Raw genomic sequence first — 72,089 nt, 5'->3', positions numbered from 1 at the left:
GCTGAACCCAGGATGTCTACCCATTGTTCAACACAGCAGGAGCTGGACAGGTATCTCGGGACAGCCAATAGAGACACTAATCCCTTCACAGACAGGTGAACCGACCAATGAGAGAACCGAACGAGGGGAACCTGACCGGGAACTCGAGGAAGCGTGAAGTATAACTGCTCCAGGTCCGTAGAGGGAGACAGAACGACTTTTCCAACGAATTGCATGCTTTTGAATTCGTTGTATAGTTTGCCAGTCTTGATTCTGTAATAAACGGTGTTTTTGCTCCAAACTCTAGCCGGTCTGATCTCTCCTTCCAAAGAACACGTGGAGACGAGACCCTACGGGTCCGTCCCAACACTACCCACAACTTAATTCATTGGAGGCAAGAAAGCCATGGGATTTCTGTACATCGCCACACTACAATTCTTCGGTCTTGTCATCTCTAAGTTCATCACCTCCAGGAGAAGAAGATTTCTCCAAATGATTTTAACTGAAGAAATTCTGATAGGTGACTTTGAAGGTAAGGTGCCAAATTCCAGCTGATAATGAGTACTTCTATGATTTGGTTGATGCCTTAATTATATTGCATATTTGACAGTAGTGATTACAACCATTTGCATCATACAAAAATAAATGTGCATGATAACACTCTGAACATTATTAACATTAAAATGTTGGTGCTGGTAATAAACCCCTTCTCTGACTTGGATTACATCAGTGACAGGCTAGTAAAATCAATGATCTCTGCTTGCATTTCATTGCATGAACCAGAATTCTTCTTTAACCTTACTTAGCACTAAGATAAAATGTCAAAATATAATTCTGATACCTAATACTACAAAAAAAAGGGATCAGGACAATGGCACTGATTGTACAATTAGCATTTCTAATGTTAGTAAGTGCATTTCTTGAAATGTTTTGTACACTGGTGTTGTTCTAATTCAGCAGTCCAGTTTCAACATTACACATGCTTATTTTTTGAACTGAATTCTATGCATACCTGTATTTCAAAAGTCACCCATAATGATTTCAAACAGTATAGATGTGGATTAATAACAAAAAAAAACTACAATTGTCTTCTCTAATGCATGTTCACCTTTCTTCCAGGTATATGACACACAAAGCTCATGAGAGAAATGGTAATAGTACTATCAAATTTTATTTAAGTACTCTGATTACTTCATACTTCATATATTTAAACTTAATTTATTTTAGCCACAAATCACATCAATTGTTAGTGCTGTGATGCTAGATGATGAGAAAAACCTACACATCATTCCCTTGTGATATTTCATTGTGCTCTACAAACTAATGCATTCATTTTAAGCAACATCCTATTAATATTGTCAATCCTCAGCCCAAACACAAGTGAAGAGTTAGGAAACTGTGCACAGAAAAGTTATTAGACTTACAAAGAAAATAAATGGAAGATGTAAGGTTATCTCAAGTTCTTGAAAATATACAATTGCATAGGTCATATCACAATAACTCTATATAAAGAAAATGTATCTTTGCCTGAAACTGCACATTTAATGGAATGAAATTAGCATCCAATGTAAGTTTTTAACTTCTTCAATGTGTTACTGATATTTTTCAGGTTTAACAAAATAGTGGCATTGGGCTGATGGGACAGGGAATGTTGATATATACTGATGAAATCAGTACCTAAAACTGACTAGAAAGCAAATTTGTATTGCTATAAGCAGATGATTCTCTTTGTTGGTTGCAGTAAATGTTTATATTTCATTTAGCACACTTTTATTCACAGGTTAATTAAAAAACATTACAAATTAAATTAAAATGAAAGAGCAAATTACAAAGTTTTAAATGAATGAAATAAATTGTTAGTTTATTACATACTAGCCCTGAAAAATAATAATCAAAATGCAACACCAAACATACCGAAAAACACTGGTAATAGGTTTAAATGGGAGAGTGACTTGGTGCACTTGTAGGCCTCAATTGGTGGGGAGGCAAGAGGGTTGACCGTGGGGCTTCCTGCACCTTTTCACCAGGTATGATTTTTCAAGTTAATGAGAAAAGCAGGCAGAGAGAGAAAGACAGAGAAAGACAGAGTGAGAGAGAGAGTGTGTGTGTCTCCAGTTCTAGATTACAGATGGAATTTCCTTCACTCTCCTGTGCTGCTCCAAAACAACTGTTGAAATTCTGTTCAGTCTATATTCCAGACTCGAGCTCCATCCAAGCTAACTAATTGACTGGTGACCCCTTCATCTTGCAGTGTGTGAAAGTATAAAATACATGAAAATTAAACAGGAGATACAAGTTTGTTGATGCTGAATCAATTGTCAGGCTTCAATGTCTTTAGATAAAAATGGTAATCTCAATGCAACCAGCTTCATTTATTCCATACAGATTTCCTGAAGCATGCCTCAATCTGTGGTAGGATGACCACGACAGCCATTTTGATCTATGTTTCTTCCTTTACAGAAAAATAATTTAGTCCATGATAGGTCTCACTTAGGTTTATCAATTGGATAATGGTGATAAAGTTCGGTAAAACATATTTACCACTATTGTAACAATATATTTAGTTTCAGTTTTGCAGTGAACTGTTTCAATATCAGACACAGTCTATTATACATGATTTAACCTTGTTATTTTTATATTATCCATCAGACTAAAAAGCAAACCTTTTAAAAATGGATTTAAAAATCAAATCTAATTAAAAGCTTTATTTTATAATTTGTGGTTGATTGATCATATTACAATGCACAAAATGATTTTATTATATATTTTCTTTTAAAAAGTGCACAAATTAACTGAAATACCTATTTGTAATTGTTACCTTATTGATAAAAAAAAGTATAAATAGGATGTGGAATTAAGTAGATTAATAATTTTATTACTTGTGCATGAATATTAGAAATTTAAAAAACAAACTGATACATTGTTTCTACATCACTGACTTCATTGTGGATTATGAATCCAAAAATATTAATAAAATTTACTTCTATATTCAAAATTAAATTGTTAGCAAATCACATTTGCATTCGTTTTTCATGGATGATAAAAATACATCAGCATGATAGGAATAATAATTCATCATTTTGAACTAATTTAATTATTATCAAAGGGATTTTTGAGTTCATCACAAAACAATAAAAGCATATAGATGAGGAAAAAGTATTAATTCCATGCTAGTTTCTTCTAATCTGCAACTGGAACTTTAAACAAATCTGCCATTGTGCAAACTTCCCAATTTGAGTCACAGAGATGTACAGCATGGAAATGGACCCTTCAGTTCAACTCGTCCAAGACAACCAGATATCCTAAATTAATCAAATCTCATTTGCCAACATTTGGCCCATATCGCTGTAAACCCTTTCTATTCATATATCCATTCAGATGCCTTTTAGATGTTGTAATTGTACTAGCCTCTACCACCTCCTCTGGCAACTCATTCCAAACATGCACCACCCTCTATCTGAGAAAGTTACCAATGAGATCTTTTTAAATTCTTTCCCCTCAAATCTTAAACCTATGCTCCCTAGTTTTGGACTCAAGCAGAATGTCGAGGATGTTAAACAAAAACAGAAAAGTCTGGAGCAGTCAGCAGGTTAGATAGCATCTGTGGGCAGAGAAACTGAATTAGTGTCTCAGATCAAGGACCTTTCATATTTATTTTTTGCCTTTCTTTGTTCCTCTCTCCATAGAAGCTGCCTAACCTGTTGCGTGTTTCAAGAATTATGTGTTTTTACTTTCAATTAAATTAACTAACTATGTCAACTTACAAAAACATGATCTTTATAAGAGTACCTAGGCAGTAGGAGTATACTGTAGAAGAAATCAGGAGGGATAAAAAGGGACATGAGATAGCTTTGGCAAATAGGGTTAATGAGAATTTAAAGGGAGTTTATGCATACATTAAGGACAAGAGCAAGTAGGGGTAGAATATGGTCCCTCAAAGATCAGGAAGGCAGCTTTTGTGTGGAGCCACAGGAGATTGGGGAGATACTAAATGAGGATTTTGTGTCAATGTTTATTGTGCAGAAGGGCATGGAAGACATAGAATGTGGGGAAATAGATGGTGACATCTTGAAAAATGTCCATATTACAGAGGAGGTGGTGCTGGATGTCTTGAAATGCATAAAAGTGGATAAATCCCCAGCACCTGGTCAGGTGTACCCTAGAAATCTGTGGGAAGCTAGGGAAGTGATTGCTGGGTCCCTTGCTGAGATGTCTGCATCATTGATATCACAGGTGGGGTGCCAGAAGACTGGAGGTTGGCTAACTTAGATCCACTATTTAAGAAAGGTGGTAAGGAAAAGTCAGGGAACTATGGACCAGTGAGCCTGACATCAGTTGTGGGCAAATTGTTGGAGGGAATCTTGAGGGACAGAATGTAGATGTATTGGGAAAGGCAAGGACTGATTAGGGATAGTCAGCATGGCCCTATGTGTGGGAAATCATATCTCACAAACTTGATTGAGATTTTTGAAGAAGTAACAAAGAGGACTGGTGAGGGCAGAGAGGTAGACATTATCTATATGGACTTCAGTAAGGCGATCAACAAGGTTCGCCATGGGAGACTGGTTAGCAAGGTTAGATTTCACTGAATACAGGAAGAACTAACCATTTGGAAACAGAATTGGCTCAAAGGTAGAAGACAGAGGGTGGTGGTGGATGGTTGCTTTTCAGACTAGAGGCCTGTGACCAGTGGTGTGTCACAAGGATCGGTACTGGGTCCACTGCTTTTCATCATTTATATAAATGATTTGGATTTGAACATAGGAGGTATTGTTAGTAAGTTTGCAGATGACACCAAAATTGGAGGTGTAGTGGACAGTGAAGAAGGTTGCCTCAGAGTACAATGGGATCTTGATCAGATGGGGCAATGGGCTGAGTAGGAGCAAACGGAATTTAGTTTAGGTAAACGTGAGATGCTGTACCTTGGAAAAAAGTAAAGATCCTGGGAAACGTTGCTGAACAAAGAGACCTTGGAGTATAGATTCATAGTTCCTTGAAGCATGTAGATAAGATAGTGAAGAAGGCGTTTGGTATGCTTTCCTTTAATAGACAGAGCATTGATTATAGGAGTTGGGATGTCATGTTGCGGCTGCACAGGACACTGGTTAGGCCACTTGTGGAACACTGCGTGCAGTTCTGGTCTCCTTTCTATCGGAAGGATGTTGCGAAACTTGTAAGGGTTCAGAAATGATTTACAAGGATGTTGCAAGGATTGGAGGATTTGAGCTACAGGGAGATGCTGAATAGATTGGAGCTGTTTTCCCTGGAGTGTCGGAAGCTGAGGGATGACCTTCTAAAGGCTTATAAAATTATGAGGGACAGGGATAAGATAAATAGACAAGGTCTTTTCCCTGCGGTGGGGCAGTCCAGAACTAGAGGGCATAGTTTAGGGTGAGATGGGAAAGGACCTAAGGGGCAACTTTTTCACACAGAGGGTGGTGCGTGTATGGAATGAGCTGCCAGAGGAAGTGGTGGAGGCTGATACAATTACAATATTTAAAATGCACTTAGATGGGTATACAAATAGTATGGGTTTAGACGGATTTGGGCCCAGTACTGGCAAACGGGACTAGATTAGGTTAGGATATCTGGTTGGCATGAACAAGTTGGACCGAAGAATCTGTTTCCGTGCTGTGCATCTTTATGACTCAATCACTGTATGACTCTGTGCATGCTACTTTAAACAATTTTGCATCTAGTAAAAGAATAAGTTGCACAATATTGTGCTACATCCCTGCTGTTACATATCACATAACATAATTACCATGTGAGATTGTCTTTCTTTTATTCATCATGGGATGTTGACATCACTTGCTAGGTCATTATTTATTGTTCATCTCTAACTGGCCTGGAGAAAAGATAGGGTGCTGCATTCTTGAACTGCTGCATTCCTTATAAAGGACATTCACAATGCTGTTGGGATGTGAGTTCCAGGATTTTGACAATAAAGTTACAAGTCAGAACGCTATGTGGTTTGGAAGGGAGTTTGGAGGTGATGGTGTTTCTGTCCACCTACTGCCCTTGTCTTCCAGGATGGCCAGGGTCAACCTTTGAAATGTATTGTCAGAGGTGTTTTACTGAGTTACTCCATAACATCTTGCAGAAAATACATGCTGCTGGCACACTGCATTAACAAAGGAAGTGAATGCTGAAGGAGATGGATAAAGTGTTATGTGTTGTGTCAAGCTTCTCAAGTGTTACTAAAAATTCACACATCCAGCAGAGTTGTCCACCTTACTCCTGACTTGAGCCAAGTAGATGATGGCTTTGGAAAGACAGGAAGCAAATGACTCGCTGGAGAGTTTTTGGCCTACTTGTTATAATTACAGGTGGTCCAGTTTAGTTTCTAGCCAGTGGTAACCATTGTGTTGACTTGAGTTCGACTTCTAAGTTTTAAGGCTTTTCCTATATTATATCTTAACGGTAATTTGAGAAGCATTGTTTCCAGGTAACTTTAAATCTACAACCATTTGGCTGTAGTTTGAGAGTAAAATTTTGCAGACACATATAATGTGCTGTATAATCCTTTATTGAGTCCTTGGATTATAGTTGAAAGAATTTGAAAATGTAGACTTTGTTTCTGTGGGACCAAGCTTAAATGCAAAATACGTAATAACATGACTTGTACTCATCTGATTTAATGCTATCACAAAAGAAGGGAAAACACACAAGGAAAATGCTTGCAAACAATTTTAGAAAAATGTTCTGTTGGCAGAAAGTCAATGCTTTGTTCTAAAAGATAATAGGTTCTTGAGAAGATGTGATTGCTGATGTAGATTCAAAGATATTTGGCAGCAAATTGCTCAAAGTTAGTAGTGCTCTGATGGAGACAGATATTGATCAACTTAGAAAAGATGATTGATGATTTGTAAAAGCCAAGTGTTTTCTCAGAATGGTCCCAAATTCATTATTGGCGGCTGTCATCGACAGCAATGGCTCACGAGTTTGTAACATCAATTGTGTTGCAAAATATTTTCAATTCATTTAAATGTCAACTCTTTATTAAAAATTAGTTCATCTCAGTTGTGTCTCAAACTAACTGCTTGAGATAAATTATTAAAGTAAATTCAGAAAAGCAGTGCATATTAAGGCAGTACAGAAATCAACATTTAAGCATTGACAGCAATGGATTCTTCAAAAATGTTAATCAAGCTTACAAATCTGGCCCAAGTATATAACATCTTCACATAAAATTAAAGTAAGTTACCTATTGCTTCCTCTCTTCCCATGAAGTCTTTCCATGGGATCTTACCAGGGGATCAACCTAGGTTCAATGAAGAGTACAGGAGGGCGAGCCAGTAGCAGCAATAGCAAACCTACAAATGAGGGAACAACCTGGTCAAAGTACAACAAATGACTACAAAGCTGGATAAACAGTTTGTAATAGACAGAGCTAAATAATCCCAAAACCAATGAATAATCTTCCAGCAATAGCACTGAAGAGTTGAGTGCAAAATCTAGCCACATTACCAGCTAAGCTGATCCAGGAAAGATAGAACATTAGTAGCGAGCCAGCAATGTGGTATATTGTTCAGGTATAACAATAACTTGTTCGTTCACTCTCAAAATCTTGGTTCCATCAGGGGTACTTAGGCTCTTGGTCTCATTTGATCCAAACATAGTCAAAAGAGCTGCAATTTGGAGTGTACGTAAGGGTGACTGATCTTGACATTAAGGCAGCATTTCACCAATGTGGCATTGAGGAGCATGAGCAAAACTGGAGTCAGTGAGAATTGGGAGTAAACATTATGCTTGTTGGAGTCATATTTAGCACAAAGGAAGATGGATGTGGTTGTTGGAGATCAATTATTTCAGCTGTAGGTCATCGTTGCAGGAGTTCCTCAGTGTCGTATCTTGGGCCTCACCATCTTCAGCTGCTTTATCAATGACCTTCACCCAATCATGAGGTTAACAATAGGGATGTTTGTTGATGATTGCACAATGTTCAGTATCACTTACCACTCTTCAGAGACTGAAGTAAACCATGTCTATACACAGCAAAATTGGAAAACATCAGGTTTGGGCTGACAAGTAGCAAGTCATGTTTGTGCAATGCAATTGCAAGGTGTTGGCGATCTCTAACAAGAAAGAATATAACCATTATTCCTTCATATTCAATGTCATTACCATCACTGAAACCCTCAGTATCAACATGTTACTATTAATGAGAAGTCTTCTAGATAATGTAGCTACAAGAGCAGGTCAGAGGTTGGAACACTGCAATGAGTAACTCACCTCCTGATTTCTCAAAGCTTGTCGTACAAGGCACAAGTCAGAAGTGTGATTGAATACTAACCATCTGCCTAGATGAGTAAGCTTCAACAACACTGAAGGAGATTGAGACCATCCTGGTCAAACAGCCTGCTTATCACCCCATTAATTTTAAATTATAATATCCCAACCACCATCAGCATGGTATATGCTTTTTGGTTAGATTCCCTACAGTATGGAAACAGGCCCTTCGGTCCAACAAGTCCACACCAACCTTCCAAAGAGTAACCCACTCAGACTCATCCCCGTACCCTATATTTACTCCTCACTAATGAACCTGACAATATGGGTAATTAAGCATGGCCAATTCACCTGACCTGCACAGGTTTGGACTGTGGGAGGAAACCCACGCAGACAAAGAGAGAATGTGTAAACTCCATCCAGATAGTCTGCTGGAGGTGAGAATCAAACCTAGGTTCCTGGTGCTGTAAGGCTGCAGTGTTAACCACTGAGCCACCATGCCGCCCAGTCTTGTTCACCTCAGCTATTTGAGTCTATTCATTGCTATCAATAATTCTTATTGGTATTATTCAAAGTTACTGATACCCAGTGTGAAAGGATTAGATTAGACTTACAGTGTGGAAACAGGCCCTTCGGCCCAACAAGTCCACACCGACCCGCCGAAGCGCAACCCACCCATACCCCTCCATTTACCCCTTACCTAACACTACGGGCAATTTAGCTTGGCCAATTCACCTGACCCGCACATCTTTGGACTGTGGGAGGAAACCGGAGCACCCGGAGGAAACCCACGCAGACACGGGGAGAACGTGCAAACTCCACACAGTCAGTCGCCTGAGTCGGGAATTGAACCCGGGTCTACAGGCGCTGTGAGGCAGCAGTGCTAACCACTGTGCCACCGTGCCACCTACATGAAATCTTCAGCTGAAGAAAGGCTTGATCTTGTTAAACAGAACCAATTTATTACTTTAAATTGAATATTACATGTTTCTGGCTAAGTGCCAGTTGCAGCAATTCTTTTAGAAGGTTCTTGCCATGAGGCCTAGCGAGATTTCTTGTTGTATGTTACAAAACTTACCTCATTAACTACCTACCTCACCCCAATGACATCCCTCTTAAAATGCTAGGCCCATCTCACCAGGCGCCATTCTCCAAACAGCCACTTAGCAGACCAAAAGACCAACATCCCTTATCCCCGTGTCATATTTAAAAGTCCCAGGACATGATCCATGATCATCAGGAGTGGCACAATGGCTCAGTGGTTAGCACTGCTGCCTCGCAGCACCAGGGACCCAGGTTTGATTTCAGCCTCGGGCGACTGTCTGCGTGGAGTTTGCACGTTGTCACTGTATCTGCGTGGGTTTCCTCCATGTGCTCCAGTTTCCTTCCACATCACAAAGATGTGCGGGCCAGGTGAATTGTCCATGCTGAATTGCCTATAGTGATAGTTGCATTAGTAGGGAGAAGGTGAATAGATCTGGGTGGGTTACTCTTCGGAGGGTCGGTGTGGACTTGTTGGGCCGAAGGACCTGTTTCCACACTATAGAGAATCTAATCCAATATGTAATGTTCTTCTTGAGAAATTGTCATCTGATATTCAATAAACCACTGCCACCATCCCAGCACCTCTCCGATGCAATGGCAGCATGCCCTGGAAGCTCAGATTGCCTGTGAGGGCAAATCAGCCACCAGCAGTGTACAACTGTATTGGGCACATACACAACACAGGGTAAAGCACCTATTCTATAATATGAAGCAGGCTGTCTAACAACATTGGTCACTTCCTCTCTCAGCATACACTCATTGGCATGCTACAGCATGTGCGCCTTGCTATGCCATGCCTATGCTGGTAATTGGCATAGTAGCATAACGAGGCAGCTGGCCGAAGTGTGCAGAAGTGCAGTTTAGGGCATGTACTTCTTGCAAAATACAGTGTATCTGCAGCAACAGTGAGACTTATCTCAAAGTCTTCAGGGAGTAGTCTGCAATGACATCCATCGGTATATACATCAATTGATAGTGGGGGTGGGGAAATGCAGGAGATGCTGATGTTTTGGGTGTCAGTGCTTCATAGAATCCCGACAGTGTAGAAATAGGCCATTTGGCGCATCAAATCCACACAAACCCTCCAAACAAAATCTTACTCAGAGCCACATCCTGACCCTAACGCAGTAACCCTGCACTTTCCATGGCTAACCCACCTAGACTGTACATCTCTCGACACAATGGGCAATTCAGCATGGCCAATGCTGGTAACCTGCATGTCTTTGGATTGTGGGAGGAAATTGAAGCACCCAGAGGAAACTCCCACACAGACAGAGAGAACATACAAACTCCACACAGACAGTCGCCTGAGGCTAGAATTGAATCCAGGTCCCATGCGCTGTGAGGCAACAGTGCTAACCACTAAGCCACCGTGCTGCCCCTGTTCAGAATGAAGTGGAAGTCACTGACAGAGGACCGCTCACTGTCATTTCTAATTGAAGCACATAAAAAGTGTGTAAGGGGAAGTAATCAATCAGGACCATATTCAGAATGGGTGGAGTTAGTGAACCAACATGTGAGGGAAGAAGACACATCTACAACCGATCAATAGGCTTTGACAGGGAACAATGTTTTCTTTTATTCATTCACAGGATGTGGCCTTCACTGGCTGTCCACTCCAGAGAGAAGTTATGAGTCAACCACATTGCTGTGGTTCTGGAGTCACATGGAGGCCAGACCAGGTAAGGATGGCAGTTTTCTTCCCTAAAGACAATAGTGAACCAGATGGGCTTTTCCAAAATTAACAACAGTTTCATGGCCTTCATTAGATGCTTAATTCCAGATTTTTAAAATTGAATTCAAATTCCACCATCCACCATGGCGAGACTTGAAACTAGAGGCCAGAATAATATCTGGATTGTTGTACAAACAATCTAGCAGTGTCCTCTGATAACACTTCTATTTAATGAGCTGACCTCACCACCCTTCTCCTCCCAGCCCCCCCACCCCCCCGACTGATGATGACACATCCCACTGAGGAACTTGGTTGTACAGCCCTAGCTGATGACTGACTGGATCACTGTGAATCCACGCTGACCTGCCAGACTAATTATGGCCCTTCACTGGGCTGTAGTGACTCTGAGCCAGATACCTTAAATGGAAGACTGACTGTGCCCAAGCCCTTGACTGACTGACAGCAGCCTGTCTTACCCTGATTGAGGATTACTCTTCTTCGACTTTGAGACATGGCCATTTTATTGATATACATGTAATGTGCTTGTTGCATAGGCACAAGGTGTATGTGTAAGATTGACACTGCACTGCTTTGTACTGCTATATGTCTATCTCCTTGACTGTTGAGTGCTGACAATCATGACCGGCTGCCTGACGTCTTGTCTACCATAAACAGCAAATTAACACAGATATACTGTGAGCCTTTAATATCTGGCTGAGGTTGCAAATCACAAACGGGCAAGGTGAGCCAAGGCAAGATAAGGCAGGCATGTTAATGGCATTAAGATTTGTGCAATATGAGTGTACGCTAATGGAGTAAACTAGCAGCCTTGAGTCTAAGCCTGGTTGGATTTGTGAGTTGGGTACCAATATGTACATGCAAAGCATCCTTGCAGCAGCATTGCAATAAGATGCAGTGCCATACTGTAACTGGATCAGTAATGTTCCTGTAGTGTGCTCCGAGATGTTGGTGTTGGGTGTCCAAGATGGAGGTCCAGAGGAGCAAACAACTGGTTGAAATTGTTAGGTACTTATTCAGATATACATGTTCAGATTTCTCAGCATCTATTATCCATCCAGCAGATGGAAGATTGGGAGCATGCATGTTAATGAGGTGAGATTAGATAGTAATGAGCGATAACTTCCATTAATAGACCTTTCAGCACTCACTAATAAGAATTTTGTCTCAGTATCCGGGACTTGGTTGCAAAATCTGACTCTTTGATCTTGACATCAAGAAGGGCATCACTTGACATCTCATCCAGTTTCCCCAAATTTCTATCTATGGCTGATGTCATTCAGAGGCAGGGAAGATTCCATTCATGTTGTCTTGTAGATTTTTCTCTTTAGTTTCAGTTGTACTTTTCTATCACATATTGCTCCAATGTACTTCTTCCATGTCCTCCCATGGAGATAATCTATTGTTTAATTATCATTCTTATACTTCACCACTGACCCCAGATACTTGAACCTACTCAATTTCTACAAACCATCAACCATAACATTGACAACATTATTCTGATTCTCTTTGCTCGGCTCAAAATGACAGTGCATAAATCAGGTCTACTGATCTTTGTACCCCAGTTTCTATTGCTTTTTTGCAGTTCTTCAGAGAGTTGGTCATATTTTCATCATCCGACACTTCGCTCAATGCCATCTGTTAACATTATTGACCATGGCACTTCCGCCCTCAGTTGCTAATTTAGAAAAAAAATGACTTTCAGAAGCAGTAGGAGCTCAGTGCTGATCCTTCATCAAACCAATACTGGTTTTGAAACTTTCGCCCTCCCCACTTTTACATATTCTTGTTTGAAACTTGTTTTCCACACCATGTCATAGTCATATAAACCTCTTCAAATGTTCACAGTTTCTACCACATCTCCAGATTTCCTTCTTACTAATTAATGAATTATGAATGAACACAAGCTTTGTATTGTGTAGTCCTTCCCAATATTGTTCCAACACTTTTCTATAAACAAATATGGCTTTGGTGATGCTTCATCCAGACATGAACTAAAATAGACCTTCCAAGTCCTAGATACAATGTTGTTTGTAACTGGAGTGTGCTGTGATATTAGTCTCCCATTATTTGATAGCCCTGAAAAATCATTTCAATTTAATTTTTTAGACTGCAAGTTCATTAGCTTAATACACTCTTTGTAGATGTCTTGTCAAACAGTTTTTTCTATGTAAGCTACTCTATAACATTTACTTCATGGCTGATGATCTATGGCCATTTGTTCAGTTTAGTTTCAGTATTTGAAGACTCCAAAGTAACTTTTAAAATTATGACGAGTAACATCATTATTAAAATGATAATGCTATTATTGTTCAATATATTAAATTGAGAAATATCCAAGAATCTCAAGAATGTCCATGTTTCTGCTTTTGTGAACAATTTTCTTAATAAGATTTGACGATGATTGCGCCCTTACAAGATGGTTTAATGCCGTAATTGTTTACTGCTTTCTGAATCAATGAAGATATCCTACCTTTTCTCCAGTGATTAATTGACAATGATCCATGTTTTGCTTTCATTAATGGAAGAACAATAACCTCCTTTCACCTCAGACTGTAGCTCAAATGCTTTTTACAGGCTTCTCAGCAGTAATATCTAATAGTCCCCTGCTTGTGGGATCATCAAAAGAGTATTTTCTGTGACTTTGTCCCCAGGCAGCCAGGGGATTCTTCAACAAATTACTTGAAGGATTCTCATTGAAACAGATAAACTGCAAATTAAAAAAAATATACATTGCATTTAAGTCAAAATACTGGAGGCAAAATAAATATTAGGATATATTAAAAGAGAATGAAAAAATTAAGAATTATTTGTGTTGAAAAGTTTTATTTCTTAGGCATGAAAGTGAAATAACTGCATAGAGGCCGGTATCCCGTCATCAAATCACCCTATATTTACCAGTGCATCGTAAACTGCCCAGTTCTAAATCTAAATCCTCGTTTATACAAACAATTTTTTTTCTATAGCAGCACTGCTTATTTCTCCCCCACAACACCTGTGTTGTTGTGTGTGTAAGTGCAGAGGCTCAGTAAAGACACCATTGTGCAAATAATTTTATTCAGTACTTTTGTAAAGCGGGGCAAAAAATCCCCATCAGTTACCCTGGACTAAAACCCTCACATTTGAACTAAGATTAACTGAGCTCTCTGGCTGAGACAGACTAGGCAATATGCAAGGCAAAAGTGAGGATTGCAGATGCTAGAGATCAGAGTCTAGATTAGAGGGATGCTGAAAAAGTACAGCAGGTTAGGCAGCATCTGAGGAGCAGGAAAATCGACATTTCAGGCAATATGCAAGCCTAGGAGCATCTAACTGAACAGGGGTTTAGCTTGTAAAGCTAAAGGAAGACCTCTACAAACACCTCAGGTAAAGACAATGAACACCAGCCTGTTTTGGAGCCGACAAAAATACAAAATCATTCAACTTTTAATCAGTTTGCTTGGACACAGAGATAGTGAATATTCCACACCATTGTGCTATATGCTTTGAATGTGAAGGCCTTACATTACGAGCAAAACTTTAACCTATATCCATCCAAGAGATTCATTGAAAACTATAGAACATTCAAAACTACCAGAAACCCATTCACTTTTATCAGAGCATCATTCACACCTCATCAATAATCAGGAGGCTCATTCATCCCGAAAGGAGGAACAACAGCTCAGTAATTAAATCTAGATTTGGCGGAAAGTAAGGGGAATCGACAGTCAGTATAACTGATGTAACCCAATCTCTAAGGGAGGCTGGATTCAGTGAGAGATTGGGCCAGAGTGGACAGGATTAGACACAGCCAGTTGCAGTGAGCCATAGACTCAGGAAACAAAAGAGAACAAATGATCTTCTCATCCATGAAGCTTCATGTATCGATCAGAAGCGACCAAAGTGACCGGAGAGCTGAAACACCGATCGGGACAACGCCGCGACATCCACCACATGAAGCCACTTCAGGGGTGAGCATTAGGTTATCGAGTCTCTCTGTCCCAGCTCAGTCAGATAGGTAGGAAGGGTGGGCTTTGGGACAGGCACCCCCAGGAAAGGGAAGCAAGATAGAACCCCACGATTAGCATTTTTTTCTCTCTCTCCTCTTTCCCCTGATACCCAGTAATTAACAGCTGTTTGTAAATTTTAAGAAGGGCTTTTGCCCGAAATGTCAATTTTCCTGCTCCTCAGATGCTACCTGACCTGCTATGCTTTTCCAGCACCATTCTAATCTAAACTCTGGTTTTCAGCATCTGCAGTCCTCACTTTTGCCTTGTAAATTTTAAACCCACCGTACTAAGTCAGAGCTGCAGGGGTTAACTGGGGTTCTAGTTAGCTGTCTGCTAAGTCTCACTTTGCTTGATCCATAACATTTAAAATAAATGAATATTCATTTTCTTTTTCAGTTACTGTATACATTTTAAATTTTGCTTGTTTTAATAAAATCAGAGTTTCCGTTGCCTCTGAAGCATCTGCCTCCTGTACTTTTCACCACACCACATCTCACTACACCAGTGTCAGAATCAGGGAACTGGTGTAAAATAAGCCAACCAGTACTTTCCTCCCCTCCCGTAATATGCACAGCCAATGAGGTGCCATCCTCTGTTTATATTGATCAGTTAGGGCATCCTGATTGGGGTTGTTCCCTTGGGCTGATCAAAAATCTCATACTCAATGAGATCCATTTGGTTCCAATCACTACAGAGTATGACTTGAAAATCTAATTTTTAAGTGCCAACAAGTTTGTTCAGGAGTAATTCTCATATATGATATAATTTTAAAAATATACAGTTTCTCCTATTTAAAGTAATCTAAACACTTTATCTGCCTTTACTGAGAAATGAAGTTCACACCATTGGGGTGATCTCTGTCGAGATTTCAACTGCAAAGACAAGACTGCAGTCTGTGAAGGAACTGAATATTGCTAATATAAGCTATGGCTTCTGCATTTAACTGCTTATATATGTAAGTGTCAGATTTGTCAAAAATTAGCATTGTAATTACAGTGGCAAAATCAGGACCATAGAACTTTTCTGTAATAATTGTGCATAGCTGGAAGTAAGAATATAACTTTCTCATCAAATCTAAATTCTTAAGAAAGATGATGGAAAAAGTCTTAAGTGTTAATAGGCTCCACTTGTGACATCAACTATAAATTTGAGAGGAACCATTTCTATTTTAATATTGGAGTATTAATCTCACTTTGTGTTTGGTAACAATTTCATATGATTGATGTTTCTTTTCCATTGGGCAAACTACTTCATTACAACATTCTCATTCGTAGCACTACAAACCTCAATGCCCCAGACATTTTTAATTTTGCACCTCAAATGCTGATATAACTAGTTAATCAGCCAAGTAATGGCCAAGTGCACTAATTAAATTGTGCTGGTGAAGAGAATTTTTTTTTTTAAAAAAGCAAAGTAATGAATGTCTAATTCCTGCTTTAAGAAGTATTTTTTGCATGAGGATAATTCAAAATGCAATGAAGTAAATACAGCTATTATAACCCTTACATGAGATAATCTATTTTTAACAATTCTGAACTATTTTCTTCCTGTCTTAGAGCAACAGTGTTACACATTCAGTTTCAGCCAAGAATACAGCAGAAATACCAAACTGAAACTCAAAATTAACAAACCATTTTCCAAAGCTGTGGCAATTGTCCCAAATCAAAAGAAGAAGAAAAAAACAATACTTGGCCTTTTAAACTGGAGCCCAATGCCCAATTACTTACTTCAAAAATTTGTAGAAACCTTACATTATATTAAAAAAAGAGTAATCTCCAGAAAGCCCTTTTCTCACTATTTCTGTTGTCTTCTTTGCTCTTCGGCAGATACAATGGCATCATTAACAGACATATTGGCGAATATATGAATGGCAGGGAAGACAGATACAAACCACGTAGAGGCAAAGGGATTTTGGCTGAGAAAAACATCATGTGATGGTGTAGTCTAGGTAGGCCAACCGACCTGTTCCAGTGCTGCACTGTAGTTTGTTATTTTGCAGTTACAGAAATACCTACATGTTAATCATAGAGCACACATAAAACTTAAATACTTCTAGTTGAAGTCTGAAATGAGAAGGAAGTAGAATCAAGTATCAATAATTGTGAACTAAGGATGATCCTAGGTGTGGAGCCAGCAGGGCCGGGAATGGAAATAGTTACAAAGATGCTTTACGTTTGATTTTGTTTCAAGGTCTTAAGTTTTGAAAGATTGTGGAAAATTGACTTATTTCAAGTTCTGTGGAAATGCCAGGAGTGCTTTCTTTACAAAAACATTATTGAAATTTCATTTTAAGAAGGCTTCTGAGAAATATCACGGCTGGTAATGCCTGCTTGTTTTTTGCTGTCAATCACTGAAGCTGTTTCAAATTGTGAATTGTTTGGAGAGGTGCTTTTTTATTTGGTTCAGTTGTAGAGAAGCTGCTAAGATTAAGCAGCCCAGCTGGTCACACGCATTTCTGAACAGAACACATTTTTGTTGAGGTCATGGTAAACCTTATTTGTTCTTTGGAAACAGTGATTAAAGAAGTTTCTCAAATGTGTATTTTCTGAGCGAAATGAATCTGTAAAGTTTCAGGGACAGTCATGCACCGAAGGGTCTGTTTCCATGCTGTACATCTCTATGACTCTATAACATGTGAAAATGGTTGCAGAAACACCTGTCTATCCAACTAACTATGGAATGTTCCTTAGCAACTATGTTTCTACTCTTTGGTGTTCCCCTTTATGCAGTGCCTTGTGCATTGGTACCATGGTCTGGTCTGGACTGTACTCCATCAAGGTGTCAATATTTTCTGACAGTCTCCAATGCTGAGAACCAGGCTGCAAGTAGCACACACCACAAAGACTGATGAATGTCATGCCTCTTGCAAAGATTACTTTTATATTTTTGAACTGTGGAAGACGTTGCAGTTTCAAAAATGAGTCACTGTAACACCAAATTGTCCCCTTTGGCGCAATGTTGTGTAGCAATGGCAGTGGGTGTGTATGTCCATGATAAGTTTATCCAGAGAAATTTTTGAATTTTTTTTCAATAGCTGTGTTGGTCAAGAATCCTCAGCACATTTCTTCCTGGGAAGGTGACAACAACCTTATGTTTGAACAACATAGAAGAAATATCTTGCTTACAAAGAGAAAGCACCTAAAATCTTTATCTGCTTCCTATGTAGAAAAGGAACACAATGAACATCTCCTAGTTGCAGTGCTCAATCATCATATCCCTGTCAACTGCTCCCTCTGAAAATTTCCTTGTCAAAAGGGGCAGTGGCGTGGTTCAACGGGGAGCACTGCTGCCTTATAGTTCAAGGGACTGGGTTTGATTCCAACCTTAGGCAACTGTCTGTGTAGAGTTTCCACATTCTCCTGGTGTCTGCGTTGGTTTCCTCCTACAGTCCAAACATGTGTAGAGTAGGTGGATTTGCTATGCTAAATTACCCATAATGTCCACAGATGTGCTGGCTGAGTGGATTAACCATGGGAATGCGGGGATATTGTGTGTCTAGTTGGGATGCTGTACAGAGGGTGGGTATGGATTTCTTGGGTTGATTTGCCTGCTTCCGCACTCTAGTGATTCTATGAAAGGAAAGGGGGGATTAACTCTTCAATCAGTGAATGAAAGATGGAGGAGCAGTGTACCTGTAACCTCGTGTCATCAGTAAGGAAACAAAAGCAGTTGGAAGAAAAACAAAAGGAAACAACCCAGTAATATCTGGTGTCAGAACAGTGCTTCTCTGACTTCTCTTTTGCCTTCCCCACACATTGTGCTTGGATCTTATTTTGTGTCTGTGTGTGTGTATATATACATATAAATATATATATATTTATGTCCAAAATGTTGATTCTCCTGCACCTCGGATGCTGCCTGATTGGCTGTGCTTTTCCAGCACCACACTCTCGACTCTGATCTCCAGCATCTGCAGTCCTCACTTTCTCCTAGACACAGACACACAAGGAATTTTAAGAATGTGTAATTTTATTATGGAGTTATATTATCAATTTAGGTTTCTTTCATGACATCGGTTAGAAATGTTGAGTACAATGGTTATTTTCTTCTTATGAGAAGCTGGTATGTGTATTCTTTTAACCTGAATTTTACAACTCAATTTTAATCTGAATTATGAAGAGACAATGGTTTAATGGTAGTGCCATTGGACTAGAAGGCCAATGTTCTGAGGATGTATGTTCAAATTCCACCAAGGTAGATGGTGACGTCATAAGTTGATTAAAATCTGGACCTAATGACAACCATGTAACTTTTGTTGATTGTCATTAAAATAAATGTCCTATAAGGAAGGAAATTTATGATCCTTGCCCAGTCTTTGTATGTGACTCCAGCACCAAAATAATGTGGTTGAATCTTAACTGCCATCTGGTATTAGGTATACACAATAAACGCTGGAGCAGCCAGCGATATCCACAACGTATGAACAAATCAAAAACAGATTTGGGCAATTCAGTGGTTTCATCAAATTTGTGATGGCTCTGAAAATAGTGGGGTTTGATTTCCAGCACAATAATCTTGCGAGTTGTAATACTCTTGCTGCTTTTCTGGCTGATTACCCTTCCAGTACACTGAACTGCTGCTGTCTCTTGGATAACCAACTTCTCGAGTGTAGAATCCTTCCTGATGATCTACAGAGACTTGTAACTTTGCCACAATTCAGAAATCATGAGCTTGTGCTTAAGCAGTTGGAGACAATTTCGACACATCTCAAGGCACATTACAAACATTGAAATTTTCATATAACACAAGAATGATAAGCAACAGGTCACAGTTGCCCAACTAGGTTAGAAAAAAAGCCTTCCTTCTTTGAAGTGCAGCTAGAAATGTAATACTTCTAGATTTGCTACATGGATTTATTGTTAGACACTACTTAGACCAATTGAAAGGTTTAAGTTTTGATCTGGTTTAACAGGTATCTTAGTTTAAAGAGTAAAATATAATTTGCATCAATCACTTGTCAACTTTCCTCCCACATTACCATGGATTCCTTTTCACTTTTTGGGCTGTGTTTGCTCTATCAGCCTCCGTCAATGGCCTTAACTATGCTTCCTCTCTTTAGCTCATTTATTCTGTCTCCCACTAACACCCAGCAATAATGTTATTATGTGGGTCCCAATGTCAGAGAGAATACGGACAACTAATGATCCAAAATTTAAAGAGTGTGCAAGATAGATGAACATTGGAATAGCTGACTCTTAGAGGTGTTTAGAATTAATGTTGTGTGGAAAGAAACAGAAACCATTGATAGCTGTGGTCCTCGAGCCAGTACAGATGAGAGTGACACCCAGGGCAATTTAACTGACTGAATAATGGGCAATACTGTAACTGTTGTATAAGGTAATAGTTCTGAAAAAAATTAATGTTAGAGATTTAATTGAGCTCCACACTACCTAATTATGTCATACTCTCTGTAGGTATGGGTATTGGTGAATTTCTTTGGGTTTTAAAAAAGACAGATTAATCATTTGTGTCTCCCAGTTGTCCCAACTGTGTTTTCCCTGCTCTGCATGGTATTTTTGAAGGGCAAAGCTCAAATCAGTTACAGGTGTGTTCCTTACATTGACAACTCCCCAGGATTTGCTTGAAATCTCCAGGAATTGAAGATCAAGATTAATCTCCAAGTCACTACTGTGTATAACTCTGGAAAAATTCATAGAGGCATTAAAAAAAAGATTGCTTTTGTCATTAATTTATATCAGAAAAAATACTAAAAACAGGAAGGAAGAAAAAATGATTGGCTGGCTGGCCGGCTGACAGTTAGTCATCATCCAATGGCATAATGTATCCTGTTGCTTTCCAATTGGTAGGGGAAAGCAGAACATTAAAAGGATGTACTGGTTAATTAATGACTGAAACATGGGACAAGTCATGTGATGAAGTTTCCAGGAATTGATTTCATTATGGTTTGCAGCCCTAACCTTCTTCCACTTTCCCAGTGGTTGAATGCAGAGCCTGCCATTTTCTGTGTAGTCTGCATGGAGTTGTGCAACAATATGGGAAACATGCTGGCATATAATCTGCACGCTTCCGAAGCTATTGATTTAGCAACTAAATGCTACCTTAGTAACTCAGTTAACAGTGCATCAAAATCACAGGCTGTTATGACTGACTAAAGCTGATGGTGAACTGGCAAGGCAACCATCTGAGGTTAGCAAGTTGGAACTTTGTCACCCAACTAGAGATTTCTTTGGACAGAAGAGGTAGAGAAGCGTACAATATGGTTAAATGTGATTGTTACTGTTTCTGCTGCTTGGAGCACACCTATAAAACTCTCCAATATGTACTTCTAAGAATCTTGAGGATGATAGTTATGTTCTGTGTGCTGTTGTAAAACAGAGGTGAGGCCAGGCCAATGACAGACATTAAACACCCATTCATCCAAATAGGGTGGGCAGACCAAATGTTCAGGCTCTGGAACCATATGCCAATATAATGAAGAGTCATGTGTGGGAGGCCCATGAGTTTCTCTCTCTCAACAGGCTCCAGCAGGCAGAATGCCTATGAGATGCCAACTGTGCTAGGCCTTACAGCCAAGGAATTTTTTCACTTCTACATGACAGCAATTCATCAATGTACTCAGGTTACCACTCCATTCTTGTCATCAAAATCACCAAGAGGCATCAAGATGCACTGTCTTCTTCACCCATTGAGGTTTGCAACTCTTCATGCAAGTGACTGTTTACAACCAAAAACAAGATAGTCCATCATGAATAAAATGATCATGACATTTTAATTACACAATAAGATGTGCATTTTAAGGTTTGAACGTCCATGTCACTATTGTGCATCTACATGCTATTTTGTTTGTTTTTGAAACTATGATGTAGTGCAACCCTACACCTGCAGCTAAGGTGGAGGCAGGTTGTTGAACACAATGTCCTAGTGCCTGAGGTGAGCTTGGTAACTACCCTCTGGTTGTTCATGACCTGAAATGCTCCAGTATGCCGACAGATTGATCCATGGGTGCAATGCATCCCCTTTGGCCTTGGTTACTGGAAGCATTGGGGTCATTGGCAAATAGGTTATGAAATGTGTATTCAACTTTGGCATGCTCTGAAAAGAAGAACTGCCTAGCAGTCCTCTTTATTTTTGGTTTGGGATGGTACCCCACTGCCTACTTGAGGAGAAAGGACTCTTGTGAGAGGTGCATGTGTCCTCTTGCCTTACCAGCACTGTACATAGCCCATGGGCAGGGCAATAACACACAACTCTGAGCACCTAGCTGGCAGCCAATAAGTTATCTGCTGATTCTGGCTCTCCTTGATATTTGCAAAACTTTTCCTTACAGGAAGGCAAATAGTGGCCCACCAGAGATAGGGCAAAACTCATATTCTGAAGGGATTCATCAACCACTCATACTTGTCCATATAATGCCTTTGGTAGCTCTGTGAGATATACAACTGCAACCCATCTCCAGCAGGCTTTGTACGGCCGTAACTGGAGGGCTCAAAAAATTTAAGAAATCGGAGATGAAAATGGCTATTCATCCATTCAAACTTGCAATTCAACAAAATTACAGCTGATTTGTTTATGCCTTATCTCCAGTTTTTCTCCTCACCCTCATAACTCTGGGCTCCCTTGTAGAACAATAATCTATTTTATGCATTCTTGAGGATATTCAATGACCTAGCCTCCAATCATCTCTGGGAATGACAGCTGAATTGAATTGAATTGAATTTATTGTCATGTGTACTGAGGCACAGAGAAAAGCTTTGTCTTGTGAGCAATACAGACAGATCACATAGTTAAGTAGCATAGATACGTAAATAATAGATAAACAGTGGCTAAAACAAAAACACAGGTACAGGGGAATGTTAAGAGTTTGAGACTCCATTCAGTATTCTAACAATAGTAGGGTAGAAATTGTTTCGAAACCAGCTGGCGTGCGTGTTCAGGCTTCTGTACCTTCTCCTGATGGTAGAGGTTGTAGAAGATCATTGCCAGGGTGGGATGGATCTTTGATAATGCTGGCGACCTTTCCTTGACAGCGGGCCTGGTAGATGAATTTTATAGATGGGAGGTTGGCTTTTGTGATTGTCCAGGCTGAGTTCACCATCCTCGCTAACGGTCTCCGATCTTGAATGGTACATTTGCCATACCAAGTAGTGATAGATCTGGACTGAATGCTCTCAATGGTGCACCTATTAAAGTTGGCAAGTGTATTCGTCGCATGCCAAATTTCCTCAGCTGCCTGAGGAAGAAGAGATCTTGTTGGGTCTATATTAATGAACTTAGAAGAAATTCCTCCTGGTTTCCGTCTGAAACGTGAATTTGTAAATAACACCTTCAAGTTCTAGATACACTCATGAGGGAAACATAAGCTCAGCATTTGCCCGATCACGTTTCCTCAGAATCTTATTTTTAATTCTAATTCTTATTATCTCTAACATATATAGGCTTTCCAAAATAGGCAACCAGTTGAACCCTCGCAAACTTTGTTTGAGATGCTTCCAAGGTAAATATATCTCTCTTTAACTGAAGACACGAAAACCATACACAGTACGGTCTTAACACAGGTCCACAGATTTGTAGCAAAACCTCCCCACTTCTGTTCTTTATAGCAAATATCAATATTCCATTTGTCTTCCTAATTATTTGCTAGACCTGCACACTATGGTTTGTGTGTTTCATGCAACCAATCTGTAGAATCATAGAGTCATAGAGATATACAGCATGCAAACAGACCCTTTGGTCCAACTTGTCCATGCCAACCAGATATCCTAAATTAATCTAGTCCTATTTGCCAGCATTTGACCTATATCCTTCTAAACTCTTCCTATTCAAACACCCATCCAGATATCTTTTAAATGTTGTGATTTTAACAGCTTCCACAACTTATTCTGGCAGCTCATTCCATACATACACTACCTTCTGGATGAAAAAGTTGCCACTTAGGTCATTTTAAAATCTTTCTCCTCTCATCTTAAACCTATGCCCTCAAGTTTTGGACTTCCCCACCCCAGGGACAAGACCTTGTCTGTCTAACCTATTCATGCCCCTCATGATTTTATAAACCTCGATAAGGTCACCCCTCAGCCTCTGACACTCCAGGGAAATATCCGCAGTCTATTCAGCCTCTCCCTACAGCTAAAATCCTCTAACATCCTTTGTAAATCCTTTCTGAACCCTTTTGATGTTTCACAATATCCTTTCTAGCAGGGAGACCAGAATTGCTTGCAGTATTCCAATAGTAGTATAACTAATATCCTTTACCGCCATAACATAACTATGCAACTCCTATACTCAATGCTCTGACCAATATAGGCAAGCATGCCAAACAACTTCTTCAATATCCTATCTACCTGCATCTTCAAGGAATTATGAAACTGCACTCCAAGATCCCTTTGTTCAACAACATTCCTCAGGACCTTACCATTAAGTGTATAAGTCCTGCCCTGATTTGTCTTTACAAAATGCAGCATTGCATATTTATCTTAATTGAACTCCATTTGCCACTCATTGGCCCATCTGATGAAGGCCATTGTACTACTTCTTCACTGTCAGTGACACCTCCAATTTTGGTGTCAACTGCAAAATTACTAATCATACTCATGTTCGTATCCAAATCATTTTCATAAATGATGAAAAGCAGTGGATCCAGCACTGATCCTTGTGGCACACTGCTGGTCACAGGCCTCCAGTCTGAAAGACAACCCTCTACCACCACTTTTTGTCTTCTACCTTCGAGCCAGTTCTGTATCCAAATGGCTAGCTTTTCTCTATTCCATGTGATCTAACTTAGCTAACCAATCTACCATGAGGAACTTTGTTGAATGCCTTATTTAAGTCCATATAGATCACATCCACCAGTCTATCCTCATCAATCCTCTTCATTACTTCTTTAAAATACTCAATCAAGTCAGTGAGACACAATTTTTCATGCACAATGCCATGGTGACTATCCCTAATAGATATTGTCTTTCCAAATATATGTAAATTCTGTCCCTCAAAATTCCTCTAACAACTTGTCCACAACTGATGTCAGACTCACTGATCTATAATTCCCTGGTTTTTCCTTACCACCTTTCTTAAATAGTGTCACCACATTAGTCACCCCCTGGCCTTCCAGCACTTTACCTGTGGCAATTGATGATACAATATCTCAGCAAGGGGCCCAGAAATCACTTCCCTTGCTTCCCACAGAGTTTTAGGGTACACCCGATCAGGTCACAGAATCCCCACAGCGTGGAAACAGACTATTTGTCCCAACAAGTCTGCACCAACTCTCCAAAGAGCATTCCATCCAGATTCATGCCCCTTCCATATGATTCTGCATTTTACATGACTAATCTTATACCCCTGGATTCTACAGGCAATTTGGCATGACCAATTCAGCTAACCTACACATCTTTCTCCATCTTTATGCTTTTTATGACACCTCCTCCTCTGTAATATGGACATTATTCAAAGTGTTGCTGTTTATTTTCCCATGTTTTCTATCTTCCATATCCTTCTCCACAGTAAACACTGATGCAAAATACTCATTTAGTATGTTCCCCCCGCCCCACCCCCATCTCCTGCGGTTCCACACATAGGTAGCCTTGTTGATTTTTAAGGGTCCTATTCTCTCCTTTGTTACTGTTTTGTCCTTAACGTATTTGTAGAATCCCTTTGGATTCTCCTCAACCCCATTTGCCGAAGCTATCTCATGTTCCCTTTTTGCCCTCCTGATTTCCCTCTTCAGTATACTCTTACTGCCTTTATACTCTTCTGGTACTCACTCAATCTCTGCTATCTATACATGATATATGCTTCCTTCTTTTTCTTGACCAAAACCTCAAGTTTTCAAGTTATCCAGCATGCCCTACACCTATCAGCTTGCTCTTCACCCTAACAGGATCATCTGTACTCTCATCATGTCATTTTTGAAGGCTTCCCATTTTCCAACCGTCCCTTTACCTGCAAACATTCGCCCCCAATGAACTTTTGAAAGTTTTCCTCATACTGTCAAAATGAGCTCTCCTTCAATTTAGAACTCTATCGTTTTCCATCACTACTTTTAAACTAATAGAATTATGGTCACTGGCGCTATAGTGCTCCCCCACTGACACCTCTGTCACCTGCCCTGCCTTATTTCCCAAGAGTAGATCAAGTTTTGCACCTTCTCAGGTAGGTACATCCACATACTGAATCAGAAAACTTTCTTGTATACAACTTCCTTTCTATCCAAGCACTTAATACTATGGTAGTCCCAGTCTGTGTTTGGAAAATTAAAATCCTCTACCATAAACAATCTATTATTCTTATAGTTAATTGAGATCTTCTGACAAATTTGTTTTTCAATTTCACACTGACTATTTGTGGGTCTATAGTACAATCCTAATAGGTGGTCATTTGTTATTTCTCAGTTCCACACAAATAACTTCCCTGGACCTATTCCCAGGAATATGCTCCCTAAGTACAGCCATAATGTTATTCCTAACCAAAAACGCCACTCCTCCTCTTCCCTTGCTCCCCTTTCTATCCTTCCTGTAGCATCTACATCCTGGAACATTAAAATGCCTATCCTGACCTCCTTGAGCCACATCTCTATAATTGCTGATACCCCAGTCCCATGTTCCTACCCATGTCCTGAGTTCATCTGCTTTATCTGTTAGGCAGCTAACATTGAAATAAATGCAGTTTATCAGTTCTACATCATTCTCTACTTCATTCCTGCTGTCCTGACTGTTTGACTTACTCCTTTTCCCAACTGTACCTGTCTCAGTGTGGAAACAGATCAGTCCATCTTCCTTTGCTCCCCTTCCCCCGTTTAAAAGTTTAAATCCTCCCGAGCAACTCTAGTAAATTTCCTTGTCAGTATGTTAATCTCCTTCCAATTCAGGTGCAATCCATCTTTCTTATACAGGTTACCTCTACCCCAGAAGAGATTCCAATGATCCAAAAATGTGAATACTTCTCCCCTGCACCAGCTCCTCAGCCACACATTCAACTGCTCTATCCTCCTATTCGAATCCTCACTAGCTCGTGGCACGAGGAATAATCCAGATATTACTACCCTCGTGGACCTACATTTTAAAATCCTGCCTAATTTCCTATATTCTCTCTTCAGAATTTTGTCCTTTTCTTTTCCTCTGTCATTAGTTCCAGTCTGTACAATGATCTCCTGTTGGTCCCTGCCTCCTTTAAGAATATTCTGCACCCTTTCCAAGATATCCTTAATCCTGGACCAAGGGACGCAACAGACCAGTTTGATGTCTCATAGTCGGCCACAGAAACATCTGTCTGTGCCTCTGACTAGAGTGTTCTCTATCACTATTGATTATTTGGAACCTGGAGTACTACTTGTTCCATTAAAGCCAGTCTCGGCTGTCAGTGCTACATTCCCCTGAGAACCCACTACCCCCTACTTTTTCCAACATAGCATACTATTTTGAGCTGGGAATAGCTACAGGAGACTCCTGCACTACTTAAGAACTAGGAGCAGGAGTAGGCCATCTGGCCCTTCGATCCTAATCCACTATTCAATAAGATCATGGCTGGTCTTTTGTGGCCTCAGCTCTACTTACCTGCCCTCTCACCATAACTCATAATTCCTTTATAATTAAAAAAACGACTGAATTAGCATCAATTACTCCACTGTGCAGAGAATTCCATAGTTTCACAGCCCTCTGGGTGAAGAATTTCCTTCTCAATTCAGTCCTAAATCTGCTCCACCTAATTTTGAGGCTATGCCCTCTTGTACTAGTTTCACCTGCCAGTGGAAACATCCCTTCATAATTTTATATGTTTCTATAAGATCCCCCCCTCATTCTTCTAAATTCCAATGAACATAATCCCAGTCTACTCAGCGTCTCCTCATAAGCCAACCCCCTTAACTCCAAAATTAACTGAGTGAGCCTCCGCTGCACACCCTCTAGTGCCAGTACATTTCTTCTCAAGTAAGGAGATCAAAACTGCACGCAGTACTCCAGTTGTGGCCTCAGCAGCACCCGATACAGGCATAACATGGCCTCCCTGCTTTAAACTCAATCTCTTCAGCAATGAAGGACAAAATTTGATTTGCCTTCCTAACTATGTATTGTACCTGGAGACCAAATTTCTGTTACTCATGCACACAGACACTCAGGTCCCTCTACACAGCAGTATGTTGCAAATTTTTACCATTTAAGTAATTGTCCTTTTTATTGTTATTCCTACAAAAACGGATGACTTTACATTTATTAACAATGTATTCCATCTGCCAGACTTTTGCCCACTCACTTAAAGTCTCTATTTTGCTCTGCCACTCATCTTAATGTCATCTGAAAACTTCAACACACTACACATGGTCCCCAATTCCAAATCATCTATGTAAATTGTGAATAATTGCAGTCCCAATACTGATCCCTGAGGCACACAATTAGTTACTGATTACCAACCTGAATGGCACTCACTTATCCCCATTCTTTGCTTTCTGTTGGTCAACCAATCCCCTAAACATGCTAATAATTTACCCGCATCTTTATCTTATGCTGCAACCTTTTGCGCAGCACCTTGTTGAACACCTTTTGGAGACCCAGGGACATCACATCTACTGGGTTCCAATTGTCCACCATGATCATAATGTCTTCATAGAATTCCAAAAAATTAGTAAAGGATGACCTGCCCTTTATGAACCTATGCTGTGTCTGTCCAATGGGACAATTTCTATCTAGATGCCTTGCTATTTCTTCCTTAATAATAGATTCAAGCATCTTCCCCATCACAGAAGCTAACTGGTCAAGAATTCCCCAGCTTCTGTCTACTGCTATTTTTAAACAGTGGCACCACATTTGTTGTTTTCCAATCTGCTGGAACTGCCCCAAAGAAAGTCCAGTGAGTTTTGGAAAATTACAAGTGTACTTGTTATTTCTCCCACCATCTCTTTTAATACCCTGGGATGCATTCCATCAGGACCAGGAGACTTGTCTATCCTTAGCTCCATTAGCTTGCCCAACACTATCTCTTCCGTGATAATGATTGTTTCGAGGTCCTCACCTACCTTCGTCTCTTTGTCAATTACTGGCATGTAATCGTGTCCTCCACTGTGAAGACTGACACAAAATACCTGTTCAGTGCCTCAGCCATTTCATTATATCCCATAACTAGATGCTACTTCTCATTCTCTCAAGGACCAATGTTTACTTTAGCTACTCTTTTTCAATTTATACATTTATAGAAACTTATGCTATCTGTCTTTATTTTCTGTGCTACTTTATTTCTCATATTCTATTTTAGTTTTTGTGGCTTTCTGTAGACCTTTAAAGCTGTCCCAACTTTTCAGTTTCCCACAGACCTTGGCCACTTTGTATGCCTTCTCTTTGGATTTGATAGTTTCCCTTATTTCCTTAGACACACATGGTTGATTATTCCTTTTCATATAGTCCTGCCTTTTCATTGGAATATACTTCTGCTGGGCGCTTTGAAAAATTGCTTTGAAAGTGCATCATTGCTCGTCAACTGTCCCACCATAACACTTTTGTTTCCAATCTACTTTATCCAACTCCTCCCTCATCCTATTGTAGTCTCCCTTGTTTAAGCACACAATTCAGGTATTGGATTTTATCTTCACACTTTCCACCTGTATTCTAAATTCAACCATATGTGATCAAACCTCCCAAGAGGATCCCTAACTATGAAGTTATAAATTATTCCTGTCTCATTACACAGGACCAGACCTAGCATAGCTTCCTCCCTCGTTGGTTCCACTGCATTCTGTTCAAGAAATCTATTGTGGACATACTCAATGAATATGCTCAATGCAACCTTGACCGAGCTGGTTTGACCAATTGACATGTAGATTAAAATCCCCCATGATAACAGCCATACCATTTTTACGGGCATTAGTTATTTCTTTGATTACTGCCCATCCCCAATGTGATGTTATCATTTGTGGCCTATAGACGTATGGCTATCAATGACTTTTTCCTTTTTATAACTTCTAATTTCCATCCAAATGGATTCAACCTTATTCTCCATAGAGCCTACGTCATCCCTCAGCAATGCCCAGATGTCGTCCTTGTATATCAGAGCTACACCACCTCCTTTACCTTCCTGTCTGTCCTTCCAAATAGTCTGATACCCCTGGATATTTAAGTCCCAGTTGCAATCATCCCATAACCATGTCTCCGTAATGGCAACTAAATCAAATTCATTCGCGATGATTTGTGCCATTAACTCATTGATCTTGTTATGAATGCTATGAGCATTCAGGTAAAGTGCCCTTATGCTAATTTTCATATCCTTATGATTTCCAACATCTCTAATAATATCTCTTGCATTGTCCTTCCTTGTTACTTCTTTCATAGTCTGCCTTGTAGTTAAACCCTCCTGCACACATGCTAACCTGCTGCTTACCGTTTTATTTACCATCATACTTCCTGTCATTTTCCCCTTCCCTTCCTAACTCACTTGTTTAAAAGTCCTCATGACAACCCTATTTATCCTTTTTGCTAGAACACCTGTTCTAGATCAGTTCAGATGGAGATCATCCCATCAGTATTGATCCCTCCTGTTCCAAAACTGATGCCAATATCCCATTAAATTGAACCCCTCTTTCGCACACCATTCCTTTAGCCACATTTATTTCACTAATTTTCTTATCCTTACGCTAATTTGCATGTGGCTCAGGTAGCAATCCGGAGATAATAGCCCTTGACGATCTTTCCTTAAATTTTGTTCCTAGTTCTTGATAATCCTCAAACAAATTCTCCTTCCTAGCCTTGCCCATGTTGTTTGCCTCATAACACCTGGATCATCACCTCCCACTCCAATATCCTTTCAAGCCAGTCAGAGATATCCTGCACCTTGGCACCGGACAAGTAAAACACCATGTGGGATTCACTATTCAGCTTACAAAGGATACTATCTCTCCCCCTAATTCTAGAACTACCACTTGTCGTTTTGGTGCCCTTTTACCCAGATTACCTCCTGCACCATGGTGCCATGGTCAGCTGGCTCATCCTGCCCGTAGCCCTTTTCTTCATATATATATCCTTATATATATATATAGGGATCAAGTATCTCATACCTTTTGGACAAGGTCTAGAACTGAGGCTCCTTTGTTCCTGAACTCAGGATTCCCCTACCTGCCTCACACTTGCAATCACACCCAGTTGTCCCTCATCACTGACTGAATTTGAATTACTTTATTTCCCAGGTGACTGCCTCCTGAAACAAAGCATCCAGGTAACTCTCCCACTCCTGATGTGCCACAGTGTAAGTTCAGATTCCAGTTTATCAAATCTGAGCTGGACTTCCTCCAGCAACCAACATTTGTTGCAGATGTGATCACTGAAGTTCACAATGAGATCAGCCAGCTCCCACATCATACAGCTCTAGAACATCACCTTCCCAGCCTTTTTGACCTGCCTGTCTCTCCTACCTTTCCCGGAGGTCACCCATCTACCTGACTATATCTTCAGTTTATCTCCCTCCCTACAACTGCAATCCATTATACCCTTTCACTCTGTAAATTCCTCATTGCCTTTAACTGCCATTGTAATCAATCCATGTGATCTGATAGGAATCAGAACCAAACACACTTCCTGCAGTCACAATCACCAATAAAATGGAAATTCTCCTTAATCTCCCACATCCAACAGAAAGAACATTGCACTCTACTAAAGGCCATCTTTGAACCTTAACAATCTACAGATCCAGAAAATAGCAGTCTTACTGCTCTAAAAACACTGCTCATGCTAGCTTAGTACCTATGTTTTTTACGTTTTTAAAGTTTAACAAAGAAATAGATCTCAATAAAAACATGTAATCAGAAAAGAACCCACTCTATTCACTACTGTAGATTTACAAAGTTACACTACAGGTAAAAAATGAGGTCTGCAGATGCTGGAGATCAGAGCTGAAAATGTGTTGCTGGTTAAAGCACAGCAGGTTAGGCAGCATCCAAGGAATAGGAAATTCGACGTTTCGGGCATAAGCCCTTCATCAGGAATGAGGAGAGTGTGCCAAGCAGGCTAAGATAAAAGGTAGGGAGGAGAGACTTGGGGGAGGGGCGATGGAGATGTGATAGGTGGAAGGAGGTCAAGGTGAGGGTGATAGGCCGGAATGGGGTGGGGGTGGAGAGGTCAGGAAGAAGATTGCAGTTTAGGAGGGCGGTGCTGAGTTGAGGGAACTGACTGAGACAAGGTGGGGGGAGGGGAAATGAGGAAACTGGAGAAATCCGAGTTCATTCCTTGTGGTTGGAGGGTTCCCAGGCGGAAGATGAGGCTCTCCTCCTCCAGCCGTCGTGTTGTTATGTTCTGCCGGTGGAGGAGTCCAAGGACCTGCATGTCCTCGGTGGAGTGGGAGGGAGAGTTAAAGTGTTGAGCCACGGGGTGGTTGGGTTGGTTGGTCCGGGCGTCCCAGAGGTGTTCTCTGAAGCGTCCGCTACATCGATGACTGTATCGGCGCTGCCTCGTGCTCCCACGAGGAGGTTGAACAGTTCATCAACTTTACTAACACTTTCCATCCCGACCTCAAATTCACCTGGACTGTCTCAGACTCCTCCCTCCCCTTCCTAGACCTTTCCATTTCTATCTCGGGCGACCGACTCAACACAGACATCTACTATAAACCGACTGACTCCCACAGCTACCTGGACTACACCTCCTCCCACCCTGCCCCCTGTAAAAACTCCATCCCATATTCCCAATTCCTTTGTTTCCGCTGCATCTGTCCCAGGAGGACCAGTTCCAACACCGCACAGCCCAGATGGCCTCCTTCTTCAAGGACCGCAGATCCCCCCCAGACGTGATCGACGATGCCCTCCACCGCATCTCCTCCACTTCCCGCTCCTCCGCCCTTGAGCCCCGCTCCTCCAACCGCCACCAAGACAGAACTCCACTGGTTCTCACCTACCACCCCACCAACCTCCGTATACAACGTATCATCCGCTGTCATTTCCGCCACCTCCAAACGGACCCCACCACCAGGGATATATTTCCCTCCCCTCCCCTATCAGCGTTCCGCAAAGACCACTCCCTTCGTGACTCCCTCGTCAGGTCCACACCCCCCACCAACCCAACCTCCACTCCCGGCACCTTCCCCTGCAACCGCAGGAAATGTAAAACTTGCACCCACACCTCCTCCCTCACTTCCCTCCAAGGCCCGAAGGGATCCTTCCATATCTGCCACAAGTTCACCTGTACCTCCACACACATCATCTATTGCATCCGCTGCACCCGATGTGGCCTCCTCTATATTGGGGAGACGGGCCGCTTACTTGCTGAACGCTTCAGAGAACACCTCTGGGACGCCCGGACCAACCAACCCAACCACCCCGTGGCTCAACACTTTAACTCTCCCTCCCACTCCACCGAGGACATGCAGGTCCTTGGACTCCTCCACCGGCAGAACATAACAACACGACGGCTGGAGGAGGAGCGCCTCATCTTCCGCCTGGGAACCCTCCAACCACAAGGAATGAACTCAGATTTCTCCAGTTTCCTCATTTCCCCTCCCCCCATCTTGTCTCAGTCGGTTCCCTCAACTCAGCACTGCCCTCCTAACCTGCAATCTTCTTCCTGACCTCTCCGCCCCCAACCCACTCCGGCCTCTCACCCTCACCTTGACCTCCTTCCACCTATCACATCTCCATCGCCCCTCCCCCAAGTCTCTCCTCCCTACCTTTTATCTTAGCCTGCTTGGCACACTCTCCTCATTCCTGATGAAGGGCTTATGCCCGAAACGTCGAATTTCCTATTCCTTGGATGCTGCCTAACCTGCTGTGCTTTAACCAGCAACACATTTTCAGCAAAGTTACACTACAGCAATATTGAGAATGTCACCATTTCAATATTCTTTTCTATTTTCTTGTCAAAGTGGACTACTGCAGATTTTTCTGCGTTACGCTCTACCTGCTAAACATTTGCCAATTCACTAAATGCCTTCACATTCCATCTGTATTTTACCCATTTTTATATCACCATCAAATTTAGCTACAAGACAGTTGGTCCTTTCATCCAAGCCTAACATTGATTGTAAATAGTTGATGCTCTCGCATCGACACCTTTGCCACTTCGTTCTGGTTTGTCATGTGAAAATGTTGCATTTTTTACAACTCTTTTGATGTCAGCTAGCTAATCTTCTCTCCAAACTAGTAAATCACCCCAGCATCATAAGCTCTCCTCTTGTGTTGTGATCTTCAATATGATACCTGAATGAATGCTTTTGGAAATGTAAATACTCACCATCCATAATGCTGTTGCATTTTCAAAGAAGCCTAATACCATTTGTCATGTTCACTGTGCCTAATTGTTAGATAATTTTGTAAACATCCAGCTGCTACTTTACAAATGGATTCTAGCAAATATTTTCCGATTATTGATAGTTTTCCCAATGTCCGATTTTAGGTGACCTGGCCTAATATTCCTGTATTCTAAAACACCTTCTGAAATGTTTGTCATTGCTTTTCAGTCGTTACCTTTTACCTTTTATCATTTTTCTGGTCTACTTTAGCCAATTATGTATTTATAAAGGAAATTATAATTTGGGGTACTAGTGAACAAATTTCAGAAAGATAAGATTTGTAACAACAATAAACATGAACTTAAAAAGGAATCCCCATTACTAAAAGCTAGACCAAACCTCTGGAGTATTATGTACAGTATTGGTCTTTACTTAAGAAAGAATGTAAAAGCATTGGGGCAGCTCAGAAACTGTGTCTCGATATGGAATGGGTGATATGTTTTGAGAAAGGTTGGACAGCCTAAACTTGTATCCCCTGGAATTTAGAAGAAGAAAAGATGACTTAATTGAAATATACAAGATCCTGAGAGGTGCTGACAAGGTGGTTGTGAAAAGGATGTTACTTTTGTTGGAGAATCTGAAATGAGAGGTCACAGTTTAAAACTAAGCAGTCATCCATTTAAGATGGAGGTGAAGAAACATTTTCTTCTGTCAGGTGACAATCTTTGAAACTGCTTCCTCAAAATTTGGTAGAAGCAGAGTGTTTGAACCTTTTTGAGAAAGATGTAGATAGATTATGGAAAAGCTAGGGATTGAAGGGGGAGGATAGAGGTTATCAGGCATAGGTGGGAATGTGGAGAAATCAGATCTTATTGAATAGAATCACAGAAAATCACAGCATAGAAAATGGTTACTCACTTCACCATTTCTGTGCCAGCTGAAAAAAGGAGAAAAAAAACCTAGGATCTCATTTTAATCCCATCTTCCAGCGCCTGGTCCAGAGGCTGGTCAGTTGTAGCCTTTCAAATGAAGATCCAAATTCTCCTTAAGTGAGTTCAGATTTTCTGCTTCAATCACCAAACTACACAGAGTTCCACATACCACCATTTTCTAGGTGAAAATGATTTTTCTTAGGTTCCCTCTAATCATTCTACCAATCAACTTAGAAAAGTTACGAAGGTATGGGAGTGGAATTAGGCCATTCTGATCAATCATGATTGAATGACAGAGATGTTTCTCAACCCCACTCTCCGGCCTTCTCCCAATAAGCTTTGATTCCCTTACAAATGAAGTCCTCTGCAACCTCCTGGCATCCTCAACATCACCTGTCCCTCTATCTATCTTTGTAGCATCTGCAAATTTAGCAACTGCGCCCTCAGTTCCTTCATCCAGATTGTTAATGTATAGCATGAATAGTGATCCCAAAAATCACCTCTGTGAAACTCCACTTGTCAACCATAAAAAGAAAACTTTTCATCCCCACTCTCTGTCTTCTGCAAATCTTTTGTCCATGCCAGTTTCTTGCTCCTAACACTATTGACTCTTATTTTCTTTAGCAGTCTTCTATGTGGCACCTTGTCAAAGGCCTTCCCGAAATCCAAATACATCTCATCTGCTGGTTCTCCTTTGTCTAACTAATTCCTCAAAGAACAGATTTGTCAAACATGATCTCCCCTTGAGGATGTTGTGCTGACTCAGTCCTATTTTACCATGCATGTCCAAGTACCACAATTTCATCCTCAATACTGTACTCTAAAATCTTACAAACAACTGATGTCAGGCTAACTAGATTTTTTTTTAGATTACTTACAGTGTGGAAACAGGCCCTTTGGCCCAACAAGTCCACACCGACCCGCCGAAGCGCAACCCACCCATACCCCTACATTTACCCCCTACCTAACACTATGGGCAATTTAGCATAGCCAATTCACCTGACCCGCACATCTTTGGACTGTGGGAGGAAACCGGAGCACCCGGAGGAAACCCACGCAGACACGGGGAGAACGTGCAAACTCCACACAGTCACCTGAGGCGGGAATTGAACCCAGGTCCCTGGCACTGTGAGGCAGCAGTGCTAACCACTGTGCCACCGTGTCGCCCTTAACTAGCCTATAATTTCCTATCTTCTCAGAACTGATGACATTAATTCACATACCATGAAGTCAGACTGACTGGTTTATAGGTATGTGGCCTATCCCTTGCATTTTTTTTATAAATAATGGTGTAAAATTCACAGACTTTCAATTCCCTGGTATTTTTCCTGTGTTCAATGAGGATTGAAAAATGAAGTGTGAAATGAGCAGGTTGAAGGGGCCAAGTGGCCTATTTCTGATCATAAATCATGCATTTGTATGTAAATCAATCATCTATATAAATGAAAATTAATTAATCAATCAATTATCTGAGCTGTTGCTGGGTATAACTAACATGGACTTTGTATCAATCTTTAGAGGCAGACACATTGAGTGATCCTAGATGGAAATCATAGAAACTGAAGGGCTGAACTGGGTTGCTTTTCAGGTTTGCCTCCTCTCCCAGCCTGTACGTAGGTAGATATTTGGGAAGGAGGAGAAGGAAAAGGGTAAGGGTGGTGTGTGTCTTCACTCTCTCTTATATATACAAACTCTCTCTCCATCCTGCCCACACTCTCATTGCCTCCTCCACACATTTGCAATTTTTACTATCCTCTTTCTTTCATACTCACACACTCATATCCTCACTTATTCAGTCACATTCCATCATACACCCTTCAACTTTCATCCCATAATCTCATAGCTTCCCTCTTACTCACACTCCCTCACAAATACAATCACCCTTCCTTCCTTGCATTCCTTCCTTCCATTCCACGCTTCACACGTCATAGTCATAGCATCCCTAACGTGTGGAAGCAGGCTATTCAGCTTATTGAGTTCACACCGCCTCTCCAATGAATAACCCATCCAGATGCACCCTCTACCCAATCCCTGTATCCCCACATTCCCATGGCTAATCCATTTAGTCTGCACATCCCTGGACACTATGGGCAATTTAGCACGGTCAATCCACCTAACCCACACACCTTTGCACTGTGGGAGAAAACCAGAGCACCCGGAGAAAGCCCATGCAGATGCGGGTAAAATGTACAAATTACACAGACAGTTGCCCAAGCCTGGAATTGAACTGGGTCCCTGGCATTGTGAGGCAGTAGAGCTAACTACTGAGTCACCATGCCACCCATATATCCACACACATTCTATTACAAATTTGTATAACCTCCCTCGCTTTTCCACAAACAGACATTCATTCTCCCAGTATCTGACAGACCCACACATACAAAATTTCTCTCCCTTCCACCCTCCTTCCCTTACATATACACAATCACAGAATCAGAAGTGTTCTGTTGCAGGAGAAGCCATTTGCCCCATTACATAGCACTGGTACTTCAAATGAGCATTATTACCCATAGCCAATTTCCTCTTGTATACACATACCTAAGACATTACTTCTTTTTAAATAACCATTCAATGCCATATTGAATGTCTCACTTGAACCTGCTTCTATTACAGCTCCCATCATGCCAAAACCTTCAGTATTGTATGAAAAAGATTTTACTTGAGTCACATTTTCACTTTTTGCAAATCAGTTTAAAGAACAGTTTCTCCCTACCTACTCTATCAAGCCCATTGTTTTCAGCATGCACACTCCCTCTCTTCCTCCTTCCCACAAGATCCCTCTCTGCCTCCCTTCCAAATTCTCACTTTGTCCACTCCTCCCTCATTCACTCACCCTATCTGAAACACGAACTCTCTCCGTCACATGTACACATGCTCTCGCTCCCTCACCCTCACTCACATACACACTTGGTCCCTCCATCACTTTCTTACATGCACTCTCCCTCCCTCAATCTTCCACACTCATGCACACTTACCCACACAATCTCACATTAGATTAGATTAGACTTACAGTGTGGAAACAGGCCCTTCGGCCCAACAAGTCCACACCGACCCGCCGAAGCGAAACCCACCCATACCCCTACATTACCCCTTACCTAACACTACGGGCAATTTAGCATGGCCAATTCACCTGACCCGCACATCTTTGGACTGTGGGAGGAAACCGGAGCACCCGGAGGAAACCCACGCAGACACGGGGAGAACGTGCAAACTCCACACAGTCAGTCGCCTGTGTCGGGAATTGAACCCGGGTCTTCAGGCGCTGTGAGGCAGCAGTGCTAACCACTGTGCCACCGTGCCGCCCACATGTATGGATATTTTCCATTCATCATGCTCATTCATGTGCACACATTCTTTCTCCCTCACTCTTATGTACTGTCTTGGATTCTCAGTGCTTTCCATCAAATTTCACACAATCACCAACCATCCCTTTTAAATCTTTTCCCCTCACATTGACAGCCCCATTACCTCATTTTCACCAGCAAAAACAAAATACCTGTGGCATTTTAAGTAAAAATCTGTGGAAATATAAACTATGACCACAAATAAAATTATATGATAGACCAGCAGTCTAGCATTCAGAATTTTATAGCTGCACTACATACAGACTTTACTTCTGAGTGAAAATGGATATTAATTTGCTATAGAGCTGAGCTCAATGTCTCTTTCCATTAGATTACTGACTTACAGTATGGAAACAGGCCCTTCGGCTCAACAAGTCCACAGAAGTGCAACCCACCCAGACTCGTTCCCCTATACTTACCCCTTCACCTAATGCTGCAGGCAATTTAGCATGGCCAATTCACTTAACCTGCACATTTTTGGACTGTGGGAGGAAAGCGGAGCACCCGGAAGAAACCCACGCAGAAACAGGGAGAATGTGCAACTCCACACAGTCAGTCGCTTGAGGTGGGAATTGATCCCAGGATCTCTGGCACTGTGAGGCAGCAGTGCTAACCACTGTGCCACCCAAATTAGATTTGATGGCCATTTCAACAAGGTTTTGTCTGAGAAGTTGCTAAAATATAAGCTGATGAAGATCTGCTAATGGTGTCAATCAGAATGTGTGGAACCAAGGTTTGTTTGTTTGGTTCTTAACACACTTTTCCTATATTGATTAGGAACTTTTAGAATGGTTCACAGGAGGATTATCAACTTGTTGAACCACATTAGGAATGCTTCTCTGTGGCCAGTAAGTATGGAGAAGGTTTGAAAATGAGCAAGGCGAGCAACTATGAATAGCATCTCCTTAAGCAATCAGATGTAAAAAATTTGAAAATTAACAGGTCAAGGACTGACTAATCAATGTAAATTAGAATGGGTGAATTCAATTTCAATTCAAACAGAAAAGTAAGTAAAGAGATGAAAAGAAAGGTTAATTAGCAAGAGAGGAGAAACAAAAAGGAGAAGTAAATATTTTAAAATCAAAGAATTGTTGAAACCTGAAGAAATTAAGCTTCACACTTACGAGAGTTAGTTTTCACAAGTTCATTGGGAGTAATTCACTATTAGCACAATGTTGAAAGAGTGCCCAATATCTTATCCAACATGCTTGAGCACTTTCTGGCTCTAAAAGAAACTGTTTGGTGTCAGTTCATGCCAACTCGAATTTTCTGCCATGTGCTTAGTTTGACTTTCTCATAGAAATGCAGCAAATGCACCCTACTCAATACTTCATAGTGATGAGCTATTGATACTTAGCAATCCTCACCTGAGGCTACTGCACTGTATGATAGCAAATGTGATACCCTCATGGATATTTTGACAAATTCTGATTTTATTAATTGGTCTTCCTGTTATTATTTAAATTATTTGATGAAAAGAACAGCTAAACAAAAATAACAGATTCAGGTAAAGTAGAAATACAGCATCATACTGGAAATACAAAAATGAGGTGATAGATTCAAATTGAAAAGTAAATACATTCTAATTCAAATGAAAACCAGGGAATAGGACAAAACCAAAAACAGAAAACTGCTAGAGAAAATAATAGATTAAATGAGAAAACTGAGGTTAAGAAAAAAAAACCTAAAATGCAACAAAATTTTTGCAGTGGTCTTGGAACGGATAGCAGGGCTTTTACAATGAAACATTTTATAAATATGTGTATATTAATTATTACTGATACTATATAACATATTCTGCACTTAGGAATTAATAACGTAAGGCTATAATACCATTGAAAACTTAGCAAGCATTTAAGCAAACAGAGCTTTTCCTATTTGTCACAAGTGATTTTGCAAAGCGTAAGTGTTTAAACACTAGTACAACTATCTATTTTTCTGTTATAAGCATTGAATTTACTTTTCCAATCTGACATATAAGAGTTCCATCGATGGAATTCCTGCTTCCACTGTTGGTCTGCTTCATCCATGTATGCTGAAAAACAAAATGCCATTTATGAATTTATCCTTTTAAGTGACAGTTCCTACTAAGGAAATTAAGTTAATACACCAAATTAATATTGAACTGAGATTTAAACATTTACACTCTGGAAAAATTACACACTCAAGTTTTAATAGAACAAGATATTTCGATCTCAGCAGCTTTATTGTCACAAATCACACTGTTTTAATTTTTAAGTCTGCAGTATCTGCAGTATTTTTAAGTCCACTGGTGTTATCACATAAGCAAAAAGCTCCATGTTCTAAATTTATTTCTGAACAGCAAAGGGTGTCCAATATGGAATTTATCCTTTTTCGGTTGCATTAAATGACACTTACATAAATTTCACTAGTTTGGGGCTGATACACATTAACACACAGCAAGTAATGCACAAGATTCCTGGCACATTTCCAATCATTATTCTATAAAAAGGAAATAAAACAAAGCAAAACAAATATTAACTTTATCAGCTTCACTCTTTATCACAAGTTCATATCACACTTCAAGTCAGCAAAAGATACAGAGCTAATCAGAGTTTTAGAAACTGGTATTTGGGATAACCATTAATGAATGATTTTTTCAGAATGTACAGCAACATTCAGTTTGTAATTACAGCAAAAGCTCAAACAGTGAAAAACTACACAAAAAACTAAATGTGGCAGCCTATTATTGAGGTGATATGATTAGACAGTTTCAGTTGAGTTCCATACATCATTTTTCCATAATTAAACAAAAAGAATGCTCAACAAATATCGTTCTTTACCCTACACTTACGTACTAGGATCAGTTGCAGTGTGTGGTAATCAGCAACATTTCTTTTCATTCTTATAATGAAATGAGAGGGAATCTTATGTAATTTGCTCTGCAATGGCAATGTCATGACATTGGATATAATATAACTATATCTGACAAATTCTCAAGTGGTACCCTGGAATGTCAGACCTGTAGAGTGTGAGGGAAACTTCAGACAGAGTGAGAGAGAATGAAGCAAATGACTCTCTCTCACCTCTCAGCTGAAAGGGACCTCTTGCAGACATTTTTGTGTTTTGCCCTTCCAGAAATATACATAAAATGGGGTTCAAACCAACTGCAACTCTGATTTCTGTGTACCTGTGGGAGAACATGTGCTGGTAGTAAGTGCGGTAGTGAACTGAGAAATCCATGTAACTGGCCTAAATTTGAATGCTAGAGTGCTATGAAGGTCACAGTCAATGAACTAATCACTATTTAACAATTCATTGCAAGTAAAATGACTCTGTTGCTCTGAATGAGAGAAGGAAATTAGCTAGGCTCAGGGATGTGTAGGACAGGCAGCTTAATGTTCCAGGATACACATGCTACAGGAAGGATAGAAACGGAGGCAAGAGAGGAAGGAAAGGGGCATTTTTGATAAGGGATAGCATTACAGCTGTGCTGAGGGAGGATATTCCCAGAAATACATCCAGGGAAGTTAGGTTTGGGTAGAACTGAGAAGTAAGAAAGGGATGATTACCTTATTGGGATTGTATTATAGACCCCCTAATAGTCAGAGGGAAACTGAGAAACAAACTTATAAGGAGATCTCAGCTATCTGCAAGAATAATAGGGTGGTTATAGTAGGGGATTTTAACTTTCCAAACATAGACTGGGACGGCCATAACGTTAAAGGTTTAGATGGAGAGGAATTTGGTAAGTGCGTACAAGACAATTTTCTGATTCGGTATGTGGATGTACCTATTAGAGAAGGTGCAAAACTTGACCTACTCTTGGGAAATAAGGCAGGGCAGGTGACTGAGGTGTCAGTGGGGGAGCACATTGGAGCCAGCGACCATAATTCTATTAGATTTAAAGTAGTGATGGAAAAGGATAGACCAGATCTAAAAGTTGAAGTTCTAAATTGGAGTAAGGTCAATTTTGACTGTATTAGCCAAGAACTTTCAAAAGCTGATTGGGGGCAGATGTTCACAGGTAAAGGGACTGCTGGAAAATGGGAAGCCTTCAGAAATGAGATAATGAGAATCCAGAGAAAGTATATTCCTGTTAGGGTGAAATGAAAGGTTGGTAGGTATAGGGAATGCCGGATGACTGAAGAAATTGAGTGTTTGGTTAAGAAAAAGAAGGAAGCAAACGTAAGATATAGAGAGGATAGATTGAGTGAATCCTTAGAAGAGTATAAAGGAAGTAGGAGTATACTTAAGAGGGAAATCAGGAGGGTTAAAAAGGGGACATGAGATATCTTTGGAAAATATAATTCAGGAGAATCCAAAGGGCTTTTACAAATATATTAAGGACAAAAGGATAACTAGGGAGAGAATAGGGCCCCTCAAAGATCAGCAAAGTGGCCTTTGTGTGGAGCCACAGAAAATGGGGGAGGTACTAAATGAGTATTTTGCATCAGTACTTACTGTGGAAAAGGATATGGAAGATATAGACTGTAGGGAAATAGATGGTGACATCTTGCAAAATATCCATATTTTAGAGGAGCACGTGCTGGGTGTTTTGAGACGGGTAAAGGTGGATAAATCCCCTGGACCTGATCAGGTGTACCCGAGAACTCTGTGGGAAACTAGAGAAGTGATTGTTGGGCCTCTTGTTGAGATATTTGCATCATCGATAGTCACAGGTGAGGTGCCGGAAGACTGGAGGTTGGCAAACGTGTTGCCACTGTTTAAGAAGGGTGGTAAGGACAAGCTAGGGAACTACAGACCAGTGAGCCTGACCTTGGTGGTGGGCAAGTTGTTGGAGAGAATCCTGAGGGAGCGGATGTACATGTATTTAGAAAGGCAAGGACTGATTAGGGATAGTCAACATGGCTTTGTGTGTGGGAAGTCAAGTCTTACAAATTTGATTGAGTTTTTGAAGAAGTAACAAAGAGGATTGATGAGAACAGAGCAGTGGATGTGATCTATACGGACTTCAGTAAGGTGTTCGACAAGGATCCCCATGGGAGACTGATTAGCAAGGTTAGATCTCATAGAATACAGGGAGAACTAGCCATTTGGATACAGAACTGACTCAAAGGTGGAAGACAGCAGATGGTGGTGGAGGGTTGTTTTTCAGACTGGAGGCCTGTGACCAGTGGAGTGCCACAAGGATCGGTCCTCTACTTTTTGTTGTTTACACAAATGATTTGGATGCAAGCATAAGAAGTACAGTTATTAAGTTTGCAGATGACACCAAAATTGGAGGAATAGCATACAGCGAAGAGGGTTATCTCAGATTGCAATAGGATCCTGATGGGCCAATAGGCTGAGAAATGGCAGATGGAGTTTAATTCAGATAAATGTGAGGTGCTGCATTTTGAGAAAGCAAAGCTTAGCAGGACATATACACTTAGGGAGTGTTGCTGAACAAAGAGACCTTGGAGTGCAGTTTCATTTCTCCTTGAAAATGGAGTCACAGGCAGATAGGATAGTGAAGAAGGCATTTGGTATGCTTTCCTTTATTGGTCAGAGTATTGATACAGGAGTTGGGAGGTCATGTTGCGGCTGTACAGGACATTGGTTAGGCCACAGTTGTAATATTGAGTGCAATTCTGGTCTCCTTCCTATCGGAAAGATGTTGTGAAATTTGAAAGGGTTCAGAAAAGATTTACAAGGATGTTGCCAGGGTTGGAGGATTTGAGCTATAGGGAGATGCTGAACAGACTGGGACTGTTTTCCCTGGAGCGTTGGAGCCTAATGGGTGACCTTATAGAGGTTTACAAAATTATGAGGGGCGTGGATAGGGTAAATAGGCAAAGTCTTTTCTCTTGTGTCAGGGAGTCCAGAACTAGAGAGCATAGGTTTAGGGTGAGAGGGTAAAGACATAAAAGAGACCTAAGGGGCAACGTTTTCACACAGAGGGTGGTATGTGTATGGAATGAGCTGCCAGAGGAAGTGGTGTAGGTTGGTACAATTGCAACAGTTAAGAGGCATCTGGATGGGTATATGAATAGGAAGGGTTTGGAGGGATATGGGCTGGGTGCTGGCAGGTGGGACTAGATTGGGTTGGGATATCTGGTTGGCATGGACGGGTTGGACCGAAAGGTCTATTTCCATGCTGTACATCTCTATGACTCTAGTCAAGTCAGTCAAAAGGAGTCAAGGCAACAGGAGGACTCTCTTTCTATGGCTACTGCCAGCCAACCACCATCAAAAGGAAACAACGCAAAAGGATCTAATGACAAAGTCAAACATTTTTAAATTTACTGTTCGACTACCTATATTCCACTACCTACTCTTCATGAACCACCCAGACAAACTATGCTTATATCTTGTAACTTTTATTCTTTTTGGACTCACTTCTTCTACTTAATCTGTGTGTATGCATGCAGTGTTGTTCATTCATGTCCTGTTTGCTAACTAATAAATTCACTCTTTTTTTTACTCAACAAAGCTCGGTTAAATTGGTTACTTTTAAAACATTAATTCATTTGATCTGGGAGAAAGACATCCACAGGCGAGGGATCCTTCTTTAAATTAACTTTGTTGCAACCATCCAAAGGGGTAGGTGAATAAAGAAGGGGAGCTAACTCATACCGGATCATCAATAAGTTTAATCATTTGAGGAACCTATTTTGAACTGTATTAACTTGAGGAACCTCACTTGGACTCTTGTCAAAATATGGTCATGATCTGATACCATTAGAATTCTAGCCTTGAAAACTGAATTATGAATCATCCTGATGCACTATAGACTCAAAATTTGACTCCTGCTATCAAGTTGAAGCCCACATTATGCCAATCTTTAAATCATGTTGCTACAGGAGGTGATTACACCAAAGGGAATCAATGGTTCCAAAATTGGCATCTTGGTTGGTCGCAGTAAAATAAAAGCTAAGCCTACAACAAGGAATGCAGCAAGGGCTGGAATAGATGTTGAAGAAGCCCCTTTCAAAATTCACAAGTGGAATAGAAAAGTTTACCTTTTCCCAATGTAATGCAAATTTAGTAAAACTAATAATAACTTCAGCTATTCCCAATTAGCTAGCATGCATTCATAACCTTGAAGTAGGTTTGTTCATTTTTGAAGTAATTAATCCTTAATTCTTGAAAATATGTTCAAATTTATGCAACATACTGATGAATTAACTTCTAATCTTAACAGGTACAACATTCTATGCTTTATTTCATTTTTGTTGATGGAAGTCTCAAACCTTGTATAAAATCCTTCCATTAAATTTTTAATTGTTTTCCTTAAGCATAGATTGGTTGAACAGTGTCATTGAAATTAATAGGCATTTCATCATTTAATTTACTGGTGCTCCATGGTACTGAGCTGATGGATAATGTTGGTCTCAAGGAAACTTAAAGATAAGCAACAAATGCTGGTCTCATTGCTGACGCTCATTCTATGAAAAAAAAAGTTTTGTTATGTATCATTTATACCTGTTCTTTGAAGTAGTTTAGGAAGAAATTGATTCCAAAAGGCACACTGCTGAGCACGGTGTTTCACATAAATACTTGGTGCTTCTGTGTTTAAAGTTATGTATTGTTGTTCGAACTGCGTATATTCAGGCCACTCCACTCCTTGCATTTTGGATTCGTTTGGGTTACTTTGAAATAATAATATAAAAATATTAATATTTAACTCTGTTACAAATAAAAGCAATAGCTTGACTGTTGGAAGAACCTATTTCAGAATTCTTTAACCACAGCTAGTAATTGCCAAAACATTAGCAAAACAGTTAGTTGTGTCTAAAAACCGAAAGAACTGCAGATGCTGTAAATCAGAACTAAAACAGAAGCTATTAGAAAAGCTCAGCAGATGCAGCATGTGTGCAGAGAAATCAAAGTTAACATTTTGGGTTCGGAGGAAGGGTCACCTGACCTGAAAAGTTAATTTTGATTTCTCTACACACATGCTGCCAGACCTGTTGAGCTTTTTCCAGCAACTTTGATTTAGTGTAGTTATAGAGTCATAAACAGTGTTTGTTGATTTTTCAAAAAGCAGAAGTATTAAGTGCATTCACCCTTTTAGGGCTGTCAGTGAATTTACTTATAAACAGATCCCATCTGCATTTGATCCTCCTTTGTGTGCAAGGGATTTATCTGACTATGTGTACAATTCAACAATGCAATCTTTACATTTTGTACTTGTAAGTATCACATGCATTAACCCATGTATGACAGACTGAATTTACCAACATGCCTTGATAAGGAGTATCAACAAGCTAAGATGGTAAGGTATCCTGATGAAGGGCTCTGGCCCGAAACGTTGAATTTCCTGTTCCTTGGATGCTGCCTAACCTGCTGTGCTTTAACCAGCAACACATTATCAGCTAAGATGGTAAGGTCACAAGAAAATAAAAGGCAAAACAAGTGAGATATAACAATGGTCATAGTGAATAGCACTGAGAGTCACTGCACAATAAGTAAAAGAACCTCTTACAGGGGTTATCTAAACTTAAATGTAAGTGAGTTACCAATCATTTCTGGTGAAGAGCAACACTGCGTTCACTTGTGATTATTCGTGATTGGAAGTGTCAAAGACACACGGACAATATCTCAATCACAGAGTCAATATTAAAGGTTTAAGGTAACCACAATATTTTTATTTAAAGCAGCATTAACTAATATTTGACTGCTGAATTATTTCACAAAATAAGAAATTCTTATTTCAGAACAAAATGTCAGTGCTGATTCTTAGTAAATACAACTTTAAAATCTCTTGGGCCTTAATCATTAAAGACTGCAAAAAAGGTGTTAAAAGAAAGAAAAGTTTGCACAGCTAACGTGAATATTTTTCTGTGAAGCCAGAACCAGAAATAATAATTTAGGCTGAGCTTTTCTGTTTCACAGATGCCACCAGATCTGCTGAGCAATGTCAACATTTTTATTTTTGTTTCAAATTCTCGGCACCAGCAGTACTTTAGTTTTGTACAAGTATTTTCCTGATACTTTCAGCAATAGTATCTTGCTGTTGCTAAGGGAAAAAAAAATGCCACGATAAAGTATTAAGTATAGCATTTATGTGGGGAAGGAGAGGCGACATAGGCCTTCACAAATTATTAAAAGAACAGTATCCTGACATTTCCTTGTATAGATGACTACTCAACCTAAAACATACGAATAGGATAGTGAAGAAGGCGTTTGGTATGCTTTCCTTTACTGGTCAGAGTATTGAGTACAGGAGTTGGAAGGTCATGTTGTGGCTGTACAGGACATTGGTTAGGCCACTGTTGGAATATTGAGTGCAATTCTGGTCTCCTTCCTATTGGAAAGATGTTGTTAAACTTGAAAGGGTTCACAAAAGATTTACAAGGATGTTGACAGGGTTGGAGGATCTGAGCTACAGAGAGAGGCTAAACAGGCTGGGGCTGTTTTCCCTGGAGCGTCGGAGGCTGAGGGGTGACCTTATAGAGGTTTACAAAATTGAGGGGCATGGACGGGATAAATGGACAAAGTCTTTTTCCTGGGGTCAGGGAGTCCAGAACCATAGGGCATAGGTTTAGGGTGAGAGGGGAAAGATATAAAAGAGACCCAAGGGACAACTTTTTCACGCAGAGGGTGGTACGTGTATGGAATGAGCTGCCAGAGGAAGTGGTGGAGGCTGGTACAATTGCAACATTTAAGAGGCATTTGAATGGATATATGAATAGGAAGGGTTTGGAGGGATATGGGCCAGGTGCTGGCAGGTGGGGCTAGACTGGGTTGGGATATCTGGCCAGCATGAACGAGTTGGACCAAAGGGTCTGTTTCCATGCTGTACATCTCTATGACTCTAAATAAATTGGACAATAAATTAGTCGCAACAGTACTGTGTATTTGTTGCAGTGGCCCATGACTAAGTTGACAAAATAGCCGCTTGGGCTATTTAGCTAATGCAAGATGGCTGAAAGGGTTTAACAGTTCCATACAAATGCTTACAGCTAGACTTGTGGTCTCCATGTAGATATACTGGATGAGATTCTCCATAGGAAGAAATAATAGGGAAGTTAATCAGGTTTTATAAATAAGCAATTCTAAACATATAAGCATTTTAATAAGGGGCACTTTTGTAAGGCTTGATTTAGTAAAAACTACAAGGAAAAGTCTAATCCTGTGTATTTTGAACTGCTTACGTAATTGTAGAATTAGAAAGGTGACCAACAAATTAGTGTAAAAAGATTAGTTGCATCCCTTGAGCAAATGTTTACAGGCAATAAAGAGGCATTATTAGGGAAGATAAAGTAATAAATGGTACAAACATGACCTCCAAAAACACCCATTACCACAGGACGAGGGCGGCGGCGGAGTTCTGGGAATGTTGTAAAACGGGAGGTCAAGACCGGGAGACATAAACAATTGAAACTTCAGTACAGATGTAGATAATTCAAACAAATTGTTACATCCAAAGATTAAATGAAGAGTGACAAGGACATTACAAAATACAGAACAAAGCTGTAGGGGTCCTCTAGTTGTTTGTGAAATCCAAACAAGTTTCATTTAATGGCTTGGTAAAATACTGAATTTCACCTGCATCAATGGAGTTCAAACAGATGCTTTTCATTAAGAAAAGATAATTAGTAACGAAAGTGTTCAGAGTGGAAATAGTAAAGCTTTATTTAAAAGTGAAACTTTAGTTTAAAATCTACTTATAGCATGTAAGTAGCGGGGTCATAAACTACAGTTGGAAGTCATAGGGACTGTTATTTGATCTCTCCAGCTTAAGTGAGAGAGGGATTGTTCTTCATGTTCAGCCGTGTCACATTAACTTTATATGAGTTATTTCAAAGAGTTTAAAATAATTTAAAATCTGATTGAAGATTTGTAGCTCGGGTATCCGTTGTTGTGGTTCTGCTCGCCGAGCTGGAAGTTTTTGCTGCAAACGTTTCGTTCCCTGGCTAGGGAACATCATCAGTGCTGTTGGAGCCTCGTGTGAAGCGCTGCTTTGATATTTCTTCCGGTATTTATATTGGTTTGTTCTTGCCGCCTATACAACGTATTCGCCAAAAACGGATACCCACGCAACTTTATCACCAGATGCCTAAGAGATAGACCGAGGAACGAGGACATGCCACAACCAAAAGGACTAGCCACTCTACCATAAGTCAGGAGCGTCTCAGAACTGACAGCCAGACTACTGCGACCCTTAGGACTCATAACAGCACACAAGCCAACATCCACGCTCAGACAACAACTCACTAGAACAAAGGACCCAATACCCAGCATGAGCCAAACTAACGTAGTTTACAAAATACCATGCAAGGACTGCACAAAACACTATATAGGACAAACAGGAAGACAGCTAACAATCCGCATCCATGAACATCAGCTAGCCACAAAACGACACGACCAGCTATCTCTAGTAGCCATACACTCAGACAACCAGCAACATGAATTTGACTGGGAAAACACCACTATCATAGGACAAGCCAGACAGAGAACAGCCAGAGAATTCCTAAAAGCTTGGCATTCATCCCCAAACTCCATCAACAGACACATTGACCTGGACACCATATACAAACCACTACAGCTGAAACTGACACCCGGAAACGGCAAGAACATCCATCAACAGACACATCGACCTAGACCCCACATACAAATCACTGCAGCTGAAACTGACACCCGGAAGCGGCAAGAACAAACCAATATAAATACCGGAAGAAACATCAAAGCAGCGCTTCACACGAGGCTCCAACAGCACTGATGATGTTCCCTAGCCAGGGAACAAAACGTTTGCAGCAAAAACTTCCAGCTCGGCGAGCAGAACCTTTAAAATAATTGGTAGAAAATAATATCTTTTCTAATCTGCCGCAAATCAGTTAGTATGGAATTTGGAAGAGTTTTTAGAGAAAAGCAACTATTGGGTTATGGGTAAATAATTCAGTGTAGCTGGCAAATGTCTAGGAAGGGATAACACTGTCTGGTGCATTATAAGATCCTGAAGAGAGTTGAAGGAGGTATCTGGTAAACATCATGAGAATATGGAGGACATAGGGCTATCCACAGAGTTGTCCACTGTTTACTGGATTGCATGCATAGATTGGATGCAGCTAACAATGGCATTAATGTTGCATGGAATTATTGTAATGTGAAAAGTATAATAAATGTTGTATTTTGCTGGGATACTCAAGAGTCATTGAACTCCAATCAGAGCTGGTTACTAAGAGGGCAACTTTGCCTCGCATGAAGACCAGATTTGGGTAGTCTCTGGCCTCTCTCATATGTGGTAATAGAGCTCTGAATAAAGATTAAATGTGCTAAGGAACACAGGATGTAAGACTCCTCTTTGACTTTCTCCCTCCAACAGTATTATTTTAAACATGCCAGATAAATAAACAATCCAAGATACTTCATAAAGGCATTATCCATCAAAATGTGACACAAGATATACAAGAAGGTATTTGGACAGATGAACAAAAGCTTGATCAAAAATTAGGTTTTAAGATGTGTTTCATGAGAGGAAAGCAGAGAGTTGTACAGGTTTAAGAGGGCATTTCAGAAACATAGGCTCTAGTCAGTAGAAGGCACAGTCACAAATTGAGCACAAACTAAAATCAAGAATGTCCAGGACACTGGAATTAGAGAAGTACAGATATCTCAGAAGGTTGTAGGAGATTAGAGATGGGAAAGGGGCATGATGGAGGAATTTGAACATAATATTGGAATTACAAATTCAAGGTACAGTTTAATGTAGTGCCAGTATAGGTCAGTGAGTACAGGGTAATGGATTAACAGGGTTTTGGATGACCTACATCATATGGAGGATGGAATGTGGATGGCCAGCCAGGAGTGTGTTAGAATAATCAAGTCTTCAGCTAAAGGACATGGTTTAAAAACAACAACTGCAGATGCTGGAAACCAGATTCTGGATTAGTGGTGCTGGAAGAGCACAGCAGTTCAGGCAGCATCCAAGGAGCAGTAAAATCGACGTTTTGGGCAAAAGCCCTTCACCAGGAATAAAGACAGAGAGCCTGAAGGGTGGAGAGATAAGCTAGAGGAGGGTGGGGGTGAGGAGAAAGTAGCATAGAGTACAATAGGTGAGTGGGGGAGGAGATGAAGGTGATAGGTCAGGGAGGAGGGTGGACTGGATAGGTGGAAAAGAAGATAGGCAAGTAGGACAAGTCATGGGGACAGTGCTGAGCCGGAAGTTTGGAACTAGGGTGAGGTGGGGGAAGGGGAAATGAGGAAACTGTTGAAGTCCACATTGATACCCTGGGGTTGAAGTGTTCTGAGGCGGAAGATGAGGTATTCTTACTCCAGGCGTCAGGTGGTGAGGGAGCGGCGGTGAAGGAGGCCCAGGACCTCCATGTCCTTGGCAGAGTGGGAGGGGGAGTTGAAATGTTGGGCCACAGGGCGGTGTGGTTGATTGGTGCAGGTGTCCCAAAGATGTTCCCTAAAGCGCTCTGCTAGGAGGCGTCCAGTCTCCCCAATGTAGAGGAGACTGCATCGGGAGCAACGGATACAATAAATTATATTAGTGGATGTGCAGGTAAAACTTCGATGGATGTGGAAGGCTACTTTAGGGCCTTGGTTTGAGGTGAGAGAAGAGGTGTGGGTGCAGGTTTTGCAATTTCTGTGGTGGCAGGGGAAGGCGCCAGGATGGGAGGGTAGGTTGTAAGGGAGGGGGGGGGGGCGTGGACCTGACCAGGTAGTCACGGAGGGAATGGTCTTTGGGGAAGGCAGAAAGGGGTGGGGAGGAAAATATATCCCTGGAAGTAAACCAAATCATCCACCGACATTTCTGCCACCTCCAAAAAGACCCCACCACCAGGGATATATTTCCCTCCCCACCCCTTTCCGCCTTCCGCAAAGACAGTTTCCTCCGTGACTACCTGGTCAGGTCCATGCCCCCCTACAACCCACCCCTCCATCCTGGTACCTTCCCCTGCCACTGCAAGCATTGCAAAACCTGCGCCCACAGCTCCTCCCTTACCTCCATCCAAGGCCTTAAAGGAGACATCCATATCCATCAAAGTTTTACCTGCACATCCACCAATATCATTTATTGCATCCGTTGCTCCCGATGCAGTCTCCTCTACATTGGGGAGACTGGACGCCTCCTAGCACAGCGCTTTAGGGAACATCTCCGGGACACCTACACCAATCAATCACACCGCCCTGTGGCCCAACATTTCAACTCCCCCTCCCACTCTGCCAAGGACATGGAGGTCCTGGGCCTCCTTCACCGCCGCTGGCTCACCACCTGACACCTGGAGTAAGAATACCTCATCTTCTGCCTCGGAACACTTCAATCCCAGGGTATCAATGTGGACTTTAACAGTTTCCTCATTTCCCCTTCCCCCACTTCACCCTAGTTCCAAAGTTCCAGCTCAGCACTGTCCCCATGACTTGTCCTACTTGCCTATCTTCTTTTCCACCTATCCACCTGACCTATCACCTTCATCCCCTCCCCCACTCACCTATTGTACTCTCTGCTACTTTCTCCCCACCCCCACCCGCCTCTAGCTTATCTCTCCACCCTTTAGGCTCTCTGCCTTTATTACTGATGAAGGGTTTTTGCACGAAATGTCGATTTTACTGCTCCTCGGATGCTGCCTGAACTGCTGTGCTCTTCCAGCACCACTAATCCAGAAGCTAAAGGACATGGATGAGGGCTTTAGCCACAGAAAAACTAAGGTGGGGCAGAGACACACAATGCTCACAGATGGTGACTGTATGTATCATGAGCATCTTATCTCTGGGTCAAACATGATACTCAGGTTATCAATATTCTGTCATGGCCCAGACAGTTGCCAGAAAAAGGCATGGTATTGATGATAAAGGAAGGAGCTTGCATATGGACTGAAGACAATTGCTTCAGTCTTTCAAATAAATAATTGGAGATATCTGCTCAGTCATTAACTCAGGCTGGATAAATAGTCTCAATTTCGAAAAAGTAGAGGGGCTTAGTGAAGCAGTGGTGAGAGAGAATGAGTATCATCTGCATATACACGGAAATGGGGAAATTTTAGATGAAGTGGTGGAGGCTGGTATGATTACAACATTTAAAAGGCACCTGGATATGTTATGAATAGGAAGGGTTTGGAGGGATATGGACCGGGTGCTGGCAGGTGGGACTAGATTAGGTTGGGATATCTAGTCAGCATGGATGAGTTGGACCAAAGGGTGTGTTTCTGTGCTGTACATCTCTATGATTCTGTGTCATCAAGGGGCAGCCTATAGATAATGGGAGTTAACGTTGGGAAGAAAAAGGATTTAGGTGATTCTCTGCGAAGAATGGAACAAAGTCCATGCAATTCCACTTAGCTCCATGATTGTTTTAGTATTAATTTGTAACAGAACACAATCACAAAGACAAAAGGTCAATGCATAAGCTATGATGGAAAATGCAATAACTGAAACAACATTGTACTAATGCATGAACAATATATTCACAGCTTACACAGGCTGATTGCTTACCCAGTTTTTGCAAAGTTTGCCCAGTAGCGCATCATTTTCCTGCTGAGTGTCTGCTCTGCGGTTGTGTAATTGAGCCTTTCAGCAAGAGGAATTCCAAACACAAATTCAATCTCATAGCCATGCATAACTCCCATCCACCCAGGCCAATCTGCATTTGATGCACGATGGTCAAACAAATAAACGTAGGCAGTATTTCCACATTTAGCAAACTCATTAACAAAATCCATTAGTGGACATACAAAATTGTAGTCTCCAGACAGATCAACTAAAGCATCACGATTCTTTGTTGCATTGTTTTCATCTGTCCAATCTGTATATTGAAAAACAACAGCCTCTAATCCAATATCACCAGCTTCAGGAAAAGACATCCTTGCACCATGCAGGAATTCTTCACGAGTAATGAGACTTTCTGCATCTTTCTTGAATCCAGGAACCTCGTACACCAAAAAGAAGCTCCCCTCATGTTTGTTCACACCTGTTAAGATTTGGATTTCTTTAAAGTTTCCCATTTGGATTAATTCTTCTGGCAGGCCAGTGAGAAAATCACCATCAACTACAGGTAAAAAAACATATCCAGGCAAAAGGCAATCTGTTAAGATTGCAATACTCTTTTCTATTATCTCTTGGGGATGTTTACCATGAAGACAACTCACTAACTCTGTTTCATTATTGTCAGGACATTCAAGGCGGCTGGCCAAAACTGTTGCCCTACGTTTTGCCTCAGCATCTTTTAAGACAGCCCAAGGAGCATTTGAAGAACCACTTTGCATTATGGCTCTCGTAAAGAGAGAATGGCTTTTTGGTGAAAGGATATGCAGATGTACTGAAGCTGCACCTGCACTCTCTCCAAACAAGGTCACACTTTTGGGGTTTCCTCCAAATGCAGCTATATTTTCTTGAACCCACTCAAGGGCTAAACGTTGATCAAATAATCCCACATTCCCAGGAACACTGCGGCTACCAGGTAAAGCTAGGAAACCCAAAGCACCTAACCTATAGTTCATTGAAACTACAATTACATTTTCAACATAAGAAAGATATCTCCCATCATACACTGCCAGGGAAGAGGTGCCTGAAGCAAAGCCTCCACCAAAAATCCATACCATAACAGCTGCCTTATTTGGTCTTGGTGATGGAACCCATATATTAAGATACAGACAATCCTCACTAAGTTTTGTGTTAGGGTTCCACATTTCCTCCCAAGAGAAACCAGGGGAAGAGTTGTTTACATACTGGTAACATGTGTTTGGATATTTGTTTGCAATCCACAACCCAGACCAGGGATGTCGAGGTTCCGGTTTCGTAAATCGAAGTTCATTGATAGGAGGTTCTGCATATGGTATACCCAGAAAAGCAGTGACTGAACCAGAAAGGACATTTATTGGAATTCCTTTTACTTTTCCTTGACTAGTTGTGACCACCAACTCTTCTCCGCTTGGTGTACCACTGAGAAGCTCAAGTGTCAGAAGAACCCACAACACTAATGTGTGGCACGTTAAAAAACTTGGTTTCCTTTTGAGTCTCATGATTGATTGTATGCAGGTCTAAAAACGAAATTAAAAAAGTGAAAACAACAAGATTGCATTAATCTTATTCTTAAAAAGCATCCAAAATATAAATTTTGTTGCTATAAAATATACTTTTAAATTAACTGCATCCATTCATTATTACCTAAATGTTAATAATTCAGCATTTGTAAATGTTAATTCTAGAGGAGGTTATTGTACAGCATGTAACAGATCAATTTGACAATATTGTGATCATTGGTATATTTGTATTAAAAAGTAGAAGTTTTAGAATATGTAACAGATAACAATACAGTGGCAGAATCAGATAAATGCAACTGAGAGGGTGATAGTTCACGTAAGCATACTTTTGGGTAACCCAATATGTTAAAAAAGTATAAAATTTCCCATGTTTTTGGCTAGCGCCTTTTCAGCAGTTTGAAAATCTCCCAATGAAGCTCCAGTACTCAGAGATCATACCTAATGTTGATTTTCCTTGTGCACTTTTCCTCTTCACGTCAAAAGCTCCATTTAACTAATTTGATTGAATTGCCAGAGATTAGCCAAGACTAAGAGTTAACAACTATCATCTCTCTTCGACCCACATACCCCCAAACCAAGTGCGCATATGATATTTCTGGAGATTAAACCAGCTGAAAAGTATGCAGCCTACAAGGTGCAAGAAGACTTAACAATTTTTATGCTTTTCTACATTTTACAGTGCCCACTCATTAAGATATTCATTAGTAGAATTACCTAGAGTCTTAGTGGAAAAAATCCAAAATTTCTCAGACAAATCTACTTGCTTTCATTAACAATACCAACAAAATCTTACTTTAACATGGAAATGAAGATTATCACTACTGTTGAGACTTACTTCAAATTAGATGATTCACTGAAGTAATGAAGAAATTCAATATAACAAGGTGTCAAATTACAAAATATACAAATGCAAAGTCTATGGTTTTCCCCAGCTACTTCAGTAAACCCCTAGAATTGATTCAATCGACTTGAAGACATGATCTAATTATTTATAGGAACCTATACAGCATGAGTGAGCCCTCGTCAAATAGTAGAAATGCCATTTTACACTTTTTTCCATTCTGAGAGATGATCATCCTAAACTCTGCCCAAAGACAAACCCATATGGTCTGTAACCAGAATTGATAAAAAAAATCAAATGATAAATTTTCACACATTACCACAAAAAGGGCAAGCTGTTTTCATTCTGAACAAAGACACAGACCAGTGACCCAGCCAGAGAGAGATGGAGAAACTGAAACAGCTGTTGTCATAAAAAACAGAGGATAAGATTTAAGCACAGATCTTCCCTACTGTTATTAAACTTATGAATGGACCTCTCAAGTATTCATTTTGATCTCTCTCTTTGCAACTTCTCTGCGGCTGTCAAAAAATAATCGGCTACCTTGAAGGTCAGTCAGCTCAGCTGTAGGACATCTCTACAGGAATTCCACAGGGTAGTGTCCTAGGCCCAACCATCTTCAACTACTTCATCAATGACCTTCCCTACATCATAAAGTCAGAAGTGGGAATGATCATCCACGATTGCACAAAATTCAGCACCATTCTCAACTTCTCAGATATCGATGTTTAAATGCAGCAGGACATGGAATATTCTCAGTTTTGGGCTAACAAATGGCGAGTAACACTTGTGCCATACATGTGCTAGGCTAACACCATCTCTAACAAGAGATAATCTAATCATCACCCCTTGACATTCAATGCAAGTACCATCACTGAATCCACTGCTATTAACATTCTCTGGTTACCATTGGCCAGAAACTCACGAATTATCCATATGAATACTGTGACTACAAAGTAGGTCAGTGCCTAAACATTTTGGAATGAGTAACTCAGCTCCTGACTTCCCAAAGCCTAGACACAATCTTTCCCAGATTAATGCTGTTCAACAACACCCAAGAAGATTGATAGTATCCAGGATAAGGGATGGGCAATAAAATGCTAACCCAGCCAATGATGTCCACATCCTACGAATGTATTAAACAAACTTAGTTCATGAATCCAATAAATTATTGATCACTTTCCTATTGGCTGGTATCACTATTGCAACTCTCAGCTAGTCAGGATCTCTGCAAAATCCTTTCGCCTTCAGTATATAATCTTCAGTCATCCTCAATTATCTTTTCTTGTTCAGTTTCAGGTTCATTTGGCAAACTCTTTCCGGCAGGTGTTGACTTGGTTTGCGATTGCTTCTTTCAATGTATCTTCAGATCCAAGACGAGCAGGTTATTTGTGGTAGCTTATATTTAGTGAAGATCACAATATTCTTCTGGAGCAGTGGAAATACCAAATGGTATTCGGTACCATAATTCAAATCACCTGAACTGTGGCAAGAAGTCATCAGTAAACTGCTGCTTTCATTCAGCTGCACTGCCCATTATCCATTTTTGCATCCAGAGTAGTAAAGGCCTTTGCTTTGGCAAATGTGGCAACATTTCTTCAATGGTTGACTTGGGGTAGTGAGGTCTCTTTTGAGCTTCATTGAAATCCTTTGATTCTATGGATACTTTCAGCTTTCTGTTCTTTTCTTCCTACTTCTATGCTTTGGCTAATCCAGTCAGTAAGAGTGGTGATTTTATTTATTATTCCCTACTTGTTCAGCTCCTCTACTTTGTCTTTAAAGCTAGACTGGAGAGTATTTGGAACCCTTCTACAAATGCTGAATTGATCTGACACTCTCATTGATTTTGAAATTATATCCATCAGGAAGACTTGTAAGAACATCTGTGTAATCTTTGAGGGTATGTTCAGCAATCTGTAGCTTAGTGGCATGCAAAATGCTGCAAACCTCTTCTGGTATACATAAAATAAGATTATGAGTCCAAAATGTAGGCTTGTTTTAAGTGAGATGGATTATGTTTACCATCTATGATCTGGAACAGTTGATCTTTGTCTTCCTGATGCACTGAGCTCTCCGTTTTGTTTATCCTTTTGGGATGAGTAATATTGTATCATATGATTACCTTGCTATAGGAAGGATGTTATTCAACTGGAAAGGATGCAATAAAAGACTTACGAAGATGTTACTAAGACTGGAAGGCTTGAGCTATGAGGAGAGGCAGGATAGCCTTGAATTTCTTTCCCCTAGAGCATCGGAGGCTGAGGAGTTACCTTAAAGAGGTTTATAAAATCATGAGGTGTATACATAAGGTGACTAGGATAGGGGACTCCAAAACTAGAGGGCAGAGGTTGAAGGCAAGAGTGGTAAGATTTAAAAGGAGCCTGTGGGGCAACGTTTTCACACAAAGCATGGTGTGTATTTGGAACGAGCTGCCAGAAGAAGTGGTAGAGGGAAGTACAATTACGTTTAAAATACATTTATACAGGAAAAAGATAGGAAAGATTGAGGGAGTTATAGGCCAAACATAGGCAAATTGGCCTAGTTCAGTTTGGGGAGCCTGGTCAGCATGGATTAGTTGGGCTGAAGGGCTTGTTTCCATGTTGTATGACTCTATTACCCAGCCTTACCTTCAAGGTGCTGATTTTTGGATCACCATTTTTAGTTAGTTCACACAGGTCTGTGAACCTTACCACATTGCATGAAGAATCAATGTTTATCTGATACTTCATTTTCATTTGATGCTGTCCTTCCACAGTCATCATTCCAACAATCATAAACCATTTATCAAATTTAGACTTGATTGTATCAAACTGCAAATGTTGTGAAAAGATTCACCAGAACCATCATCTGAAATCTAACAGCAATCTTCATAGATTTGCTTTGCTTCTTTCTAGTGATGCAAATGTGTGCAATATGATTTGGCTTCTTATATTTATAACATTGCTTTCTCCATGCTTGATATGTTTCTGTTTTTTTTGTGTGTGGTACCCTCTGCAACATTTACATGTTACATATTGCAGTTTGGCCCTGATCATTCTGCTGGCTCTTCTGCAAATATTTTTCCCTTTTATTTCCATTATGTTTTCTTGTTAGAGCTTAACTGTCTTTCTACATAATCTAAAGCCTCATCCATTCTCCCATTAATATTCTTTAGCTGATGGCTGACAACCTCAGAGTTTCTGCACATTGATTATTTTCTTGAAAGTAAGTTTCTCTTCTCACGGTGGGATCATTTACACACAAGACAATATTGTCTCTGAGAAGATTATTTTACAGTTGTCCAAAATCACAGCAATCAAAGATATCTCAGATGTAATGTACAGTGTGTGGTACATCATCATTTATTTTATGTTTGAATTGATGATGTAAGGGCTCTTCTGTGTCTCAGTATTTGTTTTTTTTAAGCTTCAAGGAGACACAAATAGCTGAAAATAAGTTTTTGTAGTTTCTGTTTTGGGACAGATCTTCAAATGTATGTATAAAGCAGTGTCCTGAATACAGAAAAAAAAAGATGACTTTAGAAAAAGGAGTTTAATAATATTTTAGTAAGCAATTTAGGTGCCTCAGTGGTTAGCACTGTTGCCTTACAGTGTTAGGGATCCGGGTTCGATTCTCACCTCGGACGACTGTCTATGTGGAGTTTGCACACTTCCCCCTTGTCTGGGTGCTCCGGTTTCCTCCCACAATCCAAGGATGTGCAAGTTAGGTGAATTGGTCATGCTAGGTTGCCATAGTGTTACGTGCATTAGTCAGGAATAGATTAGATTACTTACAGTGTGGAAACAGGCCCTTCGGCCCAACAAGTTCACACCGACCCACCGAAGCGCAACTCACCCAGACCCATTCCCCTACATTTACCCCTTCACCTAACACTACGGGCAATTTAGAAAGGCCAATTCACCTAACCTGCACATTTTTGGTGCTGTGAGAGGAAACCGGAGCACCCGGAGGAAACCCATGCAGACAGGGGGAGAATGTACAAACTCCACATAGTCAGTCGTCTGAGGCAGGAATTGAACCCGGGTCTCTGCCGTTGTGAGGTAGCAGTGCTCACCACTGTGCCGCCCATTAGTAAATGTAGGGTGAGGGAATGGGTCAGGTTGGGTGCTCTTCGGAGAGTCATGTGGACTTGTTGGGCCAAAGGGCCTGTTTTGATACTGTAGGGAAGCTAATCCAAACCCCACACCAGAAGTGTTTAGATAAAACTTGAAAGAGAATATTTGAAGCGAAGTATGTTTAAACTTAGGCTAATGAAAGCTCCAGGAAAAAGGCTATCAGGTTTGCTAGACTGGGAGTTGAAATCATCATTAAACGTGTCAAGATATAAGAGAAAATGATTATTCTCTTGTATGAGCATGGTACAAAGGGTGTTTTGGGTACTATATACTTGCATAACTGCGAATTAAATTTTTGGGATTAATGGAATTATGTTTTATCATATGTTTCAAAATCTCTACACTTGCATTATACATAAACATTTCGGTGTCATCAAATAACTAAGGTCTATTAACATCAAAACTCGTGTCTCATTGGCATCATCAGCACTGTAAAGTGAAGTTAACAATAATGTGAGGAGGAGGCAAAAGCTATAGAAGTCTTAGCAGCAAATCTCAGGCAGTGTGTGCTGACTCACCAAATTGTGATGGAGATTGACTCCTTTTACTAATCTCAAGTTTTACTGGGAAACCTTTAGCCCACTCATTCTTTCTTGACACATTCCTATGTTATTTGTCGAGCTAGGAAAAAACTGTGATGCAAATATATACATCACGGTGCCACATTCACCGTTGCATTGCAGACATGTGTCAAGTAACAATATATCAATTTATCAGTCTGCCAGCTACATAGATCAGTGCATGATATAAACTGAACGAAGCTCACTCATTTTGAATGTAAAGTAGGGCTTCCCAAACTGTTGGTCACAATCCCCAATGTGGTTGTGAAGTGTGAGGCAGAGATAGCTGCTATGGAACTCCAACTGAGAGTTTACAGCTAACAAGCTTCTTCAAATCCTGTGTCTTTTAAAAGAAGAAAAAAGCATTACACATGTCCTAACTTGCCAATCTAACTGGCGTGTAATAACACCTCTGAGCATGTTGATTAGAAGAATAGGTTAAAAAATATTAAAACCGCCTCAAGGAGGCTCTTTTGCAGATCAGTTGTGGTGTCTCCATCCCTGGAGTGAGAGGACCGGATTCTTCCTACCTGCTCCAGAGGTGTGTAATAACATCTCTGAACAGTATGATTAGAAGAAGAGCTCTTAAGAAAGAGAAAAAAATAAACTAGTGGTTATTTTGCCTGATCCCTGGACCAAGAGGGCCAGCTTTCAGTCCCATTTGCTCAAGAGTTATTTATTAACATCTTTGAAAAGGTTGATTAGCAAAAAAAAGGTTACATGAAGAGGGAAAAAAATATAAAATAGTGATAAAAGCGAAGAGAGCTGGAGGTCTGGAGTGGCATGGAGTGGCCGAGAGCTAGAGAGAAGCACATTGGAGGCTTGGAGTGGTGTGGAGCAGGCTGAAGGTCTGAAGCGAGGCAGGAATGGTTGCTGGACTGGGGTCTGGCGCATGCAATTGACGGCTTGCAAGGCCAGTCAGACCACATATGGAAACCCATGTAATGAGGGCTGCAATGTAAAGTTTATCCAACTGTAATGTCTATCCTTCTTAACTATGTCTTATTCCTATTTTATGCTTTGAAGCATTAAGGTAATGCACTTTCTTTTCTAATTCTCTTTTTGTATCTAAGATTTGTACCTAGGTATTTTGTACCTAAGATGGCACCATGAGAGGTGACATTGTAAACTTTTCACTTTACTCCTGTGCATCTGCACTTGAATACACATGACAATAGAGGTAATTCTATTCTATTCTAATGTCCCTACCCCTGGACCAGGATGTGGCCCAGGTTCAAGTCCCACAAACTCCGGATATATTTAATAACATCTCTGAACAGGTTCATAGATTCTATCTAGAAAAGCCTCAGATTGCTGACTGCTTACCTCTCTTTAGCAGCAATGTTCATGCCCAGCTGTCATTAAACATGGAGCATGCAGTGTCCACTCTTTATGCTTTTGGAGAAATGCAGGCTCCGCAAGGGGTGGAGTGCTTTATTTCCCCTTCCCAGCCCATTTTGATTTGGAATTCTCCCTCTCTTTATAACTTTGTCTCACCTTTGGTGATATTGCATTGCCCTTAGTGAGCTCTGAGCATAGACTGAACAATTGGAAAATCATATCATTTATCAGTGGTGGTTATTACTTGAAAAAAAATGTCATGGTGATTTGCTTGTGGGACTCACCCTTCAGTTGGGTGTGATAGAAGTTCCAGATGTATGGTTAAACATAAGAATGAAAATAAGACAGCCTTAACTCTCACAGCTCGCCAATCCATCCTCTCCCTGCTTTCCATGCGTCCACTACTCTCACAGGTTTTCATGCTCTGGGGTCACAGCAATTTCCAAGCCTCAAAATTGGATCAACAATGGGAAAAAGTTTGGGAAGCATTGGTCTAAAGTGTGCTTACTTCGAACTCATGACAATCAGTAGAGATAACATTTGGTCCCTGACTCTCCTGTACTCCACCTTACGGGTTGCCTGCCATAGATTCCTACAGCTTGTTGTGCAATGGATTAACTATCAATTTGATGCATTGTTTAGTGGGAATCTGCAATATTAGTTAAACTGAGATCTGGTTGTTAAAGTCATAGAATCTTCAAGTGTCTTGTCAAGTTTCCTTATGCCACAAAGCTACCTTGCATTTATTCTTTGGAATTCATACTGATAATTAACAGCAATAACAATTCTGCACATTCTCCAGAAGCTGAATAATCTTCTCCGTGTACCAATACGTACAGGCACAGATTTTAAATCCCAAATCTTACATAGCTTAAATATTATATCTTATATTTTCACTTACTTAAGCCAATCTACATAAATGAATATCTATTCATTTTGTGCCATCTGTGAAGTTATCAATGCTTCCTTAAACATCCTTAGTCAAATCATTAACATAAATGATAAATGATCCCAATATCCACTATATGAAACTATTTGTGAATAGATCCCTTTCGGGTGGTAACCCTTTAGCTAGGAATATTTAACCGTTGTTCATCTATGCAATAATCTAAATTTATCTGCTAGTTTCTAATTTTCCATGCATAACTTAATCAAAATAATTTTGGAAAGTAAAACATTATACATTATTCTTAAGACTATTCAAGTTAATAATTTATAATAGCTTTTATAGTTTTGAATTCAAAAAGTACCCTTGTAATCAGATTTCAATTGGATCCATATTGACGTGATACAAAATTGTCAAAATTACTGATACAACAAGCAAACTGCACAGTTTCCTTTGCATACTGCAAACAAGGCAATGAAAGGACAAAGGACAGAGATGTGAAGAAGAGACAACAGCAAAGAACACTGCTTCTGGTTCCATTGTGGAGTTTCAGTGTGCACAATCATGTCAAAGATACCAACTTTCTGTTCAAGTGCATTGGCAGGACATAAAGTATCTAATCATGGTATAGACAAAACAGTGCTTCACAAATAATCAGTCCAGTGTCTTCAGCACTTTGTGGCAAATATAATCAAGTACAGAATGAAAACTACATTTAATTACCCTATTTTTAGCTAATTAGAATTCCTGTTTCCATTTGATACGAGTTCTAAAAGGGTGACAAAATATAAACAAATAACCTGTTTTGACCTAATTACATAGAGGTAAATGATTTGCAAGTACTGGCATGGATTGTATTAAACTACATGAAGTAAAATTCTATTTTATCCAACATTTAGAACCGGAGAAAAACTGTAGTCATATAGTAGAATTATCTTAAGGTCTTTTATTACCCCACCCACCACCTTCAAACAATGATGAAGAAAAATCAACAAGTTTGGATACAATAAAGATACTATTCAACCTGAAAATGCTGCAGTCTTATTTTGTGATGAACTCAAAATCTAGTCATCCCTTTAATCAATTCAAAGGAGTTGGGCACTGTGAATTTCATGCTTCAAAAGATTATAAAGCTGAACTTGTCTTAACAGCAACACTGGAACAGCTAAATGAAAAAGTACAAAAATGATACTGGGTGTCTGCTATTCTACATTTTGGAAGCTGTGATATCTAAAAATCTTGTGAAATATAGTCCCAAACGTCATTTGAAGTTTGGAGCCAACAGAAATTTTATCGATGATATACTGTTCTCATATCGGAAAAACAATTGTGTGATTCATAAACTGCTATTGACAGACAGTTAAATAGATTTATTATATACGTCATTTGTATGTTCTTTTGCTTTTTTTTTGTTGTCATCATAAGGCATAATTTCACTGCCAGCTGCATCACCTGCTACAATTTATCTTTTAATCTATAAGAGCTTAAGAGTAGAAGTGTTGAGTACAAAACTATTCCACCATATAAGGAATATGATTTAATATAGTATTTTGGAATACAGTAAGTAGGGAGTTATACCATTATATGAGGTATTGATATTGAAGCAATGCCATAAAGCAAAATACTTAAGAAAAAAATTTACATAGGCTTCTTCTAGCTATTATCCTTAGCATCAGTTTTAAGAATTGTTGAGTGCTGATCATAGAAAATGCATTTTTTAAAAAATTGGATTCATTGTTATATACTCACAATGCTACAAACTTATTGTAAAGCTACATAACTTTTAAAAGACATTTTGAGCAAAGAGGTGTGATATTGTCCAAGTTGAGATAGCCACGTTCATTTCAATATCATCCTTATTGTACATTACATTAAAAAAAAGGACCTGAACTAATTTTACTCAAAATGATTAGGGAAGCGTCCAAATTTTTTTTGCACTTAGACTAATTCCTACTTAGGTTGGGAAATATCAGATACAATTAGTTGAAGAACAGCCATGTGGAATTTCTGCAAACGCAACAGGTATTGCACATAAATGTTAGAATTTCCAGCCCCACTTCACCTTTTGCAAATAAATAAATTGATTACTGTAATATGAGAAGAAAAATTAAATAGTGAATGAGTGTTTTGTTCTCTTAATTTAAAAGAGAAGGAAAGCATTTGCATCTCAATCTGGGTAAACAGAAAAGAATGTCAAGCCAGCACACAATTATCGCACTATTGAACTCCCTTGTTGACATCATTAGTGCAACACCACTAATACATGTAAACAGAGTAGAAAGATGGACGCATTAGAAGCAACTTGAAATCATATGTGATGAGAAGATTTTTCAAATCATTTTTATATGCAAATTAATTATATTACAGGTTAATTGTAATATACATGATAAAGTATGACATTTAAACATCCTGATTTCGCTGTGCTGCATTTTGAGTGTTCATAAAACTTTTTGATTGATAAGTTGTTTTCAAAAATGTTGATGGTAGTTTACCATCTGTAAATTAGAACAACCAACATAAGAAGAGTTATATCTCACATTGGTTTATCATCTTTGACAGTAAAGAGATCAAGTCGATCAACTAAGCTCATTAATAGAAGAAAATACATATAAGAGTTGATAGTAAATGTTCTACAATGTTAGATATTATTTCCTTATGACATCCCTTTTTGCACCCAACCCCTCATTGCTTTTATGCTGTGGGAACGGGTCAGTGCTGCTGCCATTGGTCTTTGTCAGAGCATGTTAAAATCCAGAAAAGGCAAGATGTGATTGAAACGTGTATGAGTAACAGCATCTTCCAAACCATTGACTTCTATGACTTCAAAAGGAAAAGGGCAGCACATACATGGGGGCACCACAACTTCCAAGTCACAGACTGTTCTGAGTTTGAACTACATGGCTGATCCTTCACTGCCATTCAGTCAAAAGCCTGGAACTTCCTTACTACATCAAAAAGACCACAGCTGTTCCAAGATGGTCACACATCACCACCTTCTGAAGGGCCTTTAGGGGTAGCCAACAAGTGTGAACATTGCTAGTAACACTCACATCCCATGAATGAATTAAGAAAAAACAAAATATGGGGTGATGATATAAGCAGGTTATTTATCTTAAACTGTGTTTGAACTGGAGAATACAAACACAAAACAACAGATACAACAAGAATCCAAGTTAGAATAATTTATTGCCTGACTCCAAGAGCTGTGTGTATGCTTAATATGCTCAATAAAAAGTAGATTATTGACCGAATCTTATAGACGTGGGCGCAGCATGACTATGGCCAAATTTGTGGAGCAACTGAACAAAAATATTGGCGACACTGAACGTGATGTCTTTTGTTTGTGACAAATATTACAGTAGGATTCTCACAAAGCAGTGAATTAGCAGTTAGGGAAGATTAATGCTAGTTAAAGCTTACTAATGGTAAAACTTGCCTCATAAATATTCAGCCTTTTATTATACCATTTCACCAAAAAAGCTAGGCATTGAGAAATATTGATGTGGAAACCACAGCAGCTCCCTGCTGAATCCAACTTCCCACTGGTTTTGTATGAACTCCTGTTGATAATCTGGCATTATCATCTCAGGGCATGCTCCATTAGCACTGGCCAGACACGTCCTATGGCATTGCTCTTCTTCCAACACAGTTGCATATTACTCTACATTGCCAAGACTACATTAACCCAAATAGCAATCTCAGACCAGAATAGCATAATGTGGTGTCATCACTTCTACTGCTGTTCCTCAGTAAGTGAAAGTCCCATGTCTATACCACCCTATATAGCAGGACCTTCAGATACTTGTCTGCAAAGCAGGGCACAAATTTCCCTTGTTTGTGATGTCTGGGACAAATGTCAGTAACCATGCAAGGCAGCTCCAAACTCACAGTGTTTGTCTGGGTGCACAGATTGTTAAAGATGGTGCTAGCGCAAGGGATACCTGTGAATTCTGAGACATCTAGTGAGTGGCGAGTTATTCTAAAAATGGTTTGGGGTAAAATTGAACCAGAATTGGACACGAGGGCTGCTATAAAAGCAGGGTAAGTAGTTAATGAGGTAGGTTTACTAAGAAAACCAGAAATTTCTGGAGGCCTCAAGGTAGGAACTGCTTCAAAAACACTAGATTCAACACAGACATCACCAAAATAAGGTAAGATTCAGCCTTTTGTTTTATTCAATTAACTTCTGGAAAAGTATATTTTATTTTTAAAACATATTGAATCACTGTGGAATGTAACCTGTCAGAAACTTAAGTGTAACTTGTAAAGTCACTTTTATAATCTGTGGGCTAGTTTGATTACCCTGGTGAGTGCATGCTTGCTTGGGACAAGTGCCAAAGATTCAGAAATTTCACAGAGCATTGTACTTCATTGGAATGCTGCCTAAAAAATCAAATACTCGTGAAAATATATTTAAAAAATTTTTTTTCATTAAAACAAATGTGATTGTAAGTTTTAATTACAGTATATTTAATTATGTGCAGGCGATTCACTTATGCCCCAGTAAATAAAAATAACAGAATGAAACTCTTGGATTATGAGTTGTGCATTTATCATGTGTTAAAACTATAAATAAATGCTTATTAAACTGGGTAAATATTATCCCTTTTTAACCTTCACAATTTAGCTTTTTGGATTATAATAAGATTATTTGATGGATGAATACAAAATTATTTCAGACTAGATAAGATTGATAGAAACACAATTTTAAGTGGTTGCTGGTTCTGGAATGAGTGAGCATTGAAGTAAGATCAAACATCTTGGTAAGAATATTTTCTTTTTGTTTTCCACCTTAATGCCAAACCCCACAAGTGTCAATTTATAAACTTAAAACAAAATGTGCCAGTCACAAAATAACCAGTTCTACATGCATTCTATTTATACTGCTCTAAAGAAGTGTCCCACATCACAATTTAAAATTAATCCTACATAGAAGTCAATAGTCAAGTCACCTGACAAAATCCATGCTATCTCACAATACGATGTGTCAATATCGATGGGTAGCATGAAGAAATATAAGGAGCAACCTTGTTAGATTAAAAGGCTTGTTTAATAATTTTCAATCATTCCACATTATATAAATTACCAACATTAGAAACTTTACCAAATAAAACAAAGATTTATAACTTATTGCAACAATGACCCTTTTGAACTATCTATAATTGTAAAACCACATCATAATCAATAGAGCATTGCATTTGCCAACATACCATTCATAATATTGTACAAAACTATCAAATAAAAACTACAGTCATCCTCCTCCAATGTCTCACTCAAGTAACTTCTTTGTGGGAGCAAGACATTGCGTGTTTCAGTTGGCTATTTGATGCTAGAGTACTTCATCATTTATAAAGGTTCATCCAACTGACAAAAGATATCATATAGTAATTAAGGGAAGGTACTATGACTTTTTTTTTCCCCAATACTGCATTAGGATACTAAGATCAATTATATTATCATGTAATAGATTAACTTTTTTTAGGATAAGCTATTGACTTGTGGCAAACATGTCAGTATCTCATTATTTAAGAAATATAATAGTTCAACTATTTTTATATGCACTCAACAGTTATTGTAGATTAGTAGTTCGCAACTTTGTATGGACTCTTCAACTTGCCACTACAAAAATATGAATTATTGATGTTTTCCTGAATTAAAGGTACTCATCATAATCCTACTATATCCCAATGGAATTATAACATATAATTTTCTTTATTACATGTGGGATATAGGTAAAGTAGTGTTACTTCTGAAATCATAATTACATATGCAAGGTAAATGAACTCACACCAGTGTATAATTGTTTCAACCAAGAGCTGAGTCAACAAGAATAAAAACTATGTGAAGGAAATATATAATTGTTTTTGTATTAGCTAAAATGTGCATACAAGAATGAAATGTGTCTGTAAACAATGGTAGATGTTACAAATACATAAGGTGCTGTGAGGGTGTAGGTTAAGCCAGATATGTTTGTACAAAAGTAGTCATAAGCATCTGTTTCCCACTTCTGCAAAAAAAAACCAAATCTCAATTAAAAGGTCATAAGGCTCAACATTGTTGAGGAATGGGAGGAAATGTCACAAGTAAGGGAAACAGATAGCAGTGAAGGAGGATATACCTCACAATGGACCACAGCAGGAGGTGGTGAAATGGCCAAGTAAAACTTGTACTTGCTCCCACAAAGAAGTTACTTGAGTGAGACATTGGAGGAGGATGACTGTAGTTTTTATTTGATAGTTTTGTACAATATTATGTTGTACAATATTACAATAGTATGTTGGCAAATGAAATGCTCTACTGATTATGACATGGTTTTACAATTATAGATAGTTCAAAAGGGTCATTGTTGCAATAAGTTATAAATCTTTGTTTTATTTGGTAATGCACAAGGCCGGATAAGGCAAGAGATAAACAATAGTAATGGGCACCGGGTTTAGAGTAGTGGGAAGAGGGAAGGAAAAATGAATCCTATATAAGATATGTTCTTGCTAAACTCTGCATGTCTATTTTAGGCACCACGCTTGCAAGAGTATAATAAACGATACTGATTGCTTCAGATCTTGTCTCGGACTGAAATTATTGAAGTGAGTGAGCTTTGTTTCTCACATTACGTTATTACAAAATCAATTTTTCCTCATTTTCCAGTGACCATTAACAGTCAACAGATGAATCACACGTCTGCTTCCATTACAAGCTTTCATGGAAGAGGTCTCAGAGGCTATACAAAACCTGAGGGGTTCAACTCCGCATCAAATACGGTTGACCAAGGTACACTCCTGCTCTTACCACCTGCCATAACATTTGAAGGATTTGCAGAAGATTATTCAATTCTTTTGGCTGCTTTATACATGCAATTTTTTTATTCGTTCATGGGACAAAGGTGTTGCTAGCTAGGCTAGCATTTATTTTGCATTTTATAGTATTTAAGCAGACCAAAACTATTTACAGTTGGCAAGACTTGCCTAGTTTCTTTTTTCATTCATAGGATATCAACTTTTCTGGTTAGGCCTGCATTAATTCCCATCTCTAATCACCCAGAGAGCAGTTAAGAGTCAACCACATTGTGAATCTGGAGTCACACGTAGGGCAGATCAGGTAAGAATGGCAGTTTCCTTCTCCAAAGGACATTAATGAACCTGATGGGGTTTTCCAACTGTCAGCAGCTCTTAATTCCAGATTTTTAAAAATTTTACTTGAACCTGGGCCCCCAAAATATTAGATTAGAGTGGTGCTGGAAAAGCACAGTTCAGGCAGCATCCGAGGAGCAGTAAAATTGGCATTTCGGGCAAAAGCCCTTCGTTGATTTTACTGCTTCTCGGATGCTGCCTGAATTGCTGTGCTTTTCCAGCACCACTCCAATCTATACTCTGGTTTCCAGCATCTGCAGTCATTGCTTTTACCTCCCCAAAATATTAGCTACCTCTCAGGATTAACAGTGGCAATACTACTAGGCCATCACATCCCCTCCAATGGTCATCAAATCTGAAGTGGGATTTGAACATAAAACTGCTCACAATGGCACACAACTTCCTCCAAATATTTATACCAGTGTAAAAATCAATACACTGTAATTTACTGCATTTGTTGACAGTAATACTAGTGTGGTAAAAATAACTATAAACGTTTGCAAACATTATAAACAGCACCATAAATATATTATAAATTAATTTCTGCAATATTTTGACCTGACATGTAAATATTTAAATAGAAAATGGTGATCAACAACTTCTATTATTGCTAGAAAACAAAAGTTCTTTATGCGACAGAACTTGTGCAAATTGACAAATATAGCCTGTTGATGTTTCTATAGTTCGTATTGTTCAATCACATTAGTTTTAGTTTTGTTTGCAAGTACAGAAACGTAACATTTGTGCAAATACACAAACGCATTTTGTGTAAATACCTAAATTTGTTGCGTCTCACTGCAGCCTCACACAAAGATGCTTGAACGGTTTACACACTCTGGACTGTGCCAATCTGTTCACACCACAATATATGGACCAAGCTCACACATTTCTCATTTTAGGTCTAATTTCACGGCTGTGGAAATCAACGCAATAACTTCGAGTGGAAGGCTGAACTCTTGTGAGCACTGAACCAAGAGTTAAAATCGTTCCAATCAGCCTTTCGCTCGGTTCCCAGGGTGTAACTATTGCTAGACAACGTATTAAGGCACAGGAAGATCCCACAGTGACCCTGAGGGATGACAGTAATCCGCCCGGCGCCTCTTCATCAGCAGCCATTAAGTAAACGAGCAATTCTTAATCCTTCTCAACTAAACAGAAGGAAGACTGAAATTTGTCCACACACACCAATGTCACAAGTGACCGGCCAAAGTTGACGGTGAGCGCAGCGGCAGAAATAAATACCCGAGGAGCCGATCACCAATCCAACCCCCACCTAAAACCCCGACACCTACCTCCCTGTAGTGCGCCCTCACCGCCCAGCCTCTCGCTGCTGCTGCTGCCTCAGTCTCTGCGCGCCCCTCGGCCCAGTTATCTCGCCGCGCGCACCACCAACCGCCGCCCGCGCGCACCACCGCCATCATCAACCGCCGCGCCGCGCGCACCACCACCACCACCAACCACAGCGACGCGCTCACCCCCCCCCCCCCGGCGACATCGCGGAGTTGGTTGCCGGCTGGGAGGCTTCGGGTCGAGTTGGATGAGACAGCGCAACGTTCCGAAGAGAAAGCGCAGAGAAACAGACCAGGAGAGAGGGGACAAACAACATCGCGGTTTAGGCTTTCGCAACCTCCGACTTCACTCTGGGTCCTTGTGGGAATTTAAAAAATAACTTTTGATTGTTCTTCACCAGAATGCTGTTACACTCAAATGCCAGCTGTCACTGCAGACGTGTACCAGGAATACTGATGTGATTTAGGTGCATACATTCTGGCAAAGAAAACTGCTTTTCAGAATGGTATAGCTAAACAGGCTCTCAGTCTGTTGGGATGGACAAGGTGCACACGCTGGTTTGGGATAGCTGCACTTCTTTCTCTGGAGAAATATCAGACAATTCAATGTACAGTTAAAGTGTTGATTTACTGCCCCAGAATAGCATTTTTCTGCCAACAGTTCTGCTATGCC

The 72,089-nt window shown here is 40.0% G+C and overlaps 1 protein-coding gene across 1 annotated transcript; it reads right to left on the bottom strand.

The window, feature by feature from the left end:
• Positions 1-39,777: 39,777 nt before the first annotated feature.
• On the bottom strand, positions 39,778-71,523 carry LOC132821548 (cholinesterase-like). The gene is made up of 4 exons (XM_060834181.1): positions 71,420-71,523; positions 53,711-55,254; positions 45,752-45,918; positions 39,778-40,397 (listed from the first exon to the last, which is right to left on the bottom strand). Exons 2-4 carry the CDS (start codon positions 55,234-55,236, stop codon positions 40,273-40,275), a joined length of 1,818 nt encoding a protein of 605 aa, XP_060690164.1. The 5' UTR covers positions 55,237-55,254; positions 71,420-71,523; the 3' UTR covers positions 39,778-40,272.
• Between the last annotated feature and the right edge of the window lie 566 nt (positions 71,524-72,089).

The sequence above is a fragment of the Hemiscyllium ocellatum genome, chromosome 13, assembly GCF_020745735.1.
Source record: "Hemiscyllium ocellatum isolate sHemOce1 chromosome 13, sHemOce1.pat.X.cur, whole genome shotgun sequence".
NCBI classification, from domain to species: domain Eukaryota; kingdom Metazoa; phylum Chordata; class Chondrichthyes; order Orectolobiformes; family Hemiscylliidae; genus Hemiscyllium; species Hemiscyllium ocellatum.
The sequence above is the reverse complement of the archived record's forward strand: the minus strand, read 5'-3'. Positions and strand labels throughout refer to the sequence as shown.

Bases quoted from the DNA above. Each gene is read 5' to 3' on its own strand.
- LOC132821548 (XM_060834181.1), bottom strand. From the start codon at position 55,236: ATGAGACTCAAAAGGAAACCAAGTTTTTTAACGTGCCACACATTAGTG. The intron at 45,919-53,710 runs GTAAGCAATCAG...ATTATTTCAAAG, and splicing joins GCAAACTTTGCAAAAACTGG to TAACCCAAACGAATCCAAAA. The intron at 40,398-45,751 runs GTATAAATGATA...TTTGTTTTTCAG, and splicing joins TAAACTACTTCAAAGAACAG to CATACATGGATGAAGCAGAC.